At 41.0% G+C, this 72,089-nt stretch overlaps 1 protein-coding gene across 1 annotated transcript; it reads left to right on the top strand.

The window, feature by feature from the left end:
- The first annotated feature begins 6,533 nt into the window (after positions 1-6,533).
- Positions 6,534-49,906, top strand: LOC140200987 (uncharacterized). The gene is made up of 7 exons (XM_072264624.1): positions 6,534-6,647; positions 6,761-6,802; positions 9,283-9,354; positions 11,832-11,921; positions 22,190-22,315; positions 38,779-38,979; positions 48,995-49,906. The coding sequence occupies exons 1-7, from the start codon at positions 6,534-6,536 to the stop codon at positions 49,013-49,015; spliced, it is 666 nt and encodes a 221-aa protein (XP_072120725.1). The 3' UTR covers positions 49,016-49,906.
- Positions 49,907-72,089: the final 22,183 nt, after the last annotated feature.

Below are 72,089 nucleotides of genomic sequence, written 5' to 3' on the forward strand. Positions count from 1 at the left end.
TAAAGGAAGGGTTAGACATTTCCAAGTCGCCCATTTCCATGGGTAGATGACAAAGCATCAATCAAGTGAGTTGCTTTGCCGTACACAGTCCTTGGTGTTGATGGAACTGTCATCAACAAGGCAAGTTCGGCATTTCCCATTTAGAAAAGAAGGCTTGGATAGATTAGCTTTATTTGTCACTTATACATCTAACATTGAAACACATAGTGAAATGTGTCATTCGTATCAACGACCAAAGGTCAGAATACGTGCTGAGGCAGCGTGCAAGTATCGCCATGCTTCTGGCTCCAAAATAGCATGCTCACAATTTGCTAACACTAACCCACATACCTTTGGAATGTTGGAGGGAGCACACGGAGGAAGCCCACACGTGGCCACGGGACGAACATACAAACTCCTTACAGACAGCAGAGGGAATTGAACCCCGATCCCTATTTTGTTCCTGACTTGTGCATTATGGATGATGGGAAGAGTTTTAGGGCCCCAGGGCATGACTAATTCACTGGAGGATATCCAGCCTACAGTTTATTTGTGACCGAGCTAGTTAGCTTGCTGATCAGTGGTTCACTGCTTAAGGATATGATGATAAGAGAATTTCACAATAATGCCTTTGTATCATTGTTGGATATTTTCTTGTTAGAAATGGTTATTGCCTAGCAATTTAGTGACACAATATTACATACCTTTCATTAGTCTATGCCTGAAAGTTGTCTAGATCTTGCTGCAAGCAGGCATGGGATTGCTTTATCTCCTGAGGTGTTTTGAATGGAATATCTACATTTCTGTATCATCCATTTATGTCAGAAATGTCGCAGTTGGGACCTAAGCATTTTGGTAAATTTCCACAAGTACCCATACTATAATTTCCACCATCTCAGTCAGTTACCTGGGAGTCGTTCCATCAGGACCATGGAACTTGACTCCTCTAAGCGGATCACAAACTTGTCATAGGGTTTGGAGGCTTGCATCCCTTAATGACCCGGAGAGCTATGTTGGCTGGAGTCATGGCCTTATACTTTGGCTCTTGGTAGAGTCACTCATGCCAAACAGGTCAAAGGGTAGAGGTCAGGTTAAGAGTGGTCCACTGGTGCTACAGGTTCAGGGCTAACACTCCTGACTGGCAAAAAAAAATTGTTATTCAAACAGCAGTGAAGAATCCTTCTATATCTGTGTACAACTGGCTGGACGGAGATGGAGGATCTTCATGCTGCCCTAAATGCCAGTGGCGTAATAGGTAGTAAGTATGGAACTTGTCTATCTTTAGGCTCACTAGTTTGCTCAGCACCACCTCTTAAGGGAAAACTTGTGTAAAGTCAAATTTTTGTAAGTAAGATTTTCTCTAACCCAGAGAGCCCCTATATTGGTAGAATAAACTTCCCTGAACTTCTTCAAAGCATTTATCTCCTTCCTTAAGTAAGGACATCATAGATTCTGGTGGTAATATTGAGGATTCTCAGGTTTCTGACTGTATACCTCTGTGCCTTGGCCCTCTGATGGGTTGGCTGTCCCAATGGAACAGGCAGTACTCAGGACAGGAAATGGAGGGATCTGGTATATTGTAAGGTATTATTTTGTGAGTACAACTATATCTAAGTTGGATATCTGTGACGAGGCTTTGGAAAGGTTGACTGGGCTCGGCTGGGGTAGACATTTTTGTGACAGAATTTGATCTAGGTCAATACCTGGTGGCCTTTTCATTTTTATCCTCCACCTACACTGCAGCTGAATGGCTCATTAGAGCACTTCAAAGGATGGTTAAGAGTCAGCTGCCTTGCCATGGGTCTGGAGTCGCCGATAGGCCAAACCATGAGGACAAGCAGATTTCTCCCAGTGAAAGACATTTGACATATTCCCCCTGGGTAGCCTCCAGTCTGACTGCATCATCATTGATTTCTCTAATTTCTGGCAATTTCTCTCCCCTTTCCCCTTCTCTCTTTTTCCATTCCCCATTCTGGCTCCCTCCTACCCCTTCTTTTCTCCTTACCTGCCTACCTTATCTTTCTGGTACCCCTTATTCATCCCTTTCTCCCATGGTCCACTCTCTGCTCCAATCAGATTCCTTCTTCTTTAACCTTTACCTTTTCCACCTATCACCTCCCAGCTTCTCACTTCACGTGGCATCACCTAACACCAGCCAACTTGTACTCTCTCCACTCCCCCCACCTTCCTATTCTGGCCTCTTCCCGCTTACTTTCCAGACCCGATAAAGGGTCCCAGCCTAAAACATTGGTTCTTTATTCCACTCCATAGATGCTGCCTGACCTGCTGAGTTCCTCCGGCATTTTTGTGTGTATAACTGGATTTCCAGCATCTGCACAATCTCTTGTGGTTAAGACATGAGAGGCTGAAATAACTTATTTTTCTTACCAATCCATCGGCTTCATTGCCAACGTTACAATCTTTATCTGGTTATTTCACTAAATTTAAAAAAAAGCTGCCATGCTCATGAGAGTGTAACAGATAACACTGAGGGACATAAAACCCACTTTCACCTTTCACGTAAAGTGGCATCATCACGGAGGAAAAGGTTACAGAGCTTTTTCAGAATTTTCTCATGCACTTGTGGATACCAGACTAGAACACATCCTCTGCAGCTGAGATAGGACTTCGCACTTGTATTTTGCAATCATGATTTGACAAAGAGAAAACTGTAGATATAATTTATTCCTCAAAATTTACCCCTGCTCTACTCGCTTTACACTTATGACTCTGGCTAAGCATGGCTCCAATGCCATATTCAAGTTTGCTGACGTCACCACAGTCGTAGGCCGAACCAAAGGTGGTGATGAATCAGCGTAGAGGATGGAGATGGAAAATCTGGCTGAGTGATGCCATTACAATGACTTCTTACTCAATGTCAGCAAGACTGATTATTGGCTTCAAGAGAAGGAAGCCAGAGGTCCTCATCGGAGGGTCAGAGGTGGAGAGGGTTAGCAACTTTATACAGGTCTACAATCCCTTATCTGAAATCCTTGGGGCCAGTTGCATTTCGGAATTCAGAATTTTTTGGATTTCAGAAAATTGATAATTATATTGATAATTAACCTGTCTCAGTGTGGGTGGACTTTAGGACCTGGAGGAGCTCCAGTCCCATGCACATCCTCCCGTATACTTTAAATCATCTCTAGATTACTTCTAACACCCAATACAATATAAATGCTATGTAAATAGTTGTTATACTGTATTGCTTAGGGAATAATGACAAGAAAAAAAGTCTGTACATGCTCAAACAATGAGTGCTGGAGAGAGAACTTCTGGGTTTTCCCGATCCGCGCTCTTTTACAAATACTATTACAGTTTATTTATAGAGTAATATACTGATAAATGAAATAGTGGGATAATTATAGACAATAAATACTCTAGTTGATTTTATTTCCAACAAAAAAATTAATAAAACATAAAAGTATACAGCTTCAAACGAACCAAATCAAGCACGTGATAAATGACTTATTGGAATAAATGTAGAATGTAAATACTCTAGGATATCACTGTCACTACAAAACTTCAGTAACTTGTCTCTCTATTTCTTTAAATCATATACAGTGGTAGTTCTGATACCATATTCTTCAGTAAGACGTCGCACAGACACACCACGATCAAGCTTCTGCAATAACTCCACTTTCTGAGTTATTGTTAATTATAGATGTTTCCTTCTCTTTTTCTCGTTGTTACCCATAGGGGGATTTGCAGCTCTTTTTGACATTTTCACAGTGAAATTAAACACAAAGTCAACAGTGAACACAAAATATCAGTGAACAGCAAATGCACGTGTAACCAGCACGAGCGCTGAGCTACAACTGACATCTGGCGGCCTCTGTTAGTGCTGCCACGTCACACCTGAGTGACGTCAGCTATTGGCGCGCCAAACAAGCCTTGTTACGACACGCTCCCCACTCCACAAAAAAGCTTCAGTTTTGGAATTTCGGATAAGGGATTGTGGACCTGTATTCCTCAAATTCCTTGGTGTTATTAGTTCAGAGGACCTGTCTTGGGCCCAACACATGTGCAATTATGAAGAAAGCATGGCAGCACCTCTCCGTCCCTAGGAGATTGCGAATATTTGGCATGACATCTAACACTGACAATGTTCTATAGATAATAGGAGGATGGGAGTATGTTGACTGGCTGCATCACAGCCCACTACGGAAAACCAATGCCTTTGAATGGAAAATCGTACAAAAAGTAATGGATACAGCTCAGTTCATCACGGGTAAAGCCCTCCCCGCCATTACAATCACAGAGTCATAGAGAAGTACAGCACAGAAGCAGGCCCTTTGGCCCATCTAGTTCATGCTGAAACCATTTAAACTGCCTACTCCCAAAGATATGCCCCTGGACCATAGCCTTCCATATACCTACCATCCATGTACCTATCCAAACTTCTCTTAAACATAGAAATTGAGTTCACATGGACCACTTGTGCTGGAAGCTTGTTCCATACTCTCATGACCCTCTGAGTGATGAGGTTTCTCTTCAAGTCCCCCTTAAACTTTTCACCTTTCACCCTTAACCCATGACCTCTGGTTGTAGTTCCAATGGACCCAACTTTGATCCCTGTGGTGCTCCACCAGTCACAGACCTCCAGTCAGAGATGCAACCCTCTACTACCATTCTCTGGCTTCTCTCACAAAGCCAATTTACTACCTCATCCTGAATTTCAAGTGACCAAACGTTCTTAACCGGCGTTCATCATCCTACAGTCAGGACAACCCACCACCTGGACATACCCTTTTCTCGTTGTTGACATCAGGAAGAAGTTACAGGAGCCTCAGATCTCATGCCACCGGGTTCAGGAACAGTTATTACACCTGAAAGATTAGACTCTTGAACAAAAGGGTGTAACTTCACTCAACTTCACTTGCCCCATCATTAAAAAGTTTCCATAATCTATGGACTCACTTTCAAGGACTCTTCATCTCGTGTTCTCAATATTTATTGCTTATTTATTTATTATTATTATTATTTCTTTCTTTTTGTAGTTGTACAGTTTGTTGTCTTTTGCATGCTAGTTGAACACACAAGTTGGTGCAGACTTGCGTTGATACTGTTATGGTTATTATTCTGAGGATTTATTGAGTATGCCTGCAAGACAACGGATCTCATGGTTGCATACGGTAGCACATATGTACTTTGGAAATAAATTTACTTTGAACTTTCCTTGTCTGATATCTGGCATCTCAGTCAAATATTAATAGAAGATGTGTCGTCCGAGAGATCTAAGCCTTGGGTGTATTCCCTGGTTGTTTGATTGGTCATATTGTTTTTAAACATTTTATATTATTTTTTTCATGCGGGTTGCAGATGGCATGAAACTCCCCATAAAGACTGCTGGAAAGGAAAGGGCTGGCTGATTTGATCCTATATTCAGGCACCAAAATGTAACTGAAATATCTACCCTTCTAAAGCATCAATTATAAACCAATGTACCTTCTTTGAAAGTTGACTGTCAAAATTTATCGATATGCACATCCGTAAGACCATGAGACATAGGAGCAGTATTAGGCCATTTGGCCCATTGAGTCTGCTCTATTCTATCTATGGCTGATTTATTATCCCTCTAAACTCAATTCTTCTGCCTCTTCTCCATAATTTTTGGCACCATTACCAATCAGTAAAGATCCATAAACCAGTTAACTAGATTTTTCAATCTACGCTCCTAACCTGTGGAACTCAATCCCTAAAAGATTGTAGGTGCAGTGGACACCTTTAAACACCAGCTCATGACCTATTTATTTAACCTTGCTTTAAACTAACATCACTTTGTCTTTTATTTTCATATTTGTATTATCCCATTGTAAATCACTTTGAACTATATTGTTTGTATAAAGAGTATTTGTAATCTAAGTTATTATATTGTTAACCTACAGTTGCTACTGATAAATATATCTATAAACCAAGTGCTGCTACATTTGACAATCAGATTACCAAATTATCCCCCTTAAACTTCCATCCGTTGATTGCATGAGCACAGAAATAGCTAGGTTACACATTTTTTCATTTTCCTCCCCGGGATAATTTTCTCTGCTTTTGAGTGTCACCAAAAACTACGTGGAATAGGGAAATACTTCAGTGTCATTGCTGCCAACAGCAAAGTGAGAAATGTGGTCTTTGTGTGTGTTGCACAGCTCAACTCGGGTTTTCTTAGGTGCAAGGCCATTGCGGCAAGTCATTTTTTTTTCCCCTGTCAAATGCTGATTTTGAAAGATTAAGTCACATGTCTGGGGTTTCACGACTTCCAATCCGTAAACGCGAAAAGTATCGAACACTGTCATTACATAATGACTTCTGCTGTGCTTGTGACTTAGATTCATCATGCACCCTGACTCAGAACATGGCTTTGAATTTTACGGTGGATTCCATGGCAACCTCTGGAGGAGGCATTTCCTCCTTTCACCCCACACCTTAATTTCCACCTGATAGTCGGACTTCCTGTGAGTTTCTGAAGGATATAAAAAGACCTATCATGCCCGAACAAATTATATTTCAATCACCTGTAGTAAGCAAAAGAAAGAAGAACTTTGAGAAGAAGAAAAATGATTCGCTCGTGTCTGGTTTTGTTCAGTTGCTGTTTGGTTACTATCTTTGCTAACAATCGAATTGATGAAATTATTAACGCTTTGCATATAATGGAACAGAACTCACCACCGGTAAGATGCTTTAGTGATTTTTATTGCAATGGTAAAATACAAATACATGTATATAAGTGCTTGTAGAAATAATCAGTGAGGACATATCATAATCAAACTATTTTCTCTTACAGAATCTGGTTGACAACTATTTTGAAATACCCAAATATCTGAGGGTAAGCAATAATTTTCAGTATTGTTTACAATAACTCTGTTTTCACATTAGGAATAGGTTTAATTTAGAACCATAGAACGCTACAGCACAGAAAACAGGCCATTCGGCCCTTCTAGTCTGTGCCGAAACTTTATCTGCTAGCCCCGTTAACCTGCACCCAGTCCATAACCTCCAGACCTCTCCCATCCATGTATCTATCCAATTTATTCTTAAAACTTAAGGGTGAGCCCCCATTTACCACGTCAGATGGCAGCTCATTCCACACTCCCACCACCCTCTGAGTGAAGAAATACCCCCTAATGTTCCCCCTAAACCTTTCCCCTTTCACGCTAAAGCCATGTCCTTGTGTTCAGGATAAACATTATTTTGTTTTTGCTGTATTTTGGAAGGTGTGAAGAGAAGTGATAGTTGTGTGAGTTTTTCTAGATTACATAGAAAAATTGACAAATTTCATAACTTTCATTATTATTGGCATGCAGTTCAGTGTCACAGTGAATTCACAGCCACTTAAAGGCCGTCTTTAACGACCGACTTCTGGTTGACATCATGAAGGCACACTTCAGGTGCAACCACAGAGACAAGCCTAGAAGCTCCAATATGCAAGATTTCCAGGACATTAGGTTCAAGTGTTCACAGTGTGATGCTGTAGAATCAGAATGTGTATCAAATTTAATACATCTGGCACTTCTTGTGAAATTTATTAACTTTGTGGCAGCAGTACAATGCAATACGTGAATATATGGAAAAAAAGCTGTGAATTACAGTATACGTAAAATATTTGAATTAAATAAGTAGTGTAAAAACAGAAATAAAAAGTGGTGTGGTAGTGTTCATGGGTTCAGTGTCCATTCAGAAATCAGATGGCAGCGGAGAAGAAGCTGTTCCTGAATCATTGAGCGTGCGCCTTCAGGCTTCTGTACCTCCTTGCTGATGGTAAAAATGAGAAGAGGGCATGTCCTAGGTGGTGAGGATTCTTAATGATGGATGCCGCCTTTTTGAGGCATTGCACCTTGAAAGTGTCATGGATACTACAGAGGCTAGTGCCCATGATGGAGCTGACTAATTTAACAGCTCTCTGCAGCTTACTTCGATTCTGCTCAGTAGTGGCCCCCCCAAGCCCGTGTGGTAGGCGTCGCATGAGACTGAATTATGTGTCGGATGCAGTCGACTCATGACTAAATGTTGCAAGGTTTCTTCACAGACTGTGAAACAGGCTGAAAAAAAGGGACAAGACTAATCACAAGATGTTTTGCATGTTTGTCCTGGAGGAATGCTGTTTCATTTGACTGTACTCATTGGTATGGTTGAATGACAATTAAACTTGAAATAAGGCACAGACTAACACTCACCTGAAAAGTAGGTTAATGAGTCTGATGTACCATAACAAGGTAACATGCAAAATACAATTATATCGTTGCTCACTTTTCAACTACATCCTGTCTGAACATTCTCATCTGAATACTAGCTATCATTTCACGTAGGCTCACACATTGCAAGGCAACTAACTGATAAGATCATTAAATCCTTTTATTAGTCAGGGTAATAAATAGTTTAGCAATTCTGAAATCACACCTGTCTGCAGTGACTATTGGAGGATGGGTGTCCAATAAAAATTGTTTTTTGACAGGTGATAGAGACTTATTCAGTTCCTTTAGATACTATTATGGTTTGCGGAACATATTGCGGTTCCACATATTACTGAAGATTTGCCTTTACGTCAATACTTATACGTTTACTGAAGATACCAGTCACTGGATCTGTCTTTGTTTGTGCGTTTCTGGAAATTTGAAAAAAAGTGCTGAAAGGCTTGTAGAATGTCACCTCCCCAAGTGAGAAGTCTGGGTGCTTAAATCTGACCACTTGCATAGCAGTCAGCTTGTGCAAACTCAGCACTTGAATGAGTCCTGTCAGCTTCTGGATGATCCTCATAGAAGGTTGATGCAAACTCAAACACAGCCACCTGCTGTAGGTGAGAATATGGAGAGTCACTGGTGAAAATAGTGAGTACAGCCTCCAGCCGAGGCCAGGAACAGCTTCGTTAGGAGTGCACCCCACAATCGGTGATGTCTGATTGCAAACGTTAAGGTGAGGAGGAGGGGGAAATTTAAAAATAAAACTCATATTAAAAACTTTTATCAGTCTTGTTGGCTCAACCACAGCAAATGTTCCAGAAAATTATTCTTGATTTTCCTACGTTAATGATTATGGGGGCTATTGACGTGTCTGTTAAAAATAAAGTCAGGAAAAAATAAATTCAAATGAAGTTGTGGGAAGGGTCATTACCTTGAGGCACATTGCAAATCTATTTCAAAATTCTCCATTTTGCATCTTAATTAATTTCAAACATCAGATAAACAGGGTCATTTTTAATGCTATTTAGCACAAATACATTGAAAAAATGCTATATGGTGGTTTTGTTTTTAAAATAGTTTATGTAAAGTTGTATTTCTAAAGATTCTATTACGTTTTTATAAATTGTAGACCAGATGTGCCAAGTGCAGTCTTGACCAACTGACTGAATTACTAGAAAGCATACAGAAAGAGTGTCAAAAGGTAAGTTTTCCAATTAATTGTATTTTCTATTTCTAACGATTAAAGATCTGATTAGTCACATGTACATTGAAGCAACAAAACATAGAGAATTGTGTTGGCTTATATCAATGACCAGCACAGTTGAGGATTCTGCTGGAGGTAGCCCACAAGTGTTGCCACGCTTCTGGCACAAACATAATATGCCTACAACTCACTAGTCCTAATTGTATGTCTTTGGAATGTGACAGGAAGTCGGGTCGTCCAGATGAACACCAAGGTGTCAGGTGGAGAACGTATTCTCTCCTTACAGACTCGGTGGGAATCAAACCCTGACCGGTGAATGTTGATGATTCTGCTAACTGCCACTCTACTGTGGTCAGATACTGCCAATTGAATTGGTAATTGCAAGTCCTGGATGCAGAGTTTAAGTTGGATTGTAATAATTTGCTTTGGGCTCTCCACATCGTGTGTTAGGGATGGTGAGGGCTGCAAAAATAGAATCACTCTATCAATTGAAGGAAGTTATCAATGAACAAAAAAAAACCACCAGATCTTTAATTGCTTCTCATGAAGAGAAGTGACAAAACTAATATAATCTAAAGATACATTCTAGATTTTAGCTATTCATTCAGACATGGGAATGGCATTGTCAGGACTCATCCCCAAAGAATATTTCAGTAGATAGTTACAAATAATCTACTAGATTTATGATTTTTCTTTCCATAAAGGAACCAAATAAGGTTCTATTACAATCCAAATTCAATGCTACTGATTATGATTTTGATTCATTGATCAATTGAATTTAAATTCGAAAAGAAATTCTGCAGATGCTGCAAATCCAGAGCAACACACACAAAATGCTGGAGGAACTCAGCAGGTCAGGTTGCATCTATGGAGAGAAATGAAAAATCGAGGTTTTGGGCTAAGATCTGATTAAGTCCTGATAAAGGGCCTGAAACATTCTTTTGTGTGCATTACTCTGAATTGAAATTCATTTTCTTTGGGATGGAATTTGAATCCCTCTGTATTGAAACTATGATACTGCATTCCACATTGGGACCAGCTAAAATTTCCTTAGTAATACAATGCTTAATAGTAAGGAAGGTTATTTTTATATTGGAGAATTTATCAAAACACAGTATTTGAGCTAAAAGATAAAGTCTATGTTTCAAGTCTGCGTTTCTCTTCTTGGATGCATCTGCCAACATATTGTTTTAACTTCAGACTTGACCAACAAGCTTATCTTGTAATAATTACCTTTTTAACTCATCACAGTATTTCCTTCCTTGAAACTCTATAACTGTGACTGAGAGAAATTATCTTTTACAGTATCTAAGAGGCCCTAGATTCTTTGAAAATTCTTTGCAGAAGAAGCTTCCTCTCTCTGTTTCAAGTTAAAAAAAGCAACGAAAAAACAAATTTTATTTTTTCTCTCAACTTCTTTTTGCTTCTGGTAAAGTGCATTTTCATTTCTATTTCCTATAGAAGGAATAAGCTTCCTTTGGAAGCTGAATGAGCGCTGAATGCTCCAAGCACTCTTAGTTTGTATTTCTCATCTCCGGTATTTGCATTTTATTTTGCTTTTGGTGTGCACACATTTAGTAACAAGGAGATCATCTTCTCATTCCTTAGTTGAGATGATTCAAAATGGAACAATTACTTAACGGATTACTTTTTCATTCTGGAGGTGTTAGTTGAAATTTAATGATTCATTGGGAAGTAGGGTCCTTTTTCATTGCTAGCATCAGGGAGGAGGTACAGAAGCCTGAAGGCACATATCAACGTGTTAGGCACAGCTTCTTCCGCTCTGCCATCAGAATTCGGAATCGAGAATGACCACTACCTCTTTCACTACTTTTGTTCTCTTTGCGTACTACTTATCTAACTATTTAAAATATATATTCCTTATTGTAATTTATTTTTTTATGTATTGCTCTGTACTGCTGCCACTGAACAACACATTTCATGACACAAGTCAGTGATACTAAACTGATTCTGATGTTTAGTAAGGTAGTGTAATTATAAAGTAATTGATCAATTAAGCAAGATGGATGAAGCGAGAAAATTGGAATCGGTTAAGATTCAGTTGCAGGTGTTGATGAGTGGGAATAATTAAACTTTCACAGTTTATTTTTAATCATTGTCTAAATACAAATTCTGAACTGCTGCGATATTGTAAAAAGCAAGGGAAAAACTTTCAGCATGGAAGATTTCATATTCATTGTTACCAGACATAGGAGGCTCTTGATGAATTCTTTGTGAAAATTGTAACACTTCATTGCAAGTGTGGTAACTGATTCATCACTTAAAAACAGCAAATTTACTGAGAGAAAAAACTGTTGATTTCCTTCCTTTATCTCAACTCAACAGCAAGATAGTGTTAATGAAGATGAGAAAGTCAGTGGCAAGTTCTTTACCAGTGCCTGCACAATGGTTGTAGATACATTAGAAAAGTCCTGCTCTTTTTCTGAAAGTGTTTCTTTCTTTCTTTTAACCAGCAGTCCAATTGCAGCGATGAATTTCAACGTCATCTTGAAGTGGCCTTTGCAGACCTAAAGGGTCTGTCAACCCATGTTGGGAAATGCCCAGTAAGTATCCTTTATCTTTAAAATCACCCAAAGGAACTATCGATTAATTTATTATGAAACATCCAGGACATTTGAAATAAATTTCTGACTTAACTTTGCTTTATTCTTAGAAGTTACATCAAGCCAAATGCTGTGGTGCAGAAAAAAAGGAAGAAAAGATGCACCAATGCCTGTTTAAAGTCAAACATTTTTTGCTTCTACTGAAGCAAAGAATGTGTAAATAATCTCATTAGGCTAATGTTTTACTGGAATCTCATTGGCTGTCAACAAAGAGAAAATGCTCTAAACATTACAAACCAGGCATATTTCCTTCCACTTTTCTCAATTTAGTCTGCTTTTTTGCTCTCTGATGCAAGTGCTGATTCATATGCCGTGGACCTCCTCATAAACTTTTTAGTTCACTTAACAATTTTTTTCTGTCCTTTGGAAATAGCCCAGAATTTTTGGTGTTTCCATAAACTTAGCTCCTGAAATCATTACAAGGAAGCAATTGTGAAGCAGGCAATTACTGTCATTCTAATAATATATGAAGGCTGCTTGATCTGTATAAGGAACATATTTAAAAAAAGCAATTCCAAATTCACTGAAAGATCTTCTATTCATCTTTATGATAGTTTTTCTGCTACTTCTCAGAGGGGAGATTTTAAGAGCAGTTGACAAACACAAAATGCTGGAGGAATTCAGCAATCCAAGCATCATCTATGGAGAGGAAAATACAGTTGACATTTTGGACTGAGACCCTTCATCAGGACTGGAAAGGAAGGGGAAAAATGCAAGAATAAGAAGGTGGGGAGAGGGGAAGGAATACATGCTGACAGGTGATAGATGAAGAAAAGTGAGGCAGAAGATGGGTGGTGAAGGGGATGATGAAGTGAGAAGCTGGGAGGTGATAGATGGAAAAGATAAACAGCTGAAAAAGAAGGAATCTGATAGGAGAAAAGAGTAGACCATGGGAGAAAGGAAAGGAGGTGAGGCACCAGAGAGATGTGGTAGGCAGGTGAAGAGAAGAGAAGGGGTTAGACAGGAGCTACACTGAGGAATGGAAATGAGAGAGGGAGAGGTGGGAGAAATTTATGGAAGTTAGAGATATCGATGTTCATGCCATCAGGTCAGGATATGAGGTGTTGCTCCTCCAGCCAAGAGCAGGTAGTTTTGTTCTCAACCCAGCACTTAGCTCACTGCTCCATTGTATTAGTTTTATCAATGACCTGCTTCATCTGTTCAAAAATGATTGGTCCTCCAGTAAATCTTCCTCTCTTGTTCACGATAATCACCTAATACCACCACTTGTTGTTTATACTTTGCCCAATTGGAAGTCAACATTCTCCACAGTTCATTAGGACAAATCAGTCTCCACTCGACTGCAGAATAATGCAACCCATTCCTTTGAAAATGTTCAATTTTTTTTTAATGTTAAACTTCATGTTAATGAATCAGCACCTCTGAATTTACATTTCTTACTTAACTGTTTTGCAAATTTCCTGTTCAACTTTATGACAAGCCTTTGGAGTATATTCAGTTTTCTGTTTAAAGATGTGTCCAAATGATGAGAAATGGTAACATTAATTTCAAATAGGTTTGGATTGTTTCCATACAGCATATACGTATTGCAGCAATATTGTAGCTTGGTGGAACGTATTGTAGCTTGACATGAAGTACTTAAAAAAGAAGTTATAGCTTTTTATTTAATTATGCAATCATTGTATGTTGGTAATAGCAGTCTAATCCATGTGAATGATATTTATTTATTTACATTTTATTTGCAAAATAAATTAAAAAGATGAAGTATAAATTAAAATGTTTTGTATGAAGATATGCAAAATTCAGAAATATTTATATCATTTTGATATATTTATGCTAATTATATTTTTAAAACAAAGTATTTTTAATAAACTTATTTTCCAAGTGAATCATTCCTAGTTGTTGATCTTTTTCTACCAGTTCAATTTACACTATCAACAATTTTAAGTCAATTTCTTTCATACTTAGCTACTACAGTGCAACATTGAACAACTGAGTGAACAGATGCTCTTTTTCTATCACAGCATTGTTTTTAATTTCTCAAGGAGAACTTTTTAAAATCTTGATTGCCTCTGACTTTTCCATCCTCATGATACCCTCCTCAGCTACTACAACGTGACTTTTTTAACATCTCAGAATCAGGTTTAATATCACCGGCCTATGTCGTGAAATTGGTTGCTATGTGGCAGCAGTAAATTGCAATGCATAATTATAAAATCTATAAATTACAGTGAGAAGTATATATTTGGTAGTAGTAGGCAGCTGAAGATCCCAGGGGATCATGGGTTTGTGCCTCTGGTGGACTGTGTCCTCTCCAGGGCATGAGCCTGGGCAGGAAGATTTGAAGAACCAGCTGTTGCCCACGCAGTGGGCTCCCCCTCTCCACGTCACTGATGTAGTCCAAGGGAAGGGCAAACACCGTTACAGCTTGGCACCAGTGTCGTCGCAGAGGTTGCCAGAGTAAAGTTGTAAACAACATCAAACTGCCTTAGGGACCCCGGTTCCAGATTTCTTCCTTGGTGTTTGCACCCGAAGCTCTTCCCATGGGTGATATGGCTGCAAGGCAGCAGAGGTTTAAAATCTGAGTTTTCCTTCTCCTAGGCGGGCTGCCGTCCACTGTGGACGACCCCCACCTGCCCAATGCAACTGGTTTTGAGGTGCCAGTGGTCTGCCTTTGGCCCTTCTCTTGTCAGTAGAAACAGTTCCGCCGGGCCTAGTGGATAAGCCACACGTGAAGGCCAAGAATTGGACTTGGTTGTCAGAGGCTGTTAGAGATGCATGAAATTTGGAGCACTTTATAGGTAATAGGAGTTTATCCCCACTCCCACCCCTGGCTATGACAACCTTAGGACCTAACATTTATTTATTAAACAGTTAAATTACTTAAGTAGTGAGGTGGTGTTCATTGTTCATGGGTTCAATGTCCATTCAGAAATCTGATGGCAGAGGGGAAGAAGCTCTTCATGAATCATTGAGTATGTGCCTTCAGGCTCCCGTACCTCCTCCCTGCTGGTAGCAATAAGGTGAGGGTATGTCCTGGGTGATCAGCTTCCTCAATGATGGCATTGCTTTTTGAGGCATTGCTTCTTAAAGATGTTCTGGATGCAGGGGAGGCTGGTGCCCATGATAGAGTTGAATGAGTTCACATCTTTCTGCAGCTTATTTTGATCCCACGGTACACCTTTAGAAATTTATGACTGTCTTTGGTGACTTACCAAATCTCCTCAAACTCCGAATAAAATAAAACCATTGTCGTACTTTCTTTGTACCTGCATCAATATGTTGGGCCCAGGATCAATCCTCAGAGATGTTTACATCCAGAAACTTAAAATTGCTCACTCTTTCCACCTCACAGATACCTCTATGAGGACTGGTGTGTGCACTCTGGTCTACCCTTTCTGAAGTCTACAGTCAATTCTTTGTTCTTACTGATGTTGTGTCCAAGGTTGTTGCTGCAACTCCGCTCAGTCAGCTGATCGATCTTGCTCCTGTATGCCTTCTCAACACCCTCTGAAACTCTGCTAACAGTGGTTGTGCCATAAGCATATTTATAGATGCTATTTGAGCTGAGCCTAGCCACACAGTCATGGGTACAGAGAGAGTAGAGCAGTGGGCTAAGCACACGTCCCTGAGGTGCGCCAGTGTTGATTATCGGCGAGGTGGAGAAGTTATTTTTCATCTGCACGGACGGTGGTCTTTCGGTGAGGAAGCTGAGGATCTAGTTTCAGAGGAAGGTAGAAAGGCCTAGGTTTTGGAACCTTTGAACTAGAACTGTAGGCATGATTGTGCTGTAGTCTGTAGTCAATAAACAGTATCCTGACAGAAGCATTAGTATTGTCCAAGTGAACGAAGGCCGCGTGAAGAGCCAATGAGATCACATCCACTGCAGACTTATTGTAGTGGGTCCAGGTGCTTGCTGAAACAGGAGTTAATTCTAACAATAACCAACCTCTCAAAACCCTTCATCAACATAGATATGAGTGCTACTGGATGATAATCGTTAAGGCAGCACACCCTGCTCCTCTTGGGCACTAGTATGATTTTTGAAACAGGTGGGAACTTCCCACTGTAGCATTGAGAGATTGAAAATGTCTTTGATCACACCTGCCGGTTGGTTGGCCCAGGTTTTCAGAGCCCTACCAAGTACTCCATCGGGGCCTGCCGCCTTGCAATGACTCACCCTCCTGAAAGGCAGTCTGATGTCGGCCTTTGAGAAGGGATTTATAGCTTTGCTGTTCGTACAAGAGGAGCTCCACATTCAAGTGCCATTTCAGCTGGGGACTTCAAGTTAGCTATGTTTTTAACACGGGCCTGTCGGTACTCAGCTCAGTTTTGCAAAGGGGGACGGTTGAGTCCTATTAAAACAATGTCAGCCCCTGGTGAATAGTTCTCTCCATTACAGCTATCCCAACCACAACCTTGAGACAGTGCAGAGGCTGACCGATTGTTTGCCTGAATATTTCCATCCGTTTTGTTCACTGTCTTTTTCTTCATTTATCTTTCAATTCAACAGGCATAATTGACATTTTATTTCATCTCCTGTCTGCAGTGTCAAAAGTTAGATTGTTTTCTGTTTGAGGATAATGCATTAAGGAAACAGATTTATTTGACACATGCCTGTTACCATGCCTCATCTCCCAAACAAATAAATTAATAAGCAAGCAAATAAATAAATAAATAATAGACGAATGAATGAATGGCTGGATGCAGCTGCATTCAATATGTCACGAACAACAAATTAAATGTCATAGGTCAGTGATACTGAACTCAAGGGATTCTACAGATGCTGGAAATTCAGAGAAATACATGCAAATGCTAAAGGAACTCAGCAGGTTAGGCAGCACCTATGGCAAGGAATAAACAGCTGATGTTTCAGACCGAGACCCTTCATCAGGATGGTGATAACAAGCCTGATTTGTGTTCAGCTGCTCCTTCCTCACTGCCCACGGGCTCTCCAGGTTTTGAGATTCCTAAGTGTGTGACCATCCTATTTGTCTGTGCAAATAATCCGATCTCTGCTCCAGAGATCTTTTACTAAACTGGCTACCACACTTCCAGTACTGTAATGCACATACATATACTGCCTGTGTACTTTAGGTGCCTGGAAAATGAACCTGGACTGTTCAACCTCCCCGAAAGGGCTTAGAAATTAATTGCACATGATGGACAGTGGGAATCTCATTCCCTCGCTGCCTCATTTCAAGACAGATAGCAGGGGTCGTATGACAGAGCTCATATTCATTACCAGATTGAGGACTTTACAAACTGAGAAAATGCAGCTCCACAGTTTTCAGTCAAAGCAATGCAAATCAGATTACAGTGGTGTGTCAGTGATTCAGGTTCTATCCTGACCTCAGCTGCTGGCTGTCTAGACGTTCTCTCACTGACCACATCACTCTCTCCTGATTTGCTCTGGTTTCCTCCCATATTCCACAGTTGTGCTGATTGGTAGATTATTGAATTGAATTGAATTGACTTCATTATTTACATCCTTCATATACGAGGAGTAAAAATGTTTACGTGACGTCTCCGTCTAAATGTGCAATGTGCAATTTATAGTAATTTATAATAAATAGTATGTACAACAGGACAGTCAATATATAGAAATACAGTTGTGTCAGCATGAATTAATGATGGCCTGGTGGAAGAAGCTGTCCCGGAGCCTGCTGGTCCTGGCTTTTATGCTGTGGTACCATTTCCCAGGTGGCAGCAGCTGGAACAGTTTGTGGTTGGGGTGTCTCAGGTCCCCAATGATCCTCGAGCCCTTCTTACACACCTGTCCTTGTAAATGTCCTGAACAGTGGGAAGTTCACATTTACAGATGCGTTGGGCTGTCTGCACTATTCTTAGCAGAGTCCAGCAATTGAGAGAAGTACAGTTCCCATACCAGGCAGTGATGCAGCCAGTCAAGATGCTCTCAATCGTGCCCCTCTAGAAAGTTCTTAGGATTTGGGGTCTCATGCCAAACTTCTTCAACCGTCTGAGGTGAAAGAGGTGCTGTTGTGCCTTTATCACCAGACAGCCAGTATGCATAGACCATGTGAGATCCTCGGTGATGTTTATGCCGAAGACCTTAAAGCTGTTCACCCTCTCAACCCCAGATCCATCGATGTCTATAGGGGTTAGCCTGTCTCCATTCCTCCTGTAGTCCACAACCATATCCTTTGTCTTTGCAAAATTGAGGGAGAGGTTGTTTTCTTGACACCACTGTGTCAGAAATATCACAAGCATATTCTGTGCAATTTATTTATTTAATAATTTATTAAGGAGTTAAGTTAAATAAGTAGTGAGGTAGTGTTCATGAGTTCAATGTCCATTCAGAAATCTGATGGAAGAGGTGAAGAGGCCGTTCGTGAATCATTGAGTGTGTGCCTTCAGGCTCCTGTATCTCCTCCCTGATGGTAGCAATGAGAAGAGGGCATGTCCTGGGTGATCAGCATCCTTAGTGATGGATGCTGCCTTTTTGAGGCATTGCTCCTTCAAGACGTCCAGAATGCTGGTTCGGCTGGTGCCCATGATGGAGATGATTGAGTTTACAACTTTCTGCAACTCATTTTGATCCTGTATAGTGACAACATCCCCCCCCCCACCCCCAACCCACATACCAGAGAGTGATGCAACCTGTTAGAATGCTATCCATGGTAGATCTTTAGAAATTTGCTGGAGTGTTTGATGATATACTGAATCTCCTCAAACTACAAATGAAATATAGTTGCTGGCATGCCTTCTTTGTTACTGCATCGATATGTTGGACCCAGGATAGATCCTCAGAGATGTTGACACCTAGGAACATGAAATTGCTCTCTTTCCACTTCTGATCCCTCGATGAGGACCGGTGTGTTTTCCCTTGTATTACCCTTTCTGAAGATCACAATCAGTTCTTACTGATGTTCAGTGCAATGTTGTTGTCGGGACACCACTCAACCAGCTGATCAATCTCACTCCTGTACGCCTTCTCATCACCATCTGAAATTCTGCTAACAATAGTTTGTCGTTAGCAAATTTTGCAAATGACATTTGGGCAGTGCCGAGCCACACAGTCATGGGTGTAGAGGGAATAGAGCAGTGGGCTAAGCCCACATCCTTGAGGTGTGCTCGTGCTGATTATCAGTGAGGCGGAGGTATCGTTTCCGACCTGCACAGATTGTAGTTTTCCAGTGAGGAAGTTGAGGATCCACTTGCAGAGGGAGGTACAAAGGTCCATGTTTTGGAGCTTTTGAGCAGACCTGTAGGAATGATTGTATTAAACACCAAGCTCTAGCCAATAAACAGCAGCCTGACATAAGTATTAGTATTGTCTAGGTGATCGAAGGCCACATGAAGAATCAATGAGATTCCATCTGCCATAGACGTATTGTGGCAATGGCAAATGCAGTGGGTCCAGGTCCTTGCTGAGACAGAAGTTGATTCTAGCCATAAGCAACTTCTCAAAGCATTTCATTACCATACATGTGTGAGTACTATTGGATGATAGTCATTAAGCAGCTCACATCGCATTTCTCGGGCACTGGTATGATTGTTGCCCTTTTGAAGCAGGTGGAAATATCTAACTGTAGTAATGAGAGATTGAAAATTTCCTTGAATGCACTGCCAGTTGCTGGCACAGATTTTCAGAGCCCTATTAGGATCCCCCATCGGGACCTGTCACCTTGAAAGACGACCTGACATCATCCTCCAAGACAGAGATCACAGCATCTCTGGGTGCTTCAGGGATCCTTGTTACTGTAGTTTTATTCTCTCTTTCAAAGCATGCATAAAAGGCATTGAGCTTATCAGGGAGTGAAGCATCTCTGCCATTCACGATATTAGGTTTCACTTTGTAAGAAGTAATGGCTTGCAAACCTTGCTAGAGCTGACACACATCCAATTCTGCCTCTTATCTCATTTAATACTGTTCCTTTGCTTTTGAGATGGACCTGCCCTTCCTGTATAGTTATGGAGCACCGGACTTGACTGCCACAGATCTAGCCTTCAGCAGACTGCGAACCTCCTGGTTGATCTATGGTTTTTAATTTGGAGTGAACAGATGGCCTTTTTTTTGTATCACAGCATTGTTTTTAATTTCTCAAGAACAACTTTTGTAAATCTTGATTGTCTCCTACTTTTCCATCTTCATGAAAGTCTCTTCCTTTCAACAAACAACAAACATCTTTGGTCTGTTTGATAGACATAGAACACCAAAGCACACATATACAGTAGGCCCTTTGACCCAGCTAGTCTATGCCAAACTATTTACTGCTTAGTTCCATCAACCAGCATCTAGACCACAGCCCTCCATATCCCTCCCATCCATCTACCTATTCAAACATCACTTAAATATTGAAATTAAACCTGCATCCAGCACTTCCACTGGCAGCTCGTTCCACACTCTCACCACTATCTGAATGAAGAAGTTCCTCCTCATGTTCCCCTTAAGCATTTCACCTTTCACCCTTAACCCATGACCTCTAGTCAACCCTCAGTGAAAAAAAGCTGGCTTGCATTTGCTCTATCTATATCCTTCATAATTTTGTATCAAATCCCCCCTCATTCTCCTATGCACTAGTGACTGAAGTCTTAACCTTTTCAACCTTTCCCTATAACACAGGTCCTCAAGACCTTGTAAATTTTCTCTGTTCTCTTTCAATTTTATTGATATGTAACATACAAGTAACATCATAACTTCTGCACTCAATGCATTGATTTATGAAGACCAAGGTGCCAGAAGCTTTCTTTATGACCATATCTATTTGTGATGTCACTTTCAAGGAACTAGGCACCTGTATTCCCAGATCCTTCTGTTCTACTCACTCCTCAGTGCCCACCACTCACCATGTAAGTCCTCCTTTGGTTTGTCATTCCAAATTGTAACACCTTGCACTTGTCTGTATTAAATTCCAACTGCCATTTTTGCAGCCCATTCTTCTTGCTGGTCCAGATCCTGCTGCAAACTTTGACAGTCTTCCTCGCTGTCAACTGTGCTCCATCCTTGGTGTCATCCGCACATTTGCTGATCCAGTTTACTACATTATCATCTTTGATAGAGATGAGAAACATCACCAGATCCAGTACTGATGCTTGCGACACACCACTTGTCACAGGCAGAGAGGCAGCCATCTACAACCACTTCCTGGCTTCTCCTGTGGAGCCAATGTCTAATCCAGTTTATACTTCACCCTGAATGCCAAGTGACTGAACCTGCTTGACCAACCTCCCATGCGGGACCTTGTCAAAGACCTTGCAAAAATCCATGTGGACAACATCCACTACCTTAACGTCATTTATTTTCCTGGTAACTTCCTCAAAAAACTCTAAGAGATCAATTAGCCACAACCTACCACACACAAAGTCATATTGACTAACCCTAATCAGTCCCTGTCTATGCAAATACTTATATATCCTGTCCCTTAGAATATCTTCCAATATCCTACCCACGACTGACTTCACTGATCAATAAATTCCTCTGTAATATTTAGAACTTTTCTTAAACAATGGAACAACATTAGCTATTCTCCAGCACCTCACCCATTGTTAAGGATGTTTTAAATATTTCCGCTAAAGCTCCTACAATTTCTGCACTAGTCTCTCATTTCCGATGGAACACCTCATCAAGCCTTGGAGATTTATCCAACATAATTTGCCTCAAGACAGCAAACATCTCCTCCTCTGTAATCTGTGCATGGTCCATGATCTTACTGCTGTTTTCCCTCACTTACATAGACTCTGTGTCTGTCTCCCAAGGAAGTACACAGGCAAAAAAAATCCATTTAAGATCTCCCTTATCTCTTTTGGATCAATGCATAGATGACCACTCTGATCTTCAAGAGGGCCAATTTTGTCCCTTGCTGTCCTTTTGCTCTTAATGTATAAAATACCTGTCAAAGCCCCTGGGATTCACCTTCTCCTTGGCTGCTAGAGCAACCTTATGCATTATTTTAGCCTTCCTGATTCGCTTCTTAAGTGTTCTTGCATTTCTTAAACTCCTCAATTACCTCAATTGTTCCTTCCTGCCTATTCGTGTTATGTACCCCTTTCTTCTTCTTGACCAGGGCCTCACTATCACTTGAAAAACACAGCATCTATCTTGCTCCCGTGTTATTTTTCTGTTGTAGACGATAATAAACACTAGGGCTACTCATAAACACGAGAGATTCCGCAAAAGCAGGCATGGAAGCGGAGTTAAGATGGCGCTAAACAGTGACTCCTTTGCTTACATCTTTGGAAACAGCTCTGTTTCCATCTTAAATATCTTTATTTTTCCCTTTCAGGGTTCTTTTGAAGATCCTGACCTGGAGTTACACGCTGACTTCGGTTCTTTGCGGGAATGGGACCCGTTCTCGGGGTTTCCGAACTGGCCGTTGTTTGGCACGCCAAGGGTTCGACCAGAGAGTCCGGTTCGTATTTGAAAGCCTCTAATAGTCCTTCCTCTCTTCATAAATTGATAAGAGGAGAATGAATTACATTTTTTCTGTATTATACATTCTATATCAAATTAATACTTTGTAGATCAACACTATGTGTGATTCTGATACTATTTTACCTCTGTATGTACTGTTACTGACATATTCTTCTACAGAGATATTCATCTCTTGTTTGTATACACACTTAAAAAAATCAATAAAAAGATTGAAAAAAGAAAGAAAGCAAGCCTAAGATCTCGGGGACCCGGAGACGGGCGGATCAAGGGTCGGTGTCACGGCAGGAGATCCGTGTGTCGGCGGGGGAGCCTTTAAATCTATTGCTGTGTGTACCCGAAAACCCGGGATCTTTGCGATCTTCAGGCACAGACCTCGAAAAAAAGCGACGTAACAGACTTTTAACATCGTAAACCAGCGAGTTGTTTGTTATGTCTCCCCGCTCGCTGGGAAAATGAAGGCGCTCCACTCTCCCTTAGTCGGGAGAGAGAGAGAGCCTGTGAGATGTCGAATTCCGGATGAAATGCGAAGTCTTTGGCGTAACCGCGAGTTTGTGTCTTCGCTACTGCTTTGCTCACGCTTGAGCGCTTGGTGGTGGTTCCGATGCCTGCTTTTGGTCTGCCCGTGGGGGTGGGGGTTGTTGCTTGCTGCCGCTTACGTGTGGGAGGGGAGAGTTGGGGGGACTTTGGGGTTCTCACGTTTAACTGTCGTTCATTCTTTGGGGCACTCCTCTTTTTCGTGGATGTTTGATAGGGAAAAACATTTCAGGATGTATATTGTATACATTTCTTTGACATTAAATTGGACCTTTAAACCATTAAAATGCTGGAAATCCAGAGCAACACATAGAAAATGCTGGAGGAACTCAGCAGTTCAGACAGTATCCATGGGGAGGAATAAACAGTTGACATTTCAGGTTAATTCCTGGGATGTCCGGACTGTCTTACGCAAAGAGGTTAGAGAGACTGGGCTTGTACACGCTGGAATTAAGGAGATTGAGGGGGGATCTGATTGAGACATATAAGATTATTAAGGTATTGGACAAGATAGAGGCAGGAAATATGTTCTAGATGCTGGGAGAGTCCAGTACCAGAGGGCATGGTTTAAGAATAAGGGGTAGGTCATTTAGGACAGAGTTGAGGAGGAACTTCTTCTCCGAGAGAGTTGTGGAAGTGTGGAATGCGCTGCCTCAGAAGGCAGTGGAGGCCAATTCTCTGGATGCTTTCAAGAAGGAGCTAGATAGGTATCTTATGGATAGGGGAATCAAGGGTTATGGGGACAAGGCAGGAACCGGATATTGATAGTAGATGATCAGCCATGATCTCAGAATGGCGGTGCAGGCTCGAAGGGCCGAATGGTCTACTTCTGCACCTATTGTCTATTGTCTATTTCAGGTTGAGACCCTTCATCAAGGTTTATCATGCTATTTTTAGGAGACATAATGGATACAAATTGGGCTGATTTCATAGCCAAAGGGTAAAGATACATGGAATTGGATTAAAACTAGTCTTGGATTTCAACTGCTTGAAAAAAAATGAATAATTGAATATCTATTTAAGGTAACCTTATCAGAAGTTTGGGTAAGATTCAAGACTCTTTAGTGGCTATTCAATGGTCAACAAAATTATTAAAGTTCTTTGAAACCGAATGTACTGTCAATAAAGAGGTGTAAGTAGATGTATTGTGCTTCAATTTTTGGAAAACTTTGTGAAAAAGAACCAGGCAAATGGAAATACAGAGAGTGAAGATAAAAATAAGGCACACACAGAGAGAAAGGGTGTCAAAATGGAATGTCATCTAATATCTTCTACTTACATGCCAGTAGCAAGAACATAGGAAGAAGCAGGTCCTGAACTACACTGGACTTGAAAGACTGATTCTCCTTTGTCTATCTTGCCTGTTACTTCCTCAAAGAATTCCAACAAATTTGCCAGGTAAGCTTTCCCCTTAAGGAAACTATGACGACTTTGGCATACTTTGTCATATGTCTCCAAATATTGCGAAACCTCATCATTAATAATAGACTCCAACATCTCCCCAACCACTGAGATCTGCATAACTGGCCTATAATTTCCTTTCTGTCGCCTCTCTCCCTTCTAAAAGATTGGACTGACTTTTGCAGTTTTCCAGTCCTCCGGAGCAATTCCAAAAACTGGTAATTCTTCAAAGATCATTAATAATATCTGTACAATCTACCCCTACACCTCCTCTCCCACCACTAAATGCTCTAAACAGTCCTTCCAGGTGATCTGTAAATCTGTCGCAGTTACCTACTGTGTTTAGTGCTCCTGGTGCAGCCACTTCTACATTGGTGAGCCCTGACATAGGTTGGAAGAATTCCTTTGTTGAGCACTTTCACTTCATCTACAACAAAATGCGGGATTTCTTAGAAGCCACCCATTTCAATTTGACTTCCCGTTCCCATTCCAACATGTTGGTCCATGGCCTCCTCAATTGCCATGATGAGGCACGTTCAGGTTGGAGGAGCAACACCTCATATTCCATCTGGGTAGCTTCTAACCTGATTGTAAGAACATCAATTTCTCTAATTTCCAGAATTTCATTCCCTCCCAATTCTCTCTCTCTCTATTCCCCATTCTGGTTCACCTCTTCCTCCTTCTCCTCCCCTACATAAGACCATAGGAGCTGAAATAGGCCATTCAGGCCTTTGAGTCCAGTCCGCCATTCCATCATGGCTGATCCTGGATCCCACTCAACCCCATACACGTGCCTTCTCGCCATATCCTTTGAAGCCCTGACCAATCAGGAAGCAATCTACTTCCACTTTAAGTATACCCATGGACATGGCCTCCACCACAGTCTGTGGCAAAGCGTTCCACAGATTCATTACTTTTTGGCTAAAAGAAATTCCTCCTTACCTCTTTTGCGAAAGGTCTCCCCTCAATTTCAGGTTGTACCATCTAGTTCTGGATACCCCACCAGAGGAAGCACCCTCTCCATGTCCACCTTATCTTGTCCTCTCAGCATTCGGTAGGTTTCAATGAGATCCTCCAGGGATTCAACCTGTACATTAAAGGAAACTTGCACTTCTGGGAGTCTTGCACAAGGACTCCTAAGTCCCTTTGCACCTCTGATGTTTGAATTTTCTCTCCAATTAGATAATAGCCTACATTATCATTGCCTTTATAAAATATGCATTATCATACATTTCCCAATGCTGCATTCTATCTGTCACTTTTTTGCCCATTCTTTTAATTTGTCTAAGTCCTGCTGCAATTACATTGCTTCCTCAGCACCACCTACCCCTCCACTTATCCTAGTATCATCTGCAAACTTTGCTGCAAAGCCATTAATTCCATTATCTAAATCATTGACAAACAACATGAAAAGTAGCTGTCCCAAGACTGACCCCTGAGGAAAGCCACTAGTCACTGGCAACCAACCAGAAAAAGCTCCCTTTATTCCCACTCGCTGCCTCCTGGTTGTCAGCCATTCCTCTATCCGTGTCAGTATCTTTCCTGTAATGCCATAGGACGTTATCTTGTTAAGCAGCCTCATGTGTGGTACCTTATCAAATGCCTTCTGAAAATCCAAGTAAATGACATTCACTACCTCTCCTTTGTCCACCCTGCTGATTACTTCCTCAAGGAACTCTAACAGATTTGTCAGGCAAGATTTCCATTCACAGAAACCATGCAGACTTTGACTTATTTTATCATTAGTCTCCAAGTACCCCGAAACCTCATCCTTAATAATGGACTCCAACACTCTCCTAACCACTGTGGTTAGGCAAACTTACCTATAATTTCCTTTCTTTTGCCTTCCTCCCATATTAAAGAGTAGAGTGACATTTTCCAGTCCTCCGGACCATGCCAGAATTAAGCGATTCTTGAAAAGTCATGACCCAATGCATCCGTTATCTCGTTAGCACCCTTTCTCAGGAATCTAGGATGTCGTCCGTATGATCCAGGTGGCTTATCCACCTAAGACCTTTGAGTTTGCCTTGCACTTTTTCCTTTGTAATAGCAATGGCACTCAGTCCTGCTCCCTGACACTCACGGACCTCTCACACACTGCTAGTGCCTTCCACAGTGAAGATTGACGCAAAGTACTCATAAATTTCATCTGCCATTTCTTTGTCCCACATTACTAACTCACCAGCATCATTTTCCCATTGTCCAATATCAACTCTCACCTCCCTTTTACTCTTTGTGTAACTGAAAAAACTTCCAGTGTCCTGCTTTATATTATTGATTAGTTTTCCCTCATAATTCATCTTTTCATTTCTTATGGCTTTTTAGTTGCCTTTTATTAGATTTTAAAAGCTTCCCAATCAAACAACTTCCCACTCACTTTTGCTATCTTATATGCCCTTTCCTTGGCTTTTATCCAGTCCTTAACTTCCCTTGGTTGTCCACCCCAGCTACTTGAAAGTTTTTGCTTCTATGGGACTTATTTAAATTTCAACCATCTCTGCTCTGCCGTCATCCCCGCCAGTATCCTCCTTCAATCTACCTGGGCAAGTTCCTCTCTCATGCCTCTGTAATTCCCTTTATTCCATTGCAATACTGATACATGTGACTTATGCTTCTCCTTCTCAAATTGCAGAATGAAATCAATAATATTATGATCACTGCCTCCTGACAGTTCCTTATGTTAAGCTCCCAAATAAGATGTGGGTTATTACACAACACTCAATCTAAGACAGACTTTTCCCTCAAGCATAAGCTGCTCTAAAAAGCCATCTAGTGGGCATTCAACAAATTCCCTCTTTTGCGATCTGACACCAACTTGATTTTTCCAATCCCCTTGCATATTGAAGTCCCCTATTGCAATTGTGACATTACCCTTATTGTGTGTGTTTTCCTGCTCCCTTTACAATCCCAACCCCACAACTTGGACACTATTTGGAGGTCTATATATGATTCCCGTGGGCATGTGGCCAAGTGGTTAAGGTCTAGCGACCTGAAGGTTGTGAGTTCGAGCCCCAACCGAGGCAGCGTGTGTTGTGTCCTTGAGCAAGGCGCTTAATCACACATTGCTGTGTGACGACACTGGTGCCAAGCTGTATGGGTCCTAATGCCTTTCCCTTGGACAACATTGGTGTCGTGGAGAGGGGAGACTTGCAGCAGGGGCAACTGCTGGTCTTCCATACAACCTTGCCCAGGCCTGTGCCCTGGAGAGTGAAGACTTTCCAGGCGCAGATCCATGGTCTTGCAAGACTAATGGATGCCTTTATTATTATATATGATTCCCAGAATGTTTTTTTTATATTTGCAGTTTCTTAACTCCATCAACAAAGATTCAACACTCACAACATGCTGGAAGAACTCAGCAGGTCGGGCAGCATCCGTGGAAAAGATCGGTTGACGTTTCGGGCCGGAACCGAAACGTCGACTGATCTTTTCCACGGATGCTGCCCGACCTGTTGAGTTCCTCCAGCGTGTTGTGTGTGTTGCTTTGACCCCAGCATCTGCAGATTATTTTGTGTTAACAAAGATTCAATATTCTCTGACCTTATGTTATCCTCTTTCTAAAGATGTCATTCTTATCTCTTACTAACAGAGCCACACCACCGCCTATGCCTTCCTGCCTGTCCTTTCGGTACGAAGTATATCCAATCAGGCCGTCAGGTCAGCGGATTCAAGCTGGGTTGTTGGGCCTGTGGACTTGATCTGGGCTGTTGGGCCTGTGGGTTTGAGCCAGGCCAACAGGTCTGGGGATTTGAGCTGGGCCGTCAGGCTGCAGGACAAAGCGGATTGGTTTTGGAAGTGCTGACCGGGGTTCAGACAATGTTGGTGCCTTTGAGTTGGTGTGAAGGCAGCGTGCAATTTAACTATGAGTGACTGTGTTGGTCAATTCTTTTGTCTGTTGGACATCAATTGCCACAGGCATGCTTCCCTTGTTTTGTGACATAACAGGTGGCGAGGCAGCAGTGTTGCCTCGGTTGTAGTTAGGACTAGGCCTCAGTCCCTGGGGTTACATTGTAATGTGGTGTTTAGACTCAGTTGGGGGTGACGTCTCCTGTTGGTGCTGCCCTCCAGTGTTAGATTGGTGGAATTACAGGCTGGAATGCCAGCAACCATCAATTTGCGGACTTGTCGCTCAGGGACTTGGGAAAAAAATTTGTTTTCTTACATGACTATGTTCTTTTTTTTCTCTTTCTTGTTACTTTGAATACGTGTGTGTGCTTTTGCACCTTGGCCCCAGAGGAAAATTCTGCCTTATCCATGTATGATTTGAATGACAATTAAACTTGATTTGATTGATTTGATTTTGATAAGTCTTGAAATTTGTAAACTTTGGGGCAGCAGTACATTGCAAAACATGATAATATAGAAAAATAAACTGTGAATTATGGAAAAATATACTAAATAGTTAAAACAACTAAGTAGTACAAAAACAGAAATAAGAAAAGGAGTGAGGCTGTGTTCATGAATTCAATGTCTATTTAGGAATCGGATGGCAGAGGGGAAGAAGCTGTTCCTGAATCACTGAGTAAGAGCCTTCAGGCTTTTGTACTTCCTTCCTGACAGTAATAATGGGAAGAGAGCATATCCTGCGTGGTGGGAATCCTTAATAATGGACACTACCTTCCCAAGACGTTGCTCCTTGAAGATGTCTTGGATACTACAGAGAGGTTTAAATCTTATCCTTCTCACCTTAATTCTATGGCCCTCTCATACTGGAGTCCCTTTCTTATGCTCCAAGAAATGCAGTTCTAACCTCCACAACTTCCCCTCGAGTACTGGCAACAGTCTTGTATATCTCTCTTGGACTCTTTCCAGTTTAAATGTATTGTTCCTATAAGAGCCCAACCAAACCTGCACACAATATTCCAGGTAGAACTTCACCAAGGCCATGTGCATAACGTCTCAACACCTGTACTCAGTGCCCTGACTGATGAAGGCCAGTGTGTCAAATACTTTCTTCAACTTCAGTACTTGTGATATTACTTTCAGGGAACTATATATTTGTACTTCTGTCATAGCAGCAACTACATTCAACTACATTCTACATTGGTATCTGAAGCACCGTGACACTTGCCCAGCACAATTCTAGCTGATTTGTCATAGTCATAGTCATACTTTATTGATCCCAGGGGAAACTGGTTCTCGTTACAGTTGCACCATAAATAATAAATAGTAATAGTAATATTACTATTAGTAAATAGTAATAGTCAGAGAAATAATAAATAGTAATAGAATAGTAATTGAAAATAGTAATAAATAGTTAAATAGTAATATGTAAGTTATGCCAGTAAATTATGAAATAAGTCCAGGACCAGCCTATCGGCTCAGGGTGTCTGACCCTCCAAAGGAGGAGTTGTAAAGTTTGATGGCCACAGGAAGGAATGACTTCCTATGACGCTCTGTGCTGCATCTCAGAGGAATGAGTCTCTGGCTGAATGTACTCCTGTGCCCAACCAGTACATTATGTAGTGGATGGGAGACATTGACCAAGATGGCATGCAACTTAGACAGCATCCTTTTTTAAGACACCACCGTGAGAGAGTCCAGTTCCATCCCCACAACATCACTGACCTTACGAATGAGTTTGTTGATTCTGTTGGTGTCTGCTACCCTCAGCCTGCTGCTCCAGCACACAACAGCAAACATGATAGCACTGACCACCACAGATTCATAGAACATCCTCAGCTGATATGATACTATATGTTTTCTCTGTATGTTTTGATGTACATGTAATAAATAAAGCTAATCATCTTCTTCACAATCTACCTCCTTATGGCCTTTCTACTTACTTTCTGCCTTATAGCACTCTCTCTGTCACTATAACTTGTTATTCTGCTGTCTGTTATTGCTTTCCCTGATAGTACCTTGATATGCTGCTATAATGAAATGATCTTGATGTCCTGATGAAGGGTCTCGGCCCAAAACGTCGACTGTTTACCCTTTTCCATAGATGCTGCCCGGCCTGCTGAGTTCCTCCAGCATTTTGTGTGTGCTGCTTGGATTTCCATCATTAGCAGATTTTCTCTTGTTGAGGAAATGATCTGCATGGATAGCTTGCAAAATAAAGTCTTTCACCGTACTTTGGTACATTCAAGACTCAAAAGATTCAAAGTGTACTTATTATAAAAGTATTTAAGCGGTATACAACCGTGAGATTCATCTTTCCATAGACGGTCACAAAACAAAGAAAACCATGGAACTCATTCAAAGAAAGACATCAAATCCCACAACATGGGGAAAAAAATCCAGATTGCACAAATGGCAAAAATGAGCGAAAAAGACAGAAAATAAAACATCAAATCACAAGATCATTGAAATAGTCTCAGAATGTTCAGTTCAGCTCAGTTCAATTCAATTTAGTGCTGTGGTGTCCATTGACTGCAGGCCATCATAAACAAATGAGCCTTTTAACTTCCTGAGGTAGTTGGGATTGCATGCATTTAGGGTTTAGCTTGTATAAGGTGATTTAAAAAGTGGACATAAGAAAATACAGATGCCGAAATCTGGAGCAACAAGCAAACTGCTGGTTGAACTCAATGGGTCAGGCAGCATCAGAAGAGGGTAATAGGTCCATTGCTCCTTTATAAAGAGGTTCTGGATTCCCATCCATCAACTCCCCTCTTCCCACTCCTGGGGCTCAGACAAACCATAGATAGGTAAGTTGGCCATATCAGTTCACTCCTCCGATGGTGTGCTCAGCGCCTACATTTATATCCTTCCGAGTTTCCCAAAGTCTCTGACAAATATGTCCCATTCAGAACAGAAATGCGAAGACATTTTTTTAGTCAGAGGGTGGTGAATCCATGGAATTTGTTGCCACAGGCAGCAGTGGAGGCCAAGTCATTGGGTGTATTTAAGGCAGAGATTGATAGGTATCTGAGTAGCCAGGGCATCAAAGGTTATGGTGAGAAGGCAGGGGAGTGGGACTAAATGGGAGAATGGATCAGCTCATGATAAAATGGCGGAGCAGACTTGATGGGCCGAATGACTGACTTCTGCTCCTTTGTCTTATGGTCTTGTGTCACATAAAGAGACACAGCAGAGAAACAGAACCTTCAGTCTGCAAGGTCAATGTCAACCATCAAACACCTGTTTTACCTTAATCCCATGGCATGTCCACAATTGCTAACCCTTACTGAAAGGTGAGGGGAAACCAGAGCACGTGGAGGCAGGCCATGTGGTCGGAGGGAGAATGTACAAACTTCTTACAGACGGCGGCTGGAATTCAACCCTGATTACTGATGCTGTGTGGTGTCACATTAACTGCTGTGGTACCATGCCATGTAACTATGTGGATGTTGGATGTGAAAAGTAACTGGAGCAATCAGTGCTGTCACAGGGAGAAGATGCAATCTCCTCACGGACACCAGTGAGGTCAGGACTGAACTTTCTGGTGCAGTCAGGCAGTGCCTCTACTAGGTAGATTATCATTTGAAGTGCAAACCAATTAGTATAGTATAGATGGCTTGTGGCCGTTGAACTTTGCAGCTCCTCTCATGGAGGGTCAGACACCCTGAGCCAATAGGCTGGTCCTGGACTTACTTCCATCTGGCATAGTTTGCATATTGTTGTTTGATTGTTTGTGGTTTTTGTATTGCTATATTTATGCTCTATTCTTGGTTGGTGCAGCTGTAACGAAACTCAATTTCCCTCGGGATCAATAAAGTACGTCTTTCTCTATACAGGATTTTGTTCATACCTGTTCATTACTTGTTCCTGACAGGAGTGACTTATCAGAGTCATAAGGTCATAAAGCATGGAACCAGGCCCTTTGACTTACCTGCTCCGTGCCCACTAAGTTTCTCATCCAATATAGTCCCACTTGCCGATGTTTGTCCCATATCCCTGTAAAGCAGAGGTTCCCAACCTGACTGCATGGTTCCCTCAGTCAATAGCAGGAGTCCACAGCATTAAAAAGTTTGGGAAGCCCTGCTCTAAAGCACTCCTATCCAGGTATCTATGCAAGTACATTTTAAATGTTGTCGATGTACCTGCTTCAACCACTCCCCCCAGTAGTTCCTTCTATATATTGTATCTGTACAGTATTCCATTTACCTGCTTGAAAAGTCAGACCCTCATGCTCCTATCTCTTCCCTCTTACCTTAAACCTATGCTCTCTAGTTCCTGATTCTCCACCTCTAGTATAAAGACTGTGTGCATTCACCCTATCTATGTCCCTCTACAGGAACACTGTTCTTTCTCCTAAACTTCAATGAGAGATGTCCCAAAGTGATCAGCCTCTCTCTTGAACTCAGTTACCCATGCCCTTGCATCCTCCTTACCAATCTCCTCTGCATTTTTTCCTGTTTAATAGTGTCTTCCCTGTAGCAGGGCGACCAAAACTGAACACAATATTCCTAATATGGTCTCACAAATGTCTTGTACAACTGCAAAGTACCTAACTTTTGTACTAACTGATAAAGGCCAGCTTGTCAAAAGCCTTCTTCACCACCCTGCCTACCTGGAACACTGCTTGCAAGGAACCAGGCACATATAGATAACTTATTGTAAATGACTTACTCTTATGAAATATGTTTGACAAAAACCAAGGGAAATAACTTATCCCATTTGGCATAGGTTCTTCTGCAAGGAAGGTTTTAACAGAAAATTCTTCTTTTCTGGGTTTTCTTCTTAACTTAGGCTTATAAGGCACAGGACACTTCCTATCAAGGCCTAATAATTTCAGAGTGGCTTACGTTACCTGATTTTTGAAGTGACACACTTCAACAGGGTTTTACCATCAAAGACAGTCCCTGCTTAGAGAACTCTATCCCCTTCATTAGAGACTTAAGTCATGCTGTGATTTGCACAGCAAGGTTCTGACTTATTTAGTGAAAATAGAGTATTGGTTTTCCTTCTTAATGGTGGACTAGTAAAACCTATCTCAACACACTGCCATGGCCAGTTAGGTTGCTGAGTGGTCTTTGAGAGATTGTTCCATTCATAGAAGTTAAGATCATATATTTGATATTTGAATCAATTTTAAAGTAATCCTTTATATGTGGAGAAATTTCTGAAATGCCTGCTTCGCTGCCGCTGCTACTGTGCAATCGAGAATCTCCGGAGGGGAAGGCCCCAATTCCTCGGCTTTGCCTATTGCTGGGGTCGAAGCGCTCGGCAGAGATGGTGCTCGGTGCTCGGTGTCGGAGGGCTGGTCGGAGGCTCGAAGTTTTCGGATGGACTCAAGAGTCGGCTGTGGTCGGGTGCTTCCAGGGTGCTGCATCGGCAAGTTAGCGGCGCTGGAAGCTTATGGCAGGGAGAGTTTTTCTTCCTTCTACCGTCTGTGTGAGATGATGGGGCTTTTGAGAGACTTTGAGACTTTTTTTTACCGTGCCCATGGTCTATTCTTTATCAAATCACGGTATTGCTTTGCACTGTTGCAACTATATGTTATAATTATGTGGTTTTTCTCAGTTTTTCAGTCTTGATTTGTCTTGTTTTCTGTGATATCATTCTAGAGGAACATTGTTTCATTTCTTAATGCATGCATTACTAAATAACAATAAAAGAGGACTGTGTGTCCTCATAATCTAATCAAATCTAAAAATCTAAATATCTCTGTCAGAACAGCCTGGGTTGTCAGACACCTGAACCCTCCATGAGCAAAGTTCGAAGTAAATCTATTATCAAAGTACATATATAATATGTTACCATATACCACTTCGAGGTTCATTTTCTTGCAGACACTTACACCAAAAAATACAATAGAATGCAGTACAACAAAAAAAGGCATCTATACATTATCAGAGAAGAATGACGAACAACTCATATGCAAAATAAGACAAAAATAATACTGAGGACATACTCCACTTTGAACGCAGGCATTCCTTGACTTTCCTATGATTGGTGCCATGTGTTGACCTATTAGAAGAGGTAAAATTAGCTGTTTCCTTCAAGTAAATGGAAAGTAAAAACAAAATTGCAGTCACTAGAAATCTGAAGCAAAGGAGAAGACACTGGAACACTCACCAGGTTCGGGCAGTACCCGTGGAAGGGGAAACAAAGTTAATGCATCAAGCTGAAGACCCTTTAGTGTCTGACCTACTGAGTGCTTCCACCACTCAGTGTGATTCTTTTCCCTTTTTCATCCAGCTCAGCTTTTATCACTAGTTGATCTGTGAAGATGTGGGACAGTAACAGCCATTGGAGGCCTAATGACCATCACATCACTCATCTGACCTGCAGAGTTCTGGGACAGTAACATTGGAACAACAGTAACAGCCGTTGCAACACTATTCAAGAATAGTGTGGGTGCCACTAAATTCCCCTTTCTTTCCACTTCGGTTTGGTCATGAAACCAGTTTTCCCTTTATGTAACAAGTAGTCCTTCTCATGCCCTCCTCAAAATGGCTGTCATCGATGCAGCAATTAATGACTTGCCACCTGCCAATATGAAACTTCCTTTCCTGGACAACCACCTCAATAATTGCTTGTCAACCTAGAGTCAGGATAGATTGAGTAAGGCAGGGAAACTCAATAGGAGTTAAGCTCATAGATTGCACTACCTGTATGAACTGTGAAGTTCTGGACAACCAAACAGCTAATTTTACTTCTTTTAATAGGTCAAAATCCCGCATATTTATTCTATAACCTATATGATCCACCATTTACATCTTTCTGCACTGGATGGATCCCAGATTTAAACTCACGTTTTCCTGTATACCTTCTGTCATGCAGGGGAGCCATGATAGTTTGATGGTTAGCGTAAAGCTATTTCAGCATGCCAGCTGTAAGATCTGGGTTCAATTCCCATTACTGTCTGTAAGGAGTTTGCACGTTCTCCCCATGACTTCATGGGTTTCCTCCTCGTGCTCCAGGATCCTCCGATATTCCAAAGATGTACAGTTAGGGTTAGCGAGTTGTGGGGATACAAGTTGGCACCAGAAGCGTGCTGACACTTGTGGCTGCTCATCAGGATTCTTGTTGATTTGATCTGACACAAACAACACACATTACACCAGGTGCATGTGAGTAAGCTCTCATTTTTTTTTCCCTATCATTCTACATTATGGTGCTCTCCCTTAGAGTTGCAGCTAGGTTTTAGCTAGGGGTTTTAGCTAAGTGCTTTAGCCCTCAGACCCTTTCTGGCCGACAGCAAATGAAACCTGAGACATAAGAAACTGCAGGTAGTGGAGTCTGAAGCAACACACAAGATGCTAGAGGAACTCAATGGGTCAGGAACTCAATGTATGGAGATGAATGGTCAGTGTTTCAGATTGAGACCCTTCATCTGGACTAAAATAGAGAGGGGAAATAGCTAGCATAAAAATCATGGACAGAATGGGTGGAGCAAGAGCTGGCAAGTGATAGATGGAAGCGTGAGTAGCAGATGATGGAGGGATGAGTGGGAATCACTCTAATTTGCACGGGTGCACAGTAACTGAAATGCTCCTGTGCACATAGCCTTTGTTGCCACACAGCTGGAATTTTCGTTTATATAGTTAATATAATTTTGAAATTATGCTAATATAATTTTGAAATCTATATTAACAGAATTGTGAAATACCCTGTAACTAATTATGTGTTAATGGATATAATCCATAAATGTGCTAAATAATCAATGTACCACTATCCTTAAGGGCTATCTTTAATTTAAACATTTAAGGGGTTCAAAGTATTTACATTGATAATGCTTCGTTACAACACTGTTATAAATTGTAACAATAAACACAGAATGGAAGTCAGTAGCTCACTGTTAATAAACTGCCAGACCAAAGAATACCATTGCAGTCTAATCAAAATATTTTACTTTTGCTATTGTGCCTTACAGCCATTTTCACTGCCTGACATCATACGCATACCTGTGTTGTGAGCAGGGCTGGACTTAGGCAGGGCTGCAACCCAGGGGCCAGAGATGCAGATGGGCCCAAAACAGGTAGCTATCATCATGGTGGACAAAAAAAAAATACGAGAGTGGAGCATAGAAAAGAAAAAAGAAACAAGAAAAAGAGGACCGTGAGAAAGAAGCATTAAAAAAGACATTGAAATTGACAGAATTTTTTAAACCTGTTCTGGATGATGCAGCAGTACATCGTTCCTGTCACAGTCTGAGACCGGTGGACAAACGGAGACTTGTTCAACAGCTTAGCGCTAGCACCAGCATTAGCACAGGACCACCGTCCTTGCCACAGTCAGCAGCTAACGTTGAAGAGGCAGAGAGCATGACTTTGGGGTTCCCGACCACGGAGATCTCCAAATAACCAAGTCGGGCCACCATTAATGTTAACGTTACCGCTACTGAGGATCCTTAACAGCACTGATCCTACTCACTGAGGAAAGGAAACATTAGATGATTCAGTCCGAACATACTGGGCTAAGAAAGGGCCGGAGTCCTGCCAGAATAAGGATGTGGATATCAAAGCTTTGGGACAAGTATACAAACAGCAGAGACGTTTTTTTGTCCAAATTTCACTTCAAATGCAAGCTCGTAAATGGTGAGTACGTATCAAGGCGATGGCTCTTATATTCCCCTTCCACCAGCTGTGTGTTTTGCTTTGCATGCCGCATCTTCTGTGATGGTAACTGTCAGTCTATCTTCGAAACTGGCTTCAGCGACTGGAAACATGCTGCTGAGCGCATAGGAGAGCATGAAGATAGCGAACACCACAGGAAAACGATACTGACCTATGTTACACTAGCGTCTGACAGCGGGAGAATAAATACAGAACTGCAAAAGCAGTTTAAATCAGAGTTTGTCTAGTGGACCAATGTATTGAGAAGAGTGGTGGCGGTTGAGAAGTTTTTGGTCGAGAGGGGACTGACTATCCGAGGCTCCAGTGACATATTTAGCAGGCCTGATAACGGCAACTACATGGGCATTCTAGAGATAATAAGTGAGTTTGACCTGTTTTTGAAGGCGCACAAACAGAAATTTGGAAATGCAGGATCAGGCACCCATTCATATCATTCACCTAAAACATGTGAGAAGTTTATTGAGCTCATGAGCGATTGAGTTCTGTCAGAGATCGTCAGTGAAGTCAAAATGGCTGAATACTTTTTTATTAGCATCAATTCAAGCACAGATGTTGCACACGTATGCAAGGGGTTTCTTCTTTTATGTTACTGCATAGGCTAATTAAAATGGCTTCTTTCTTATGTTAACTGCTGAGAAAGTTCTCCTGCTAGTAGCTTGTTTGGGTTATGTTATCAATAAGAGAGCGAGCGAACCAATTGGGATAGATGTTATTCTTTCTAGTGTGTCTGTAACTTATTGTGTTTGAGGAGAAGGCGCGATGGAGAGCAAGAGAATGGACAAGGTGCTGTGAGCCAGTTAACGGGGTCGGATCCCGAGCATGATCCAAGGTCCAGGGTCTTTGACGAGGAGAGGAGCCAGAGACTGATTCATGTGGAGTGTCTGATCGACCACCATGGTTGGTCCCAGGCGGCAGGTCGAAGTGGTCAGAGGGGATCGAATGAAGAAGGGAGGATTGTTACTAGAGCTCCAACTGTTGTGCATGAAGAGATTGAACTTTGATAAGTGTGGCGCCTTTTATTTTCCTTTTATATTTTATCTCTATTAATTCTACAGTTCCCAGAATATCTATAAACTGTAATTCATTTAATCGTATCTGGTGTACTGTCTGTTATTTGGGCGGGGTGGGGTACATCACACAGCATCCACACAAACTTAGTTACTCGGTTTGGCGGGGCCGAGGGCTGTTTCCCTAGGCGACAGCGAGTTGAGCGACCCTGAGGCTTGCCGGGGGGCTACACATAGATCAGCTCGCTTTCATTTTATGTTATGTGTCAACTGATGGGAACATTCAGGAGCGATTCTTACAATTTCTACCCATTGACAGCCACACAGGGGAGGCTTTATGTGAGTCTGTGCTCAAAGTTTTAGGAGAGATGAATATTGACATAAGCAACTGCAGGGGGCAGTGCTGTGACAATGCTGCAAATATGTCCGGTGCATACAAAGGCTTACAGTCCCACATCAAAGAAATCAATCCACTTGCTGAGTGGGTTCCATGTGCAGCACACATATAAAATCTTGTTGGAATCAACAGTGTCAACTGTTGTGTTGAAATAGCTGATGCTGTCCTTCAAACTAAGAATCTGCATTACTTTCTGTCCTCCCTCTTAAGGCCTGTAAGTTTATAGCCTACGTATTGTACTAAACCAATGTCTTTGTCCACAGCTTTGATATTTAGACCAGCACGACCTTTGCTCTTGTTCTTGCCTTTTTTTTGCTTGGTACAGCAGCATTTTACGGTGTCGGCAGGGGCCCCACTAAATCCGGCCCTGGTTGTGAGTTGTGGTTTGCGCTTGTTTGATGTGAAAAATTCTTTATTCTGTTTTTTTTAAAGAAAGTAATCTTTCAAAAAACTCATAATCTAATAAGATTTTTTAATTAGAAAATTGTTAGAGCATGGCAAGAAATTACTTCTATACAATTGTTTGCATAACTGATTATTTTAATAAAATTATAATTTTTTAAAATAACAATTATTATTATATTTCGAATTCTCAAATAATAATAATTATTATTATTTTTGTATCCAAAAGATGTCAAAAGGACAAGCATGTGAAGAGTTAAATTCTTTGAAGAACAAAGTTCGTACAAAAGTTGAGGTAGAATGGCATTTGCAACTTGTAGATACTGAACTGCCGCCTTTGGATCAAAAGCAAAAGATAAAAATTGGCGACATTTTTATCTATCAAGATGCTGATTATGTATGCACAATTTGCATAGAAGCAAAAGTTAGGGTGAGTTTAGTAGTGGAAAAATGGACGTTACATACTTAAAATTACATTTTAAGAAGATAAGAAATAGCAAAGGTAGGACATCTGGCCTGTGGAGCCTGCTCCGCCATTCAATAAGATCATGGGTGATCTGGCCATGAACTCATCTCCACCTGCCTGCTGTTACTCCATAACCCTTAATTCTTCTACTAGGCAAAAATCTATCCAAACTTGTCTTAAATATATTTACTGAGGTAGCCTCCATTGCTTCATTGGGCAGAGAATTCCACAGATTCACCACTCTCTGGGAAAAAAAAACAGTTCTTTCTCATCTCTGTCCTCAATCTATTCCTCCAAAACTTGAAGTTATGTCCCCTAGTTCTAATCTCACCTACCAGTGGAAACAATTTTCCTGCCTCTATCTTATCTCTTTCATAATTTTACATGTTTCATAAGATCGCCTCTCATTCTTCTGAATTCAAGCGAGTACAGTCCCAGGCGACTCAATCTGTCCTAATGGTCCATCCCCCTCATCTCTGGAATCAACCTGGTGAACCTCCTCTGCACTAGTGTATCCTTCCTCAAGTAAGGAGACCCAGAACCCTGTACAGTTGCAGTATAACCTCCCTGCTCTTAAATTCAATCCCTTTAGCAACGAAGGCCAACATTCCAGTTCTCTTCTTGATAGACTGCTACACCTGCAAGCCAATTTCGTGAATCATGTGCAATCACTCCCAAGTCCCTCTGCACAGCAGCACACTGCAATCTTTTACCATTTAAATAATAATCTGCCGTCTCATTTTTCCTTCCAAAGTGAATGACGTCGCATTTACCAACATTGTACTCCATCCGCCAGACCTTAGCCCACTCATTTAATTTATCTATATCTCTCTGCAGGCTCTCCATATCTTCTGCACAATTTGCTTTTCCACTCAATTTAGTGTCATCAGCAAACTTAGATACTCTACACTCGGTCCTCTCTTCCAGATCGTCAATGTATATCGTGAACAGTTGTGGGCCCAGCACCGACCCCTGTGGCACACCGCTAACCACTGATTCTCAACCAGAGTAACACCCATGTATCCTAACTCTCTGCTTTCTATTAGCTAACCAATCCTCTATCCATGCTAATACATCATCCCCAACTCTATGTATCCTTAGCTTAAAGATAAGTCTTTTGTGTGGCACCTTATTGAACGCCTTCTGGAAATCCAAGTATATAACGTCCATCTGTTCCCCACTGCACTCGTTATATCCTCAAAGAATTCCAGTAAGTTTGTCAAACAGGACCTGCCTTTGCTGAATCCATACTGCATCTGCTTGATGCCTTTTCTTTCCCAATGCCTTGCTATTTCTTCTTTTAGCTTCAAGGATTTTCCCAACTACAGTTGTTAAATTAATTGGCCTATAGTTACCTGCCTTTTGCCTACATCATTTTTTGAACAGTGGCATGACGTTCGCTGTCTTCCAATCAACCGGGACCTGCCCAGAGTCCAGAGAATTTTGGTAAATCATCACCAAAGTCTCTATTATAACTTCTGCCATTTCTTTTAGTACCCTGGATGCATTCCATCAGGACCAGGGGACTTATCTATCTTCAGGCCCACAAGTTTGCTCAGCACTAGTGATAGCTATTGTATCGAGGTCCTCACCTCCCATCGCATCCATAACATCTCTCTTTGGCATGTTAGATGTGTCCTCCACCGTGAAGGCTGACACAAAATAGTCATTCAAAGCCTTGGCCATTTCCTCATTACCCAATATCAATTCCCCCTTCTTGTCCTCTAAGGGACCTACATTCACTTTTTCACTTTATATAATTATAAGTCTTTTACTATCCATTTTTATATTCTGTGCTAGTTTATTTTCATAATCTAGCTTCCCTTTCTTTATTGCTCGTTTAGTGGTACTTTGTTGCTTTTTAAAGTTTTCCCCATCTTCCAGTTTCCCACTACTCTTGGCGACTCTATGTGCACAAGCTTTTTGTTTGATGCCTTCTTTATTTCCTTAGTTTTCTAAGGCTGGCTCTCCCCACTGTTACTGTCCTTGCTTTTAACAGGAATATACTTTTGTTGAGCACCATGAAAAATATCCTTGAAGGTCTTCCACTGTTCCTCACCTGTCGAACTGTCCCACCATATAGCCTGTGTTCCTGGTCTACACTAGCCAAGTCCTCCCTCATCCCACTGTAGTCTTCATTGTTTAGGCATAATACACTGGTTTTAGGTCAAACTATTACACTCTCCATTTGTATGAGAAACTCAATCATACTGTGATCACTCTTTCCAAGAGGATCCCTAACTTCAAGATGACTAATTTTACCTGTCTCATTGCACAGGACCAGATCTAAGATAGCACATTCCCTTGTAGGTTTATTAACATGCCATTCAAGAAAGCCATCACGGATGCATTCTATGATGTCCTCCTCAAGGCTGCCTCGACTAACTTGATTCACCCAACTTATGTGCAAGTTGAAGTCCCCCATGCTAACGACTGATTCATTCTTACACGCCTCAGATATTTCTCTGTTTATTGCCTGTGCCACTGTAACACTATTATTTGGTGGCAGATATACAACTCCCACCAGTGATTTTTTTCCCCTTACTATTCCTAATCTTTACCCAGATTGATTCAACATTCTGCTTCTTAGATATTATATTGTCTCTTGCTATCCCCCTTAATTAAGAGCGCTCTCCACCTCCCTTACCTTCCTGCCTAACTTTCTGTATTACCTGATATCCTTGGATATCTAATTCCCAATTCTTTCCACCCTGTAACCGCGACTCTGTAATGGCCACTAACTCATACCTTTTTATACTGATTTCTGCCACAAGTTCATTGACCTTGTTTCGAATACTACTGGCATTCAAATAAAGTGCCCTTACATTTATATGTTTTTAAAATTTTGTAATCTTTTATTCTTTGGAAGCTGACTTTTCTTCACTCTACTCTTACTATTTCTCTTTTTTATCTTTTGCTTTTTCTTTATCGTTATCCACTCTTTTCTTTTTTACTTTATCCATACTTCTCCAATCTGTTGAACTCACCCCCCTACTATTTAGTTTAAAGCCCTATCCACAGCCCTAGTTATGTGATTCGCTAGGATCCAGGTCCCATCACAGTTCAGGTGCAGCCTGTCCCATTGATACAGCTTCTTTATTTCCCAATACTGGTGCCAAGTTCCCATGAATTCAAACCCACTTCTCCCACACCAATCCTTGAGCCACGCATTTACCTCTCTAATCTTCTTGACCCCATGCACTTGCTTCGGGTAGTAATCCAGAGATTAATACTCTTTTGATTCTGCTTTTTAATTTAATCTCTAGCTGCTCAAATTCCCTCAGCAGAACCTCTTTCCTCGTTCTGCCTATGTTGTTGATACCCACATAGACAATGACAAATGGATCTTTCCCCTCCCACTTTAAGTTCTTCTGCAGGTCAGATAAGATGTCCCGAACCCGGGCACCAGGCAGGGAGCATAGCCAATGGGACACTTTATCCTTACGACAGAGAGCTCTGTCTATTCCCCTAATTGTACTATCCCCAATTACCACTACATTTCTCTTCTTTCCCTCTTGAATTCATATAGATGCACTAATATAGATTTTAACCAGAGTATTCACACAGATGTAGTAATCAAATTTCGTAACCAGAAAAAACATGGAATTTAGCGATTTTATCTGAAACTCAAAAGACTGTGAAACATAAGTGAAACGATGCATGACGGAAGTCTAACTCTGATATGATCAAAGTAGTAATTGATATCATTACCTTAGTAAGTAAGATTAATTCTTCAACGCATTCCTTGCAAGAAATTCATGTACCTGTGACCAGATATGTAAATGTTTCAGAGAGCTGGCACAGCAAGAGTTGCACATATGAATTTGTTGAGGGCATCAGCTTTGTGCTTCAGAAACAGATAGTGGAAGAATTGCAGAAATTTGTTTTCCATACACTAATTGCTGACGAAAGTACAGACATTTCTGTACAGAAAATGTTAATTTTGTATTTTAAATTTTGACTCGAAGATGATACTTCCCATAAGAATGTGTTCGCAAGTGTTTCGAAACTAACTGCATATGACAAAATCACTATTATTAAAGCAATAAAAATTATATCAACAATATTCTTGATATTCAAAAGGTAGTGATGTTTATGTCAGGAAGTATGCTTGAAATAGAATCTGTTGAACATGATAGCAATCATGTAAAAATTAAGTTTAACTCTCTAAAGGATACCTTGATAGAATCAGCAAAGTCAATGATTCTTAAAAAAGAAAAAAGCACAAAGAATGAATGAATAACAGATGAAATCAAAGATCTAATGGAAGAAAGGAGACGGAAGAAAGTAAATCCTATAGAATATAAGTCCTTAGATAAAAATGTTAAAAGCTTATGTCAAAAAGCCAAAGAAGAATGGTTAAACCAGGAATGTGAGCGATTAGAAAGAATCCGTATTACTGATCCAAAAAGGTTACATCAACAAATCAAGAATATCACTGGTAAAAAGCTCCTCTGTTCTTCAGCTGGGTGTTTGAAAGCAAAGGACGGTACCATTATCATGGAAAAAGGTAAGATTACGAATAGGTGGACTGAGTATATTCAGGAATTGTTTGAAGACAATCGAGGCGAAAAACCAGAAATTGAGAAGAACATTGAAGGTCCAAGTTTTTTAAAATTTGAAGTTCGTAATGCAATAAATAAGATGAAGAAAGGAAAGGCAGCAGGTCCCGATGAATTAGTAATAGAACAAATTATCACCCTTGAAGATTATGGAATTGAAAAACTTACTGATTTAATCAATGACATTTATGAGACTGGAGTAATACCAGAAGAGATGAAAAAAATCAGTATTTATCACTCTTCCTAAGAAACCTGGAGCAATAGAATGTGAATTATGTAGGACCACAAGTTTAAAGAGTCATATCACGAAGATACTTCTAAGAATTTTGATGACAAGAGTTAAAAGTAAGATACAAGCTGAAATAGGTAAAGAACAATGTGGTTTTATGAAAGACAAAGGAACAAGAAATGCAATATTGATGTTAAGTATACTATCAGAATGAGATATTGAGGCGCAAAAAGATTTGTTTGTTTTATTGACTATACAAAAGCATTAGATAAAGTGAAGCACAATAAATTATTTGAAATATTACAGGAAACTCTAGATCTAGATTCAAAAGACCGCTGCCTAATCAGAAATCTGTACTGGGAACAAACTGCCGCTGTAAAAATAGATGGACAAGTGAGTCAGTTTACGAAAATCAAGAGAGGCATTAGACAAAGTTGTGTTTTCTCCCCTGATTTATTTAATGTGTACAGTGAAACAATATTACAAAAAATAAGAGACATCTTGGGAATCAAAGTTGGCGGTGAAAACATCAATAATTTCTGATATGCAGATGACACTGTGTTAATTGCAAGTACGGATGAAGAACTACAAAGCTTAATTGATATAATTGTTGAAGAGAGTGAAAAATGGGTCTATCTATCAATTGCAAAAAGACAGAATGTATGGTGATATCCAAAAAGAAGGAGAATCCTATCTGTAGGCTGAGAATAAATGGGGAAGACATAAAACAAGTACAGAACTTTTGCTACTTAGGAAGTTGGGTGACATCAGGTGCAGGTGCGACATGGACATCAAAAGAAGAATAGGGATGGCAAAAGACACCTTTATGAATGAAGAGTATACTGACCAAAACTAAACTGGCCTTGACAACGTGTCTCAGAGTACTGAAATGTTACATTTATCCAGTTATGTTATATGACTCAGAATGTCGGACAATATCTAGTAATATGAGGAAATGAATTGAAGCAGCAGGGATGTGGTTTTTGAGGAGGATGCAAAGAATATCATGGATGAAATGAATATCTAACGAGGATGTCATGAACAGAACAAACACAAAAAGAGAAATAGTATATGAGATCATGAAAAGGCAATGTAACTTCATTGGGCATGTGATTAGGAAAGAGGAGTTAGAATGCACAGTAATTATGGGAAAGATTGAAGTGAAGAAAGCAAGAGGAAGACAAAGACAAATGATGATGGAGACAGCAGCCAGAGAACTGGAAATGAATACCAATCAACTGATCTACTTGACCCGAAACAGGAGTGTGTGGGCCAGGGCAGTCAAAGCTCAAACTGAGCATGGTATCTGATGATGATGATTATGCTTGGAAAGAATAATGATGTGGAAGCAATTCTTCAACAAGAAATAAAGCATCTTTCTAAGCAATATTGATTTGCACCCAGAGATCTGGGATGGAAAAAGTATCAGTTATACATTACTGTAGAAATACTGCTACTGTTATGTACCCCTATGGGTCATATTTTTTATGGACTATACCTTTAAAAAGAGAGAGAGTGTTGTTCAACACAAGCACCTTGTTATTAAGAGAGAGAGAGGCAAAGACTGCTTTGAGATGGTGTTATGGTTTCTCTGCAGCATGTTTACACTTCTGCAAGGACACTGGCAGCTTCTGTTTTCCTACAGAGAGAGAAGGGAGGAGCTACTTGATGGATAGCTGGTGTTCAGCAGGGTGAGATTAATAGAAGGTCAGCTGATAGACGCGCGGACACATGGTTTTGGACACTGGACGAGCTTTGTTGTGCCCACAGAAAGGTGGGTTTTGGAGGATCGATCAGTAGTTCTCGCAGTGTGAAAGAGGGGTGACTGGTGGGGATTTATTCGTGTCCAACCCTCGCTTGGGTTGATAACTCCAGCACAGAAGACGGTCTCCTTTTTTTGTGGTCACATTCGGTGACTTTAAAGGAAGAGAAGAGGGGAAAGGAAGGTTTGAAGCAGAAGAAACCTAGTGACAAAGATGTCACTGTTTGGACTCTCTCCTCTGTAGCCCGTAAGGGTGAGTTTGAGTTCCATTCGAATACGAAGGTGTGATTGTCATGTAGTTAATCCACAAGAGTGGGTTCTCTGGTGAAGGGAGTACTTTTGTGAATACCACTTGTGTGGTACCCATGTTTGGGTGTGGTAGTTCACTGAAGAAAGGCACCCCTGTGGCAAATCACTGTTGGAGTTATTTCGTATGTCATGGAACTGGATAAGTGGCTCTCACAGTTGTGTGTTTGGGGTAACCTTGTGTGGAAACTACCTGTGTGTGATAATCCTTGCCTGGGTTGGTAGTTTTACCACTGGAAGATGGTACCTCAGTGATAGACTACTGTTGGTGATAATCCACATGTGGATTCTGTTGGAGTACCCTGTGGTGACCACTTTGGGGTGACCCGTAGCTGAATTTGGGGGTGGTACCACTTGTGTTGGAAGGATATTCGTTGAAGATCACTGTCGGTGATATTTCATGTGTGGAGTGGAAGGACTTCGGAGATGAAGCCTACTACTATTGCTATTTTGTATTGCTGTCGTGGAATCTGTGGAATATTGACATAATTGCCTTCTCTCGACATTTACCCTGGATTACAAATATCTCTCTCTCATCACCTATTCCGTGGATGAACTGAACATTCATACTTTACCATCTCAAGACTCTAAGCCTTGTTTCCCCCAAGATCAATAATTTGGGAGTTATATTTGCACACATATATACACATAACACTGCTAACTTGTTTGATTTATCCAGTTATATATGACTGTATTATGTAGTTACTAATAAAAATAGCTTATATTAACATCAATACCAGATTCTAGCTGTTTTCCATTTCTGCTGGTTCTTTAACCTGTTACGGGGAATGTGACACTACTAACAGTGCATACAATGTTCAGCAAGTCAACGGTTATCAAAGAAAAGCCAGAAGAATTAGCTAATGTCACAGAATGTGATGTTCTGTCAATTAGACCACTAAACGAAGAAAGTTGGCTGTCAGGATATTTTGCCATTACTGCTTTAATGAAGAATAATGAAGATTTAATCCAGTATTCCAAAGGGTAACTGCCGCCTGAAAATTTTGACCAAGCCTCAATATCGAGTAGCATTAACTGTCCTTAACGATGTTTTAGAAGATCTGGCATCTCTTTGTAAATCCCTTCAGAGAAGTTGTTTGAATACAACTGAAGCACTGCAGAGTGTAAAAGCAAAAATTAACAAGTTATGGTCAGGGTGTCACAGTGATACTATTTATTGGAGTGACAAAGTGCAAGATCTGCTTTCATCTATAAGTTCTGATATCAATACTGTGTCTATTACTGGATTAATTCAATGTGTGTGTAATCACTTAGATAATAGATTGCCTGATGACGAGTTAAGAGAATGGTGAGCTTTTGACCCTGTTGCTATTGCAAATGCAACCAATTTTGAATTTGGAGAAGAAAATGTATGACAGACAAAAAAAAAATACTCAGCTTCTATTATGAACTACTACAAAAGTGCTGCCTCATATATCTCAAACAACACTGTGATTTCAAAGTTGCTGTTTCTGAGAACATTAAGACCGGTTCAGTTAAAATGTTCACTGATATCTTGAAGTACATACTTAGAAATGAAGAATTTGAAAAACTGTCAATACTTGTTGACATCGTTGGAACATTTCAAGCTTCTAGTGCTGACTACGAATGTGAATTCAGTCTTATGAATCCAGTCAAATGTAAACACAGAAACAGACTAGAAGTGGAACACTTGGATGACCTAATGAGGATTCAGATGTATCTTCAATCGGGAAGCAAAATTAATCTGGACAATGCTTATTGACAATGCATTTGGAATAAAGAGAGACGAGAAAAAGTTTATGAAACATGAAAGATTTTCTTTGTACTGTAGTTCATTACACCCTTCAATTAATAAATAAAATCAAAAGCTGTAAAATAATAGAGGGAACAGTGGTGGGAATAGCAACAGAAGTTGGGAGGTGATTGGTCGAGGCAACAAAGCACTGAAGATAATGGAATCTGATTGGAGAGGAAGGTGGAGTGTGTAATCAAGTGTGGAAGTTGGGGAGGGCAGATGGGACCAGTGAGGGAGGGAACCAGTGGGAGGAGTGTATGGATGATGGGCAGAGTGAATGGAAGAAGGGAGAGAAACAAAGCAATGAGGTTGAGTGTTCCCACTGACATGTTTGCCATTGGCTTCCTCCACAACCAAGATGAGGCTAAACACAAATTAGAGTAACAGTACCTCAAATTCCACTGGGTAGTCTATATCACGTCAAAATGAACAATGAATTTTCCAGCCTCTGGTAAATTGTTCCCCCAATGTCCTTTTACTCCCTTGCTGATCACCCTGTTCTTCCTGCACCCACCAATGCCCCATCATCACCCTGTTTCTTTCCCTTTCCCCACCTACTCCACCTGTTCATCATCCACACACTCTTCCCACTGGTTTCCCTCACCCCCACTGCTTCCATCCGCCCTCCTCACCTCCCTAATTTGATTTCATGCTGTATGTTTTCTCCTATCAGATTCCATCTCCCTTAGCCCTTTGTATTCTTCACAGCTTTGGTTAAATTCTCCACTCTTCCCTGCACCTGGGTCCACCTGCCAGCTCTTGCTCCACCTCTACATCCTGACAAGTTGCATAGTTGCATCTCCATCTGGTATGGGAGCAGCTGAGCTTTGGATGTAAAGTCCCCACAAAGGACTGTGAGAACAGCTGAGAGAATCATGGGGACATCCCTACCATCCATCAGGGACGTTTATCAGGAGCGCTGCGTACACAGGGCCCTTAGTGTTATTAAGGATCCCAACCCATCCATCCAGCATCTTCTTTAACGTCAGGTAGGGGACCCTGATACATAAAGACAAGAACAGTTAGGATGGGAAACAGTTTCTTCCCTCAGGCCGTTAAGCTTTTTAACTTCCTGCTGCATTTCATTTAAAACGTTACTGGTTAATTTGTTCTGTACTTTACAATATCTAATTTATGCACATTAGCTTGTTTGTTTATGTGTAATCCATCTGTAGATTTCATTTTTTCTTTTATAAGTTATGTGTATGTGTGTTGTGTATACTACAGTGCTTTACATCTTGGCTCGTTGTCTCATTTGATGGTATGTATGTATATAGCTAAATGATAATAAACTTGACTTCCCTTCAACTTTTTACACTAACTATCTGCATTCTATCTTTCAGGGTCTTGATCCAAAACTTTGACCATTCATTTCCTGCCTGACCTGTTGAGCTCCTCTAGTGCCTTCTGTATTGTTATGCAGGAGCTGAGCACTATCACCAACAGTTCTGAGAAAGATGCCTTCCCAATCATTTCAGTGGACTTCATCCAGGCTGTCTTGAAGAAATCTCCAACCAACTACTATCAGCTTGTCACCTGCAGAATCAGAAGAGCTAGCACAGTCGATCACTGTTACACTAGTATCAAGAATGCTTACTGTGCCATCTGAATCATCTGGCCATACTGCAGAGAATGAGGACTGAAATCAGGGTCAAGGGGGTGAAGGAGTGTTTACAGGAGTGCTTTGAATCAGTGGGCTGGACCACATTCAGAGATTCATCTGAATGAATATGCCACGGCCATAACCAATTTCATCAAGGATGAGCATTTGTCTTTGAAAACAACATAAGCAGCAGTAATAACAGCAAAACAACAATATAACAAAGCAAGCCCCTTTCCTCCCTGCCACTACACAGATACTTCTCCAACCCCAGCACAGTCTTCCTCCAGCTCTCCAGCTTCCAGTGGACTCACAGAATCACAGATATTGGGCCTCTGACTTTCTCAGAGAACTCTTGGACTCGCAGACATAGGTCTTCAGCTTCAACTTAGAACTGGGCCTTGACTTCCTGACTCTATTTTCTGATCCTCATTCCTTGACCCAGTTCTGGGATGCCCTTCCTCAAGGAATCGTCACCTAACTAGCATTGAATGCTAAGTGCCAGTTTGAGAGGGACATACCCCTCCCAGAAAAATCATGAAATCCCTGTTTCTTCCTGTTTAATTTGTTGTGTATTTAATATTTCAGTAATATTTGAATAATATTGTAAATGTATTGTTTAATAAAGAATTCTTTGTTTGCTTAAATAATTTATTATGGGTTATCTGTAAAAGTATGTGAATGGCACCAAATCATAAGTGTGCACCTCACTAGAAGTAAAATTGAAGTACAGACATGTTATTTCTGGTTCCGTGTTTTTCTTTTGATTAGTTTTATGTTGTGGAGTTACAAAACGTAACAGTGGCAATGAGGAAGCTTGAAACAAACTGAAGATGCCCACCTACCTGTTGAAGTGCAGCGGGGTGTTGAAGTTAAAAAAAAACACAGTGAGACATTTGAGTTAAAAAGAAAGTGCAGCACATGCTTCATTGGGGAGGGTTAGAGATGGGCAAGCTAAAAAAAAGGCAGAAAAAGGACAAAATCATGGTTCATAAACAAAGAGTACCAGGTTTAATAGTCATAAATGAGAAAAAAAACCCAAAATAGGTGGCTACATCAGAAAGATAGACATACTTGATTGCACAAAAGAAGTATACTGAACAAATTGAGAAGCACTTTAAAGCAAATGGACTAGCCAATGAGAAACGAATGCCAGTTTTACTGAGTGTAATTGGTGGGAAACCGTATAGTTTGGTTAGAAATTTAACTGCTCCAAACAAACTAGCTGAAATGAGCTTTGTTGCTGTCATGAAAGTAATGTGGGAACATTTAGAACCAAACCATTGTTGATTGCAGAATGATTTAGGTTTTATAAGTGGAATCAAAAGGAAGGGAAGAGCTTTTCTGTGTCTGTGGCTAAATTGAAGAGATTGTCAGCATTGTCAGTTCAGTGATGGGCTTAATTATGCACTGAGAGATTGTTAGTTTGTGGAATCTTACAAGAAAGCATTCAAAATGGCTCCTACCTGATGAACAACTCACATTTAAAAGAGAGGTTGAAAAGAGGAGGAGGAGAAATGGCGCGATGCAGCACACGCGGCCTCTCCGGTGAATGATATCTGTATTTGTTAAGTAGGATGCCCTGCACAATCCTGATTTGATGGAGACAGAATTGAGAAGCACGGAGGAACATCTGGAGAAACTTCTGAAATACCCGCTTTGCTGCCGCTGCTACTGCGCGATTGAGAATCTCCGGAGGGGAAGGCCCCGAGTCCTCGGCTTTGCCTGTTGCTTGGTGGCCGGGGTCGAAGTGCTTGGCAGAGATGGTGCTCAGTGCTCGGTGTCAGAGGGATGGTCGGAGGCTTGAAGTTTTCGGACGGACTCAAGAGTCGGCTGTGGTCGGGTGCTTCCAGGGTGCTGCATCGGCAAGTTTGCGGCGCTGGAGGTTCATGGCAGGGAGAGTTTTCTTCCTTCTACCGTCTGCGTGAGATGATGGGGCTTTCAAGATATTGAGACTTTTTTTTAACCGTACCCATGGTCTGTTCGTTATCAAATTACGGTATTGCTTTGCACTGTTGTAACTGTATGTTATACTTATGTGGTTTTTGTCAGTTTTTTAGTCTTGGGCTGTCTTGTGTTTCTGTGAAATCATACTGGAGGAACATTGTATCAATTTCATAATGCATGCTGTATCAATGGAAACATCAGCTAGAAACACAATTTAGTTGTAGTCAGGAATGAAAATGGGCATGGAAAAAATTGCAATGTCTAAACAGACATCTGCCTGGCCAAACAAATTGTGTTACCATTGTGACAAAGGCTCACACACACCAGATCAATGCAGGTTTAAAGGCAAAACTCGCATAAAATGCAACAAAAGTAGGACACATGCGAAGAGCATGTTGGTCAGTCAAAAGTAAATAGATTGCACAGGATGATAAAAAGATTAAAAAGTCAAACCACAGTTTCAAGATGAGTACTAATCTGTATGCTGTAGATAAAAATTCTGATAATGATGAGAGTGACTCAGGAATGGGCAGCATTAAGATTCAAAATGTGAAAACTAATAGAAGTAATATGACTTACACCAGAAGTAAATGAGAAATTAATTTTAATGGAATTCAACATTGGTTCAGCTGTTTCACTCATTCCACAAAATGAGTTTGGAAGTCATTTCAAAGATATTAAACTGAAGCCTGCAGATATCCAAATAAGAACTTATACTGGAGGAATGATAACTCCCATGGGAATGACATTTATCACAGTGAAATATGAGCCACATTGAGTGTGTATGTGGTATAAACAGGAGAGCCAGCATTGTGGGACTGTGAGTGGCTGAGACAACTGCCACTTGTTTGAAGATCCACCTTTCATTTCCATATCGCTGCAAAAGAGCCAACTGAAAGTGAATTAGAAAGGTACTGAATAATGCTGCAGCAATGTCCAAGGACAGTATTGGGAAATCACAAACATATCAAGGGTAAAAGAGTGTTATACGAAAATGTCACACTCACATTATACAAATTTGTCCAGCTCCTTATACCATCTGTGATAAAGTAACCAGTGAGCTAGATCACATGGAGGCTGAAGGAATTCTTTCCAAAGTTGAGTAGACCCCAAGGACAGCACCAGTTTCTCCAGTAACCAAAAAGAATGGGTCTGACAATATCTTCTGTGATTTCAATGTCACTATCAACCCAGCACTGAAAATAGATCAGTAACTTCTGCCCAAGATAAAGGATATCTTTGCAAATGTTTCTGGAGGGAAACACTTCAGCAAAGTGAACTTAGCTGAGCTCTACCCACAGATCGAGATGGAAGAAGAGACGAAAATGTTTCTCACCAGAAACACACACAAAAAGACTTTATTGCTAAAATAGACTTATTTTTGGAGTAGCATCTGCACGTGCACTCTGGTAGAAAGCTGTAGACCAGGTGCCGCAAGGCTGCCCAGGCACCTGAATGACATCATTCTTACTCATGAGGATGACAAGGAACATCTCCAAAATCTCAAGACATTGTTAAAAAGATTAGGAAATTATGGAAATTATGGGCTGAGAACACAATGCAACAAGTGTGAATTCTTCAAACCAAGCATCACCATGCACATTAAAATTCATATAATGGTGGATGGGTCACAATTGTTACCTTTTTTAGAATTTGTCTACTATGAGACCGGCCCATCTGCAAATGGAGTAGCAGCAATTTTGTGCTGCTCTTAGTTTCCTTTCTCTCCCCCTAGTTTAAGCTCCGAATTTAATTTTTTTTATTTGGTGGTTCTTGAGGGGAAAACAATATGTCTATGTCTACGAGAAGTGGGAAGAATTTGTCTGAACCTAGTGACAAAGGTAATGGGAAAGGAAAGGTGCAAAAGGAAAGATCTGATGAAATGCCACCGTGGGCTGAAGATATTGTTTGGACACTGAATTCAATTAAGGATCAGAATGGATCAATTAAAGACCAACCGGAAAAGATTAGTAATGAAATGAAGTCATTTCTGGGAAAACTTAAAAACTTGGAAACTCAAGTTGTAACGCATGAAGAGGAATTGAAGATAACTAAGCAAAAGTTGTTTGAAGCTACAACGCGTTTGGAAAAATATCAAAATAAGATTATAGACCTGGAAACTAGGTCTCGCCGAAAGAATACGAATTGTTGGGCTGCATGAAGGAGCTGAAGATGAAGATTTAATTGCTTACTTTGGTAAGCTTTTTCATACATTATTTCCTACCATTTTATCAAAGCTGCCTGCTATAGAACGAGCACACAGAGTGTTTACTTTGAAATTTAAGGATCCACATAAATCAAGATCTGTTCTGGTGTACTTTCATCACTTTTAAATTAAAGATCAAATAATGCAACAGGCAAGAAAACAGAGAGCTTTCAGATTTATGGACTCTGAGCGTTTCTATGAAGATTATCGGAGGGAGGTAATGGAACAAAGATCAAAATTTGCTCTGATAATGAAACAGGCATATGATAAGAAACAGTTTCCTTCTTTGCGCTACCTGACAAGAATTAAAGTTTTTCCCCCAATTCTCCTCCTCGTACATTTTTTGATCCAAAAGCCGCACTGCACTTTGTTCAGACTATACCCGCCGCTGCTAACGAATGAACTATTTGAAAGATTGTTTGGCTATCTGTATACTATTCGCATTTTGGAAAGAAGATTTATGAAGGTCACTTGGATATACCATTGAGAGACTAATAAAAGAAGATAAGGAGGTTTGTTCATTATTGCATATTATTGGTTTTCTTTTGGAAAGAAGATTTATGGTTCAAGTATGACTGTTTAAATGGTTACTTAGACATGCAACTGAGAAAAGAAGATAAAGGGATTTGTTTCTTTAATCTAATACTTGGTTGATTTTTTTGTTTCTTTAAGTTAACTAATTGGTAGATTTTTCCTACTAATAAGGTTTCTTTTTATATATATATTTGGGAAGGTTTAATTACATATGATATTATTATTTAGTATTTTTGAAATTCAGCAGGGTCAAATATGCTATGAACTTTTTTTCTGTTTTATTATAGTGTCTTATAATTGAAATTAAAGTTTTTTTTAGGGAATTAATATTAAACTTAAAGATGGCGCTGGGTTTTCTCTCTAAGAGTTAACATTATTTTGATTCTTTCTTGTTTATTAGACGATGGAATGTAAATACCTTTCTTTGCTGAGACTTTATCTTTTTTTTACAAGGTCACTCTACTTTTTTACTAACTGGGGGGAGGGAAAGAAAATACAGACAGAGCGGTCGGTAGCTTTGAACTCTATCGTAGATCGCTTGCCTTTTTTGGGCTTCCGGGTGTGGGTGGGTGGGTGGGTTTAGAGTTCAGAGTTTTTTCCCATTGGGTGGTTCCGGAGCTGGCATGTTTTTTATGTGGTTGCATTCTTCATCGCCGCCAGTTTTGATCATCCTGTGTTGGTATGTGTTCTGCACATGGATAAGGTAGAATAAAATTACAGTATGGTATTTAAACAGATTAATATAATAAGTTGGAATGTACATGGTTAGAATCATCCTATTAAATGAAAAAAGACTTTTAAAATTATTAATAGTGATTTTGAGAAAAGATGGGGCTCATTTGCTCGTTATTATCATTTGAGTTAATTGATAGATTTTCTCCACGATTTAATTGTAAATTTTTTGGTATATGTTTCTTTCTTGCTGGTGGTTTGACGTTTATTTTTAGAAGCTTTTTGTATGATGCATGGCTCCAAGTTGTACACCTAATGGTTTTTTTCTTCTTTCCTACTTTTTCTGCTTAGTAGGGTTTTCTTTATATCACAAATCTTTTTTTCAGTCTTCAAGATAATGTTTCTTTTTCTTTCAGACATTGTAAGTGTTGGTACTTCAATGCACTTGTGTTATTTCTTTTGTATAATATAACAATAAAAAGATTTGAAAAGAAAAGAAAGAATTTGTCTATTACTGTAACAACTTCCTGCCAAACCTGGCTACTGTGCTGCACTCCTTGAACTCATTATCACAGACTGGGTTGAAATGGCAATGGAAAAAGCGGTGTGAGGTGACTTTTAAAAAGGTGAAGTAAACGGTGATATCAGACGCAATACTCGTATAATATGATTCACATCATTCTGAGAAGCTTGCCTGCGACACGTTGCCTTTTGGTATTGGAGCAGCCACGTCACATATTATGAGTGGCGGAGGTGATCACCCCATATCGCTGCAGAGCTAAGGTACCGGTGACCCCTGTTTCCATCCAGGGGGTCAGGGTGGACATGGTGGAGGATTACAAATACCTGGGGATACAAATTGACAATAAACTGGACTGGTCAAAGAACACTGAAGCTGTCTACAGGAAGGGTCAGAGCCGTCTCTATTTCCTGAGGAGACCGAGGTCCTTTAACATCTGCCGGACGATGCTGAGGATGTTCTACGAGTCTGTGGTGGCCAGTGCGATCATGTTTGCTGTTGTGTGCTGGGGCAGCAGGCTGAGGGTAGCAGACACCAACAGAATCAACAAACTCATTCGTAAGGCCAGTGATGTTGTGGGGATGGAACTGGACTCTCTCACGGTGGTGTCTGAAAAGAGGATGCTGTCCAAGTTGCATGCCATCTTGGACAATGTCTCCCATCCACTACATAATGTACTGGTTGGGCACAGGAGTACATTCAGACAGAGACTCATTCCACCGAGATGCAGCACAGAGCATCATAGGAAGTCATTCCTGCCTGTGGCCATCAAACTTTACAACTCCTCCCTTGGAGGGTCAGACACCCTGACTATGACTATGACTAAAAAAAATTACACACAGATTGACCGAGGGGCCTTGAGTCTGATTTGGGATGTAAAACGTTTCAACTAGTACTTGTATGGGAGAGAGTTTATCCTCATTACTGAGCATCAACCACTAGTGACTATTTTCAAACCACAAAAGGCCGTTCAGCAGCAGCACAAATGCAGAGGTGGGCTCTGTTCCTTGGACAACTCAATTATAAGGCTGATTTCAAGAGGACAACTAGTCATGGAAATGCTGATGGATTGTCCTGTTTACTCTTGAAGAAGGAAATGCCTCAAAAATTTATAAAGGAGTGCACCCATCTTGACGTACAGTATTCTCCCTAACACAGATTGGAAATCTCTGTACTGTGATGGAGAGGATCCTACACTGTGTCAGACACAAAATGGATGGTATGTGCAGCATAAAGGCCAGTTTCCCCAATTTTTACCAGTGCCGGGATAAACATGCCCTCGACAGAGGTTTTCTTTTGTGGGGATCGAGAGCTGTTGTACCATCCAAAGTGAGAGATAAAGTGTTGAAGGAGCAACATGCCAATCATCTAGTCATTGTCAAAATGAAAACATTGGCCTGAAGCCCTGTCTGGCGGCCTGGGATAGATCCACAAATTGAGCAGCTTGCCGTGCACAGTTCCAAATGCCAACACATCCAGGAGAACCACTTCCTGCAGTCCCAGAGGCAAACCCTACAAAAAAACTGCGGAAAAGTCCCCAGAACCTTACATTGTTTCACAGCCACAAATCTCAGCTGCCAAGCAGAGTGATTCCCCTCTCCCCACCATGTCAGGAAAGATGTTTTCCCACAAGCGTAAGAAATCTTCCACAGTGATTAAATCTTTAGGCCTGAATGAGACAATTTAAAATTTACCGTGCTGTGGATGTCTCTCTCTCCCTCCCTCCCTCTCTCTCTCTCTCTCCTTCCCTCTCTCTCCCCCCTCTCCCTCTCTCTCCCCTCTCTCTCTCTCCCCCTCTCTCCCTCTCTCTCCCTCCCTCTCTCCCTCTGCCTCTCATCTCTGTCTCTCTCTCTCTCTCTCTCTCTCTCTCTCTCTCTCTCTCTCTCTCTCTCTCTCTATATATATAATATTATATTATATAGTATAATATAAATTGAGGTACATTCTTTCTTTTTCAATCTTTTTTATTAAGTTTCAAGATTAATAAACGTAACAATAATAGTAATGATACATAGAGATTGGGATTACAATAATAACAGTTAACATGTACAAGCACAGATTCCAAGTAACAAATAGAGCTTAACCTCCCAATCTCATAATAATTGACCATGAAAAAGATATTTTATAAAGAGAGAAAAAAGAAACCCCCTAAACTAAAAAAGAGTAAACTGAAAAAAAGAAACAAAGCTTGGGCTGTTATATTACATTGGTTAAAATTATTATTTGTCGTTAACTCCGCTCCTCTTTACTTGAAAAAAATTATTACAAAGGATTTAGAAAGGGTCAAATTGAGGTACATTCTATATTGTTTGATGACGCCTTCTTTGTTTGGATAATTCAATACAGGTTATATGTGAAAGCACATGAATGACATACATCATTATACCACCACGTCATAAGAGAGCAGCCTGCTAAAAGTACAGTCGAAGTACCGGTACATTATTCCCACCTCTGAGTTTTTCTTTCAATTAGTTTTATGTTTTGGAGTTACAAAATATAACACTATCACATCCCTAAAGTTAGGGCTTAGCAATAGTAGCAGTGATGCATTTACTCTATTTAAGTACGATGACCTCCCAGGGGGCGATTCCCTTAATTGTGCACGCCTCTATGCACAGGCAGCCACCACAAGTCCTTGACGGATTGGGACTGGGGGCCAGCGGCAAGGCATGCACGATGACTGGGGAGCCTTCAATGGTGCAGCCTTCCCCTGCTTTCATTACTGTTGTGATGTGTCATCATTTTCCGCCAGCTCCTCCATTGACGTTTTGGTTGGATTACTATTTGTCTAGAACCTTTCCCTTGACCATTTCGCCATGACTGATCCTACCAAGAGCTAAGTTCCAGAGGGCATCATTCTTGGAACCTCAGGAACTCACCAACCTCTCCACCGCACCATGGTGATGATCCTCAGAGGGCTTAGCACCTCCTAGAACACAGTGTTCAATAACCTCTCAGCTTTCCTGATGTTGTACATTAACTCCACCTGCCTCTCAGCACTAAATATGAGTTCAAGCAGATATAAATAGAACTTACAATATAGAACATTATAGCACAGTATCAGCACTTTGGCCCACAGTGTTGTACCAACTTTTAGCCTACTCTAAGATCAATCTAATCTTCCCTCTAAATATCCCTATTTTTTATCATTCACGTGCCTATCTAAGAGTTCCTTAAATGTCCCTAATATATCTACCCCTGTCACCACCCTAGCAGTGCAATCCAAGCACCCACCATCTGTGTAAAAAAACTTGCTTCTGACAATTCCCTTATACTTTCCTGCAGTCACCTTAAAATTACACCCCCTCATAGTAATCATTTTTGCCCTGGGAGAAAATCTTTGACTGTCAACTTGATCTATATCTCTTATCATCTTATACACCTCCATCAAGTTCTCCTTCACCCCAATGGGAAAAGCCCTAGCTCACTAAACCGATCCTCGTAATTCTCTCTTCATGGGATCATGATGAGTCGTGAGGGCTGATGGAGGGTCTCAGCCCAGAATGCTGACTCTTTGTCCCTTTCTGTAGATACTGCATGATCTGATGAGCTCCAACAGCATTCTGTGTGCGTTACTCCAGAATTCCAGCATCTGGAGAATCTCTCGTTCTCATAATTTCTTTTTGTGTTCAGGACATGTGATCAGTCCTGAAGTTCTCACATTGTGCAAGAACTGCTAACACAACATCTCACATCTGACATGCAAAAGCTTTACTTCCTTTAAAAATGCTTCATCAATTACTTGGCCAGTTGAAAGATGCCTATCTTTTCTCTCTCTGTACTTCACCTTTCCTGTAAATGTTTTTGATTTCAGAAAGTCACAACTCCTTCCCACACTGACCTATCACTACTCAAATCAGTACATGGCTTGAAATCTGTACCCCTGTACATCTTAACAAGTAAACCTTTCCTATATGTATCAATGTTGCACATTTTCACCACTTGACTAAATACTTGCTGGCCTAATGTGATATTTTGCTTTGTCAAAGTTGCACTCAGCTTAAACTGCACCTAATTTGTTTCCCAATCTATGTCAGTTCTCACCGATGTAGAGGAGGCTTCAGTGGAGTACTAGATACAGTAGATGTTCTCACCAGACTTGCAGTCAATGTATTGTCTCATTTGGAAGGACTGCTTTTATTTCTCCCTCCTCCTCCCATTCTCTCTTTTTCCATTCCCCATTCTGGCTTGCCTCTTATCACGCCTCTTCTCCTCACTTGCCCATCACTACCCTCTGCTGCCTGTCCTCCTTCCCTTTCCTCCCAGCCTTCTGTCCTCCCGTAACAAATCCCTTCCTCTTCAGCCCCTTATCTCTTCTACCTATCACCTCCCAGCTTCCTACTTCATCCCCTCTCCCCTACCCACCCAGCTTCCCCGTAACCTGGTGTCACCTATTACTTGCCAGCTTGTACTCCTTCCCCTCCCCACACCTCCTTATTCTGATTTCTTCCCCTTCCCTTTTCGGTCCTGATGAAGGGTCTCAGTCTTAATTATTGACTGTCTATTCATTTCCATAGTCGCTGCCTGACCAGCTGAGTTCCTCCAGCATTTTGTGTGTGTTGCTCTGGATTTCCAGCATCTGCAGAATCACTTGTGCTTCTCAAGAAACCATAGCAGAAATTGGTTCACTTCACCCCCCAAGACTACTCAAACATCAGTGATACCTTCCACTGGGGTGATCAGAGGCAGTGGCCACTTGGGTGCATTTGTTCCTCTCGTACATCTTTTTTACGATTGCTACCGGATACTAAGAACATCAAGTACTTCAGGACTCTCCAATCAGAGGGTTGCACGATAGCGATAGAGCTGAACTCATTGCATACCACTGTTGTGTCACTGCTTGGACTTGTTGCGTACCATTGTGGGGAACGGTGGACCGAGTGATCATCTTGGACGCGTTTATTGGGATTGCAAAACCCTGTTGGACATTGGTAAAATAGAACACTGCAAGTCCATTCAATGTTGAGTCCGCCGGCGGGGGAACTGCTTTGCCTCAGTTGTGGCGAGGATTAGGCTTCAGCTATGGGTTGCCTTGGATGCAGCAGCCTGTTGCAGCCACCCAGGGGAGAGAGCAGGGGCTTCAGCTTGACACACTGAAATGGTGCTGGGATGGGGTCTGAGCACTCTTGACGGTCCTGCCCTCTGGTGTTAGCCAGGTGCTGCCACCCCACATGCAAAGTGGCAATTCTGGACGAAACTGTAATCACTGAAGAATGCTTGACAGTTGTGGCAGGGTTTGAATGCTATCACCTTCTGCAAAGTGAGACCAAACGACATAGTTGACAACAAGGTTTTGCTCTCAGATGAGCTCAATGCCTTTTATGCTTGATTTGACTGACCAAACAAGGATTAATGAACTCCTACAACTCACGAAAACCCCCTGGTTTTATGAGAAAGCATCCTTCAAGAGAATGAACCTACAGAAAGTATCAGACTCAGATGGGCTACCTGGCCAAGTACTAAAATCCTGTACCAATCAACTGGCTGGATATCTTTAACCTCTCACTTTAGTAGTCTGAGGTACCCACATGCTTCAAGCAGGCTTTAATTATACCAGTGCCCAAGAAGAATGTAGTAACCTGCCTCAATGACTATTGCCCAGTAGCACTTATATCCACTGTGATGAGCCGCTTTGAGAGGTTGGTGAGGAAACATATCAACTGCAGCCTGAGACGTGGCCTGAGACAGTGTGGGGTAGTGCCATGTAGACCTGAGACAATGTGAGATCTGTGCTGGTTTCCCTTTGGATCATCTCTGCCTTAACAGAGAGACTCTCAATTTTCATTTGGAATAATACATCAAGAGGAGAGTCCTTTTGTAATTTTTTCACCTATTTCCTTTTCCAAGGGTAAACAGGACAATTCATCAGCATTTCCATAATTAATTGCCTTCTTGAATTTGATCTTGTATTTCTTTCCTCCAAGAAAATGCCCATCCCTGCATTTGTGCTGCTGCTACTGCTGGAACTCAATTCTGCAGATTGAAAATGGACAGCAGGGGTCGATGATCAGGAATGAGGGTAAACTCCCTCCCATACAAGTACTGGTTGAAACATTTTACACCCCAAACCAGACTCAAAGCTTCTCTGTCAATCCGTGCATAATTTTTCTCTGCAGCAGTAAGGGAACGTGAAACAAAGTCTATGGGGTGTTCACTTCCATCACGCATAACATGTGTCATGACTGCACTTAATGTATATCATAAAGTGAATGTTACAAACAAGCTTCACTCGATGATGTGGATTATAATGTGTGAGTACGATGTCTAACATCACCATTTCCTTTACCTTTTTGAAAGCTACCTCACACTACTTTGTCTATTTCCATTTCTTTCTGATCTGTAGAAACGAGATGAGGAGGTGGGGCACAGTAGCCAGGTTTGGCAGGAACCTGTTATAGTAATTGTCAAATCCTTTAGCCTTGGAGTATCCACCACTACTGAATTTTCTCTGCACACTAATGTAATCCTTATTCATCTATGGTGTGGCCACATTAAGTGATGCTTGGTTTAAAGAATTCACAAATGTTGCATTGTGGTCTGAACCCATAATCTTCTAATCTTTTTAACACTGTGATGAAATTTTTGATGTTATCATTACTGGTAGTAATGATATAATCCAGCTAACACTGCTTGCCTAGGCAGTATTGCAACACCTGATGCACAGCATTCTGCCTGAGTGCAGGTACCAAAGCCACTCCAAAATAAACCTTTCATAGTGATAAAGTGCTTTGTGAGTGTTTATGCTGAGAAACACCTTGAACTCTTCTTCCATCTCCATCTGTAGGTAGGCCTCAGCTAAGTTCACTTTGCTGAAGTGTTTCCCTCCAGAAAGGTTTGCAAAGATATTCTCTGTCAGAAGACTATAAGACTTTAGGATATAGGAGTAGGATTTGGCTATTCAGCCCATCGAGTCCACTCTGGCCTTTCATCATGGCTGAAACTGGATCCTATTCAAACCCATACACCTGCCCTCTCACCATATCCCTTGATGACCCAACCAATCAGGAATCTATCGACTTCTGCTTTGAATATACTGCTTTGGACTTGACCTCCACCACAATCTGTGGCAAAGCATTCCACTGATTCACCACTCTTTGGCTAAAAAAATGTGTCCTTACTTCCATTCTAAAAGGTCATCCCTTAATTTTGAGGCTGTGCCCTCTAGTTCTGGATAGACCACCAGAGGTAACATCCACCTTATCTAGTCCTTTCAACATTTGGTATGTTTCAATGAGATCCCCACACATTCTTCTAAATTCCTATGAGTACAGGCCCAAAGCTGCCAAATGTTCCTCATATATTAACCCCTTCATTGGTGTAATCATTCTCGTAAACCCTGGACTCTCTCCAATGACAATACATTCTTTCTGAGATAAGGGGCCCAAAATTGTTGATAATATTACGAGTGAGGCCTGACTAGTGTTTTATAAAGCTTCAGCATTACCTCCTTGTTTTCATATTCTATTCCCCTTGAAATCAATGCCAACTTTGCTTTCTTTACCACAGACTCACCCTGTGAATTAACCTTCCGGGAGTCTTGCATGAGGACTCCTAAGTCCCTTTGCACCTCAGATGTTTGAATTTTCTACCCATTTTGATAATAGTCTGCATTATTTTTCCTTTTACAAAAAAAATGCATTATCATACATTTCCCAACACTGTATTCCATCTGCCACTTTTTTGCCCATTCTTCCAATTTGTCTAAGTCCTGCTGCAATTACATTGCTTCCTGAATACTAACTACCCCTCCACCTACCGTCGCATCATCCGCAAACTCTGCCACAAACTCATCAATTATCTAAGCCATTGACAAACAATGTGAAAAGTGGCAGACCCAGTACTACACCTTGTGAACTATTCCTAGAAATTTTAGCCATCTCTGTTCTGCTGTCACCCCTGCCAGTATCCCTCTCTAGTCAACCTGGACAAGCTTCATATTCAAACAATAGGAATTCTGCAGATGCTGGAAATTCAAGCAACACACATAAAAGTTGCTGATGAATGCAGCAGGCCAGGCAGCATCTCTAGGAAGAGGTGCAGTCGACGTTTCAGGCCGAGACCCTTCGTCGGCCTGAAACGTCGACTGCACCTCTTCCTAGAGATGCTGCCTGGCCTGCTGCGTTCATCAGCAACTTTTATGTGTGAAGCTTCATATTCATGCCTCTGTAATTCCCTTTATTCCACTTCTATATAGATTCATGAGAATTATGCTTCTCCTTCCCAAATTGCAGTATGAATTCAATCATATGATGATCCCTGCCTCCTGACAGATCCTTTATGTTAAATTGACAAATAAATTCTGGGTTATTACACAGCACCCTATCTAAGAAGAACTTTCCAGTGTAGAGGGTATTGATTTACGTATAGAAATGGATTGATGGTGACCTTAAGATCATCATAGATCCTGACACAGATTCTTCTTGGCTATTGGGACCACAAATATTGCTTATGGGGTCCTCTCAAACTTCAAAAGAATTCTTCAGCTTTCACGTTAATCAGATGACTGGCTACATTATTACAGATGGTATAAGGAACCAGATGGGCTTGGATGTGGCATTTTGATTTAACCTTATTTTACCCCTAGCTTAAATTCTCTACATGATCTACAGATTCATGATTTTACAAAGGACTCAGCAGACCTAACTCTCAAGCAATCAGGTACGGCATCTTTGAGTGGACGGAAGTTCATCGTCATGGCCAGAAGTGAGGCAGGAAGAGAGTCTTCAAATCAAGCTGAAACGCAGAGGAATGAGCACTTTGTTAGTTGGAAAGCAAAACTGAGGACCTGAGGGCAAGATTGCTGTATCAGAGAGATTGTTGTGTTCTACATTTGAATGATACATGTCTTCCTCCTTGCATACCAGATATGGCAATCAGACCCGAAGGCTTTTCAGTTCACAGGATAGACCAAACCGCTAATTCAGAAAAGGCAAAAGATGGGGGCATGTGTTCCATGATAAACTCTCTGTGGTTCTCCAATGTGGCAGTTTTGTCAAACTTGTATTCACCCAACCTTGGACACCTAATGGTCAGATGATGTCCATTCTATTTACCTAGGGGGTTCTCCTCCATCAGATTTACCTTTTCAATGGTATAGGTACTTCACATGTTATCTACTGCATGTCAGATTTTACTATCTGAATCGACTATGATTCTGGTGAACATGGACCAAACAAGTCCAATAATTAATAACTTTATGGTTCCAGGTGCGACAATCAACTAGTTCAGCAACCAAATTCTTACGAATGTGGTTGCAGTTGTATCAAGTCCAATACTCAATAGCTTAATGACATATTGCAAAATTCCTTTGGGATTATCATGAACCTTCCAAATTTGTATTGTTGTTTTATATTTTAAAAAACCTAATGGAACCTCTGTTCAATACAAATATATCACATTTACAACATTTATCTCTTTGCTTTCATTCGTACAAAGACCTGGTGGTGGACTGCAGACAGCAAGGCTGGCAGATGTGGAACTTCCCTGTTGAAGTGGGGGTGAGAGGATTTCCTGCCATGTCATGCTGGAAGATGATGGCAGCTTTAGGGATAGAAGGGAGAACCGGGAAGTGAGCCGTTAGCACCATGGTTCAAGCAGCAGAGAGAGCGTCCAGTTAGCTTTGGCTGCGAACGGACGATAGCAGCTGGATGTCTGACTGTCGGGGGTAGAAAACTGATCACTTTCTGCTGTCCCACCATCCCAAGGATGTTCCGGGTTAGAGGATAAAACGTCTGAAGATGGATGGACCCAGCTGACGACTCGACGGTCCAGCAGCAGAAACATCACAGTTGTTTAAGGTAATAAAGCTGGAAAACAAAATTGAGGACCTGAGGGCAAGATTGCTGTATCAGAGGGAAATGAGAAATTGTTGTGTTCTACATTTGAATGAAACGTGTCTTCCTCCTTGCATACCAGATACAGCAATCAGACCCAAAAGTTTTTCAGTTCACAGGATAGACCAAACTGCTGATTCAGAAAAGGCAAAAGATGGGGGCATGCGCTGAAGGGATATGAGTGACTGAGACAAGTACAAGTTGATTGCAGATGAAATGTAGAGTAAAGGGGACCATGAATCTCCCTGGATGCAGACCTGGGGCAGGGATGTGAAGATAGTCTGAAGAAAACCCATTTTTGGTTGCCTTAATCACAATGAGCTAAAAGCTTTCTTTTTGTTCCATTGATTTCCATGATACTAGTTATGTTAAAGACCTCTATGATTATAATGGCTTACACTTAGAGGTGTACAGGAGCGAGATACATCAGCTAGTTAAGTAGTGTTGCAAGACCGAAGAGCTGGTTGTGGACCTCAGAAAGAATAAAACAAGGAAACACCAACCAACCCTCAGAATTGGAGGGAGGGAGCAATTTCAAGTTACTCTGTGTCAATATCTCTGAGGATCAAACCTGGTCCAAGCATAGCGATGCAGCTAGGTAGAAGGCAAGACAGTGGCTATATTTCAATCGGAGGTTGAGGAGATTTGGTTTAGCACCTAAAACACTTGAAAACTTCTACAGACGTGCTATGGAGAGCATTCTGACTGGCCGTATCACCATCTGGTATGGGGGGGAGGGTTGCTGCCGGGTCTGAAGTAAGTTGAAAAAAGTTGTAAAATTAGTCAGCTCCAATCCATCGTGGGTACCAGCCTCCGTCGTATCCAAGACATCCTCAAGGAGCGGTGCTTCAGAAAGGGGGCATCCATCATTAAGGACCCCACCTCCCACTTCCCAGGACATGCACTCTTCTCATTGTTACCACCAGGAAGGAGGTACAGAAGCCAGAAGGCTCATACTCAGTGATTCAGGAACAGATTCTTCCCCTCTGCCATCAGATTTCTGAATGGACATTGAAACCACGAACATCTCCTCACTACTTATTTATAGAACATAGAACATAGAACATAGAACATAGGATAGTACAGCACAGTACAGGCCCTTTGACCCACAATGTTGTGCCAACCCTCAAACCCTGCCTCTCATATAAGCCCCCACCTTAGATTCCTCCATATACCTGTCTAGTAGTCTCTTAAACTTCACTAGTGCATCTGCCTCCACCACTGACTCAGGCAGTGCATTCCACGCGCCAATCACTCTTTGAGTAAAAAACCTTCCTCTAATATCCCCCTTGAACTTCCCACCCCTTACCTTAAAGCCATGTCCTCTTGTATTGAGCAGTGGTGCCCTGGGGAAGAGGTGCTGGCTATCCACTCTATCTATTCCTCTTATTATCTTGTACACCTCTATCATGTCTCCTATCATCCTCCTTCTCTCCAAAGAGTAAAGCCCTAGCTCCCTTAATCTCTGATCATAATGCATACTTTCTAAACCAGGCAGCATCCTGGTAAATCTCCTCTGTACCCTTTCCAATGCTTCCACATCCTTCCTATAGTGAGGTGACCAGACCAGAGTTTTATAGAGCTGCATCATTACATCGCGACTCTTAAACTCTATCCCTTGACTTATGAAAGCTAACACCCCATAAGCTTTCTTCACTACCCCATCCACCTGTGAGGCAACTTTCAGGGATCTGTGGACATGTACCCCAAGATCCCTCTGCTCCTCCACACTACCAAGTATCCTGCCATTTACTTTGTACTCTGCCTTGGAGTTTGTCCTTCCAAAGTGTACCACCTCACACTTCTCGTTGAACTCCATCTGCCACTTCTCAGCCCACTTCTGCATCCTATCAATGTCTCTCTGCAATCTTTGACAATCCTCTACACTATCTACAACACTACCAACCTTTGTGTCGTCTGCAAACTTGCCAACCCACCCTTCTACCCCCACATCCAGGTCGTTAATAAAAATCACGAAAAGTAGAGGTCCCAGAACAGATCCTTGTGGGACACCACTAGTCACAATCCTCCAATCTGAATGTACTCCCTCCACCACCACCCTCTGCCTTCTGCAGGTAAGCCAATTCTGAGTCCACCTGGCCAAACTTCCCTGGATCCCATGGCTTCTGACTTTCTGAATAAGCCTACCGTGTGGAACCTCTGTTTAGCACTACTTATTTCAATTTAATACTTAACATACTTAATGTAGTTCTGTTCTTTTTTCTATATTTATCATGTATTGCATTGTACTGCCTCCGTAAAGTTAACAAATTTTACGACATATGCCAGTGATGTTAAACCCGATTCTGATTCTGATTAATTACCTCCTGTATCAAATCAAATCAAGTTTAATTGTCGTTTCAACCACACTGATATAGCCAAACAAGACAGCGTTCTTCTCGGGGCCAAGTTGCAAGAATATGCATGTGCAATTCAAGTAACGAGAAAGATAAAAAAAAGAACATAGTCATGTAAGGAAACACATTTTTAGTCCAAGACCCTGAGCGACAAGTCCCGCAAATTGATGGTTCCGGGCAGTCCAGCTTGAAATTCCACCGATCCAGCACTTGAGGGAGCACTGACAGGAGAGGCACCAAATAATGTGGCCGTTGAGCATACCGTAGGTTTGTGGTCTCCTGCTGCTGTAGCCCATCCGCTCCAAGGTTTGATGTGTTGCATGCTCAGAGATGCTCTTCTGCACACCACTGCTGTAACGCATTGTTATTTGAGTTACTGTTAGTAATAGACTGAGACAACTGTGCTGCTGCAAAGAGCGCTATATGAGGTCATTCTTACCCTTGGCCATTAGGCTCTATAATGAGTCAATCTACAGCCGCGGAAGTGATGACTTCCCCCCTCCCCCACCCCATTTGACTATTATTAACCTCTGCTTACCAGAGCCCCATTTAAGCTCTGTTTAGCTATGTTTACCACATGCTGCCATCATGGACACACTGTGCAATACTGTGCATTGTACACCCATTACTCTATAATATAATGGTAATTCTTGCACTACCATCTGTCAGTGTAAACTTGTAAATCTTGTACATCTTAATTTTAAGATGACTTTTTAAATTCTTTCTGAGTGTATCTATGCACTTGTGATGCTGCTGTGACACTGTAATTTCCTTTGGGATGAATAATGTATCTCTCTATCTACCTGCCTGTCAACCTGAACCAGCCGGGCCATTCTCCTCCGACCTCTCTCATTAACCAGGCCTTTTCGTCCATTTTGCAGGAAGATCAAGGAGGAGCTCCAGACAAAGAGCAATCCAACCAAGACCTCAGTGTTGTAGATCGTGGAAGAACCTTCATCATCACTGGGAAGTGAAGGGTCCCCAGTTGTCTTGCATTCCATACCACTGGACCCTGACCCCGATCCTTCATGGACTGTGGTCCAACTGCCTGTGAATTGGCCTCCCCATGTTAAACAAAGCCACACACAGGCATTCTCCATTCAGTGAATAACCACTTGGCAGGTGAAAACATCACTATTAACTGCTACTGTTGACATGGATGGAAGATCAGCTGGCACCTGGAAACGGAAGGTAGGTATAAATGGATTGGTATGATATAATCAGTCCTAATGCCACAAGAATTAGTGCAGGGGGTTTCAACTAACTGAAATTTATTTTAATGACTGATGTACAAAGCAAAGGTATAGTAACTAAACTTGCTGAAGACACAAATGGAGGAGCATAACGTGTAAGAGAGACATACAGTAGGTGGACTTATAAAAGTTAAGTAAGTGAATGACTAAGATCTGGAAAGCAGAATATAGTGTAGGTAACAATAAGAATTGTCACTGTGGTAAGAAAAGTAAGATCATAAGACATAGGAGCAGAATTAGGCCATTTGGCCCATCGAGTCTGCTCCACCATTCCATCATGGCTGATTTATTATCCTTCTAAAAATCATTCCATGTCTTCTCCCAGTAATCAATCAAGCTCTGGCTAACTCAGAATTTATCATCCTCTGCTTTAAATATACTCAATGACTTGGCCTCCACAGCCATCTATGGCAATGAATTCCACAGATCTACCACCATCTGACAAAAGAAATATCGTCTAAATGGTGATCAGCTGTGGGGTGTGAAATGCAGAGGGAATCGTTACCTTGCTGCTACTACACAGTAATGTCTAGTGATTAGAAAAACAAAGAGAATACTATTGTTTATTAACAGGAGACATGAACACAAAAATATGGAGGTCATGCTTCATTCTGGAAGATAAATAGTGAAACTCTATGGGAATTCTTTCATTAACTAGCTAATACTAATAATTTGGAAGATAGGCACCTGTTGCATCCAGTATGATTGAGCACATTAAATTTTTTTTTAAAGTTTGAAGTAAATTTATTATCAAAATAGATGTAAGTTACCATATACAACCCTGAGATTCATTTTCTTATGGGCATACTCAATAAACCAATAATAGAATCAATGAAAGACCGCACCAACAGGATGGACAATCAGTTTGCAAAATACAACAAACTATGCAAATACAAAAGGAAAGAAAGAAATATTAATAACATTGAACATAAAGAAAGGTGCAATAGAGCAAACAGAATACAAAACAGAGCAGCAGGATACAATACAACTGATGGATGAATATGAAACATTTAAGTGTCTGGAATATCAAATGATAAAGGGAAAACATTCGACAGAATTTACTTCAAGGAGAAAAAAAATCTACCAAACAGAGCTCAAAATTAAAAATGTAACAAAGATAATAACAATTTCTTTCTATCCTTGTATTCTTTTGGCATTTTATCTTGGAACAATATTTTACAAAACACTATGTACACTCAAATGCGCTTAGATTAATACTACCTAGGAGAGAAGGAGGAAGAGCAAGGACAAACATAAAAAGATTGTACAACAGTCAGATTATCGGCACCCAATTGCCCACCATTGAGAACATCTACCATAAATGCTGCCTGGGCAGGGCGAAAGGTATTATCAGGGATGCATCTCACCCTAACCATAGACTTTTTACTCTCCTCCCATCCGGGTGGCGCTAAAGGAGCCTCCGCTCCCACACCAGCAGGCACAGGAAGAGCTTCTTCCCTGAGGCTGTGACCCTGCTGAACCTCTCATCACAGTGCTAAGCAGTATTGCATCCGTATTGTACTGTCTCAGTACTTTTATATTTGTGAGCTGTAGCACTTTTCTTATTCGCAGTTATTTTATAAATAACACTATACATTGCATTTCTGGTCAGATGCTAAATGCATTTCATTGGCTTTGTATCTGTACTCGGCACAATGATAATAAAGTTGAATTTAAATCTGAATTTAAATCTAAATCAAATTTCTAAGGATATATTTTCATCAATGCAAACTGGACTCTGCACTCCGCATGAGAATATGAAATTCTGATAAGAAGTAAATGCCTCTAAACTTAAATGAAGATGCAACCCAAAAAAATGACGATAGTATCACCATAGAAGAAAAAAATAACCAGTGGAAGGGCATGACCCTCCACGGAGGACAGACCCATGATCTGAGAGACTAGATGTTGACAAGAAAACATCGAATGCCTGGCTCAGAATTGAAGACCTCTTCCCAGAAACAGAAGGGTTCCTTGTAGCACTAGAGGACCGGGTAGTTATCACAAAATATGCTCAAAAATACATAACAAAAGAACAACAAATTCAAGATGATAAATGCAGAAAATGCCAAAAGAAACTAGAAACAATCCAACACAGGATCCTGCAGCAGTTTAACTCAATCTGATTACTTACACAGGCACAATCAAATAGAAAACATCTTACACCAAAATTTTGCTTTAAAATACAAATTCATAAAAGAAACAATACCTCAAATAAATAGAATTCTGATCCAGTTTTAGGGTCAGAGTCCCACAAATTATATTACAACTGATCCATTATTACAGATAAGACAACCCATAATAATACATGATAAACAAGCAAGAAAAACTTACTTAATAGATATAGCCATCCAAAATACACATAACATACAGAAATCAATAAGATAAAAATGCCAAAAATATGCTGAGTTAAAAGAGGAAATTGAAAGACTATGGAACATGAACAGGGTATATATTGGCCCAATAGTAATATCCACAACTGATATCACCATGAAGTGACTACACAATAGCACTAAACAATTAGGCCTATACAACAATATTTGTGTAAATCTCCCCACTGGCCACAATACTAAATATCTCCAGAGTAGTCCAAAAGTTCCTAGTAATTCCTAGAAATGAGTTTGCCTGGCTATGCCTGGACCTTAGGTTTTACTAGCCTGAACTGAGAAACAAATAAAAATAATAATAAAGTAGTAAATAACCAATAAATAAGAAATAAATATGGAGAACATAAGATGAAGAGACCTTGAAAGTGAGTCAGTAAATTTGCAAAAAGATAGGTCTGGTATGTGGCTTGAGATTCTAAATTGGAGAAAAGAAAATGTTGATGGTATCAGAGAGGAACTGTCTAGTGTGGATTGGAACAAGCATTTTTTTTTGGCAAAGGTGTACATGGTAGATGGAAGGCCTTCAAAAGTAATATTTTGAGAGTACAAAGCTTGCACATACCTGTCAGAATAAAAGGTAAAGATAACACGTGTAGAGAACCTTGGCTTTCAGGAGATATTGAGGCCCTGGCTAAGAGAAAAAAAGAGTGGCATAGCAAGTATACGCAGGTAGGAACAAGTACTTACAGAGTATAAGAAATGCAAGAGAAACATTTAAGAAAGAATCAGACAGGCTAAAAGAAGGCATGAAGTTGCTCTAGCAGATAAAGTGAAGGAGAATCCTAAGGGATTCTACAGGAATGTTAAAAGCAAGAGGATTGCAAGGGACAAAGCTGATTCTCCGGAAGATCAGAATGTAATCCGTGTGTGGAGCCAAAACAGATGAGGGAGATCTTAAATATTTTTTTTATCCGTATTTTCTCTGATGATAGACTTAGAATCTATAGAAGTGAGGCAAATTGGCATCAACTTCATGGGCACTGTACAGATTATACAGGAGGAGGTGTTTGCTGTCCTGAGACAAATCAAGACGAATAGACCCCCAGAGCCTGACCAGGTGTTCCTTCGGACCCTAAGGGAGCAAAGCTCAGAAACTGCCGAGACCCTAGCAGAAATATTTAAATTATCC

Source organism: Mobula birostris, chromosome 7, assembly GCF_030028105.1.
Source record: "Mobula birostris isolate sMobBir1 chromosome 7, sMobBir1.hap1, whole genome shotgun sequence".
NCBI lineage: Eukaryota > Metazoa > Chordata > Chondrichthyes > Myliobatiformes > Myliobatidae > Mobula > Mobula birostris.

Bases quoted from the DNA above. Each gene is read 5' to 3' on its own strand.
- LOC140200987 (XM_072264624.1), top strand. From the start codon at position 6,534: ATGATTCGCTCGTGTCTGGTTTTGTTCAGTTGCTGTTTGGTTACTATC. The intron at 6,648-6,760 runs GTAAGATGCTTT...TTTCTCTTACAG, and splicing joins TGGAACAGAACTCACCACCG to AATCTGGTTGACAACTATTT. The intron at 11,922-22,189 runs GTAAGTATCCTT...TTTCCCTTTCAG, and splicing joins CCCATGTTGGGAAATGCCCA to GGTTCTTTTGAAGATCCTGA.